The sequence below is a fragment of the Salvelinus sp. IW2-2015 genome, linkage group LG32, assembly GCF_002910315.2.
Source record: "Salvelinus sp. IW2-2015 linkage group LG32, ASM291031v2, whole genome shotgun sequence".
NCBI lineage: Eukaryota > Metazoa > Chordata > Actinopteri > Salmoniformes > Salmonidae > Salvelinus > Salvelinus sp. IW2-2015.
The window spans coordinates 34,976,194-35,028,076 of record NC_036871.1 but is presented as its reverse complement, the minus strand read 5'-3'; the positions used below and the strand labels follow the sequence as shown (position 1 = coordinate 35,028,076).

The 51,883-nt window shown below is 43.9% G+C and overlaps 2 protein-coding genes and 1 long non-coding RNA gene across 4 annotated transcripts in view; 1 reads left to right on the top strand and 2 right to left on the bottom strand.

Annotated features, from left to right (window-relative positions):
- The window catches only part of LOC111956298 (uncharacterized), a 20,789-nt gene extending 18,709 nt beyond the window's left edge, over nucleotides 1-2,080 (bottom strand). The window contains exon 1 of the long non-coding RNA XR_002876245.2: nucleotides 1,737-2,080. This is a non-coding gene — a long non-coding RNA (uncharacterized lncRNA). The remainder of the gene's footprint in view (nucleotides 1-1,736) is intronic.
- A 13,494-nt stretch (nucleotides 2,081-15,574) lies between these two features.
- Nucleotides 15,575-22,341, top strand: LOC111956589 (BTB/POZ domain-containing protein 2). Of its 2 annotated transcripts, XM_023977081.2 has the most exons (9): nucleotides 15,578-16,069; nucleotides 16,245-16,364; nucleotides 19,364-19,520; nucleotides 19,745-19,850; nucleotides 20,071-20,268; nucleotides 20,385-20,577; nucleotides 20,813-20,900; nucleotides 21,201-21,347; nucleotides 21,541-22,341. In XM_023977081.2, exons 1-9 carry the CDS (start codon nucleotides 15,597-15,599, stop codon nucleotides 21,700-21,702), a joined length of 1,644 nt encoding a protein of 547 aa, XP_023832849.1. In that variant the 5' UTR covers nucleotides 15,578-15,596; the 3' UTR covers nucleotides 21,703-22,341. The 2 variants fall into 2 exon arrangements, with proteins under 2 accessions (XP_023832850.1, XP_023832849.1); XM_023977082.2 differs by lacking the exon at nucleotides 21,541-22,341 and having other exon boundaries at nucleotides 15,575-16,069; nucleotides 20,813-20,965; nucleotides 21,201-21,288.
- A 796-nt stretch (nucleotides 22,342-23,137) lies between these two features.
- Nucleotides 23,138-31,718, bottom strand: LOC111956588 (elongation factor 2b). Its single transcript, XM_023977080.2, has 14 exons — nucleotides 31,633-31,718; nucleotides 29,794-30,008; nucleotides 28,866-29,047; nucleotides 28,360-28,571; nucleotides 27,987-28,165; nucleotides 26,596-26,701; nucleotides 26,199-26,451; nucleotides 25,791-25,986; nucleotides 25,535-25,658; nucleotides 25,137-25,379; nucleotides 24,563-24,916; nucleotides 24,164-24,346; nucleotides 23,908-24,040; nucleotides 23,138-23,671 (listed from the first exon to the last, which is right to left on the bottom strand). Exons 1-14 carry the CDS (start codon nucleotides 31,633-31,635, stop codon nucleotides 23,478-23,480), a joined length of 2,577 nt encoding a protein of 858 aa, XP_023832848.1. The 5' UTR covers nucleotides 31,636-31,718; the 3' UTR covers nucleotides 23,138-23,477.
- Between the last annotated feature and the right edge of the window lie 20,165 nt (nucleotides 31,719-51,883).

Below are 51,883 nucleotides of genomic sequence, written 5' to 3'. Positions count from 1 at the left end.
AGACTCAGACATTGAGCAGGGAAGACAGCTGCATGTAGCCACAAGATTCTACAGCGACCTTATCTGGACAGGCCCATGTTTGACAACTGTCTTTGATTTATTTATTGTGGAGTTATGAAGACAGCCAGAGGACTTTAGAGAGGACCCCAGTGGGATGAACCGTTCCACTTGAACTGTCACTGTGAAATTCCCAGCCACCAACAGACCCCCAAGGATGAATTAAAGGCTAGTATTATTCTGACAGAATCTTGTAGCTTACATCAGTGCTATTGGAATTCACCGCTTCAAGGTCTGCAGCAGGGAACAGCACTGCTGGTTTCTCTTCTCTTCCTGGTTGTTACCTGATGGTTCATGTCACTGATAGGACATCTTCCTGGTTGTTAACTGATGGTTCATGTCACTGATAGGAAAGAGCATTCTCTCAGTCATCTGGTATTGTCTCAGGTCTGAATCATCAGCTCCTGAGTAGATGGGAAGGATGAAAACCAGCAGTGCTGCGGACCTCGACGTACACATATGAATATTACCACTGCTGCTGCTGGGCACTATCAAGCATGTATTGCAACACTAGATGAGATCCGGTTTGATGAACAAACAAACATTTCTCTCTCTCGCTCCAGAAATAGCAACAGCCACACCATGCAAGGCATGCATGTGATGTAATAGAAAAATGAAAAGCGCTCTCCACCAAGTCTCGTTGTCTATGACATCCTGAGTATTGTGTGTTTATAAATTAATAACACGTCGAATGAAACCTCGACTACATGGATAAGCAGTGACTTAGCGGGCCATGCCGCTTAGGCTAATTCGTTTACAAGCATTATCTGATTAATACTTATTTAGGTTTTGCGGAAACAATGACAACATAGCTGCCTATCTCGGAACTGGGCGTGATGAGGTGACGCGGCACGACAGGGAAATGTCACATTTTAGCCTACAGACAGCACGACCTGACGCGAACACCCCCCTAGGATTCCCTCACAACCGAGGGAGGCTCGTTCAACGCGGCAGCAGTGCGGCAGGGGCTATCCTTTTCTTGCTACACTGACCGCCCACGCATGAGCTGGCATGGCACGCAACACACAGCTGCAACAATGTCTGTGGAAAACGGTGCTATAGATAGCTGCAGTATTAATCAGAAACACGTGTCTACATTTTTATATTTTGATCATTACATGTTTAAATGTTCACGACAAGACATAGTCTACAGTAGCTCTCCAGTCTGTTGTCAATGAGAATAATTGATAACTTACTTATAGCTTAATACATAAGCTTTTAGCCTACTATTCGTGTTACTTTATTCTGAACTGTGACTTTTGTTATAATATTACTGCATTTCAAGCACACTTAGCAAAATGATCTTGTCCCACCATAGAAAGCAGATTGACACCCTTGAAAAAACACATTGCTCTCTGTCATCAGAAAAACGTCTTCCACGTGAAGAAGGTGAGATATTTGTCTATAGGCTACGTCTTCCTATGTATCTCGGTATGCCTATTTGAGCTACTCCAACATAATAGGCTTCCATGGTCATAGGGTTACTGGTCATTTAGCACTGTGAGTGACAGCTGAGGTAATAAAAACAGATGAATGAATCACTGAATATGGATAGATGCTGCTATCCTGCAATWTAGAACATTCACATCAAATGAAATATACATTCCTATGAAATGTAACACTGTAATGGTATTATAATAATAATAATAATAGTAATAATAATGTTGATGTCCTCTTACCTCCGACACAGAGCAGGGACATCTCTGACAGCAGCGCTGAGCGTCCCCGGCTGTCCTCTACCGGCCGGCTGGGTCTTCACTGCTTCGCTTGGCTACTCCTCAGTTACCTCCCGGCGTAGGCTACAGATGTACGTCTAAACATAAGCTAAATATTGCCATAGTGGACAGAAAATTGATTCGAAGACATAATTACAAGGGAATCCGTGCGTTCTTCACGGATATGGCTATTTATTTTGCTGTTGAAAGGCTCCCCTCACTTTGCCGTCTCTCTCCCTGTCTCTGCATCCCTCAGCTCTCCTCCGCTCCTCTCGCGCGCACAGCCATCTTGTTTCAGCACCAGCGCGAGGACAGCTCCGCGCCGCGTGACGTCACGTTTAATGTGACGCGCACCAGCTGCAGCGGGGAGGCATAGGCTGAGGGCCACGATACATCTCTGATGATCACGGACCGAGTAGGGAGTCTCTCCTTCCGGTACTCAAAGAAGGGAGCAGGGGGGTGGTGCTTGTCAGTACTGGACTGAATCACTGACGAGAATAACATGATTATTATTCTAGTGCTGCCCACTGCTTTCTGTAGTCCAGGGCGATTCAAATTCGTACCTCAAGGTCTACAGCACTGCTGGTTTTTAACCTTCCCTTCGAATCAGGGACTGACTCTAGCCAATGAGTCATGGCCAGACTTAGCACATCTGGCGCCCTGGGCAAAAACATTTCATTGTCATCTATATCTAACTCTGAGTTTTGATTCATCATTGACTACTTATCCTTATTGACTACATAAGGATATTAATTAAAAGTAATTTGGTATTTTAACATGTCTATGTTACCGATTAGAATAAAAAAGTAGAATTAAAGGACAAAACAAAGCAAAGCCAAAAATGTGATTTTACTATAGCTCTCCTTCTTACCTGGTCCCACAGTAAGTGTCCCTAATACCTGTCTTTACATGATAGCTRCAAGTGTAACAGTATTGCTTCTGTCCCTCTCCTCTACCTGGGCTCGAACCAGGGACTCTCTGCACATATAGACAACAGTCACCCTCAAAGCATCGTTACACATCGCACATCGCTCCACAAAAGCCTTGCAGGGCAAGGGGAACAACTACTTCAAGGTCTCAGAGCGAGTGACGCCACCGATTGAAACGCTATTAGCTCACACCCCGCTAACTAGCTAGCCATTTTACACCGGTTACACAAGGCACTAGGCAGGTAAGGTGTAAACTGGAACACACAATGGCACATACAGTGCCAGAAGGGGGAGCTATTTACAGTGCCTTTAGAAAGTATTCATACCCCTTGACTCATTCCACATGTTGTTTTATTACAGCCTGAATTCAAAATGGATCAAGGAGATTTTTATTCTCTCACCCATCTACACACAATAACCAATAATTACATATTTTTAGAAATGTTGGCAAATCTATTGAAAATTAAATACAGAAATATCTAATTTCCATAAGTATTCTCACCCCTGAGTCAATACATGTTAGAATCACCTTTTGGCAGTGATTACAGCTGTGAGTCTTTCTTGGTAAGTCTCTAAGAGCTTTACACACCTGATTGTACAATATTTTCACATTATTATTATCCAGTTAATACCTCTGACKGACATGTTAGTCAGCACACACAAGTCTATCAGTTATGTAGCAATAAATCATCTCAAACAGCAGTTGTTTGAGTTAACCTAACTGAACATTTGTGATTATAGCACTGATGGCTAAGTATACTTTGTCTGTACTATACCTGTGTTTGGATTATAAGAATTGCCAATGTTTGTGACAACGTGTCTGTAGTGTGGGCGTTGTAGGGTCCTGTGTATCCAGATCCTGAGGCCAAAAGTGAAGCAGAGAAAGCCACCTTCCTGACTGTGACACATAGATGAGACAGCATTAACTAAAGTTAGTAGTAAAGAGATATCTTTTAAAGCTGAGCAGAATATCCAAGTGAAGTGTAACTGCTGTGGATTGTGAATACTACTAAATATGTGTCAACAGAAATTACCTTAATTTTGTCYCCTCAGCTCCTCCACCTGGCTCTTTGCAACATTTGACTTTCATTGATTCAAGCTCAATTGYTTGTGCTGAAATATAGAATAAAACAAACAATWAAGGAAAGGGGGATACCTCGTCAGTTGTACAACTGAATACATTCAAATGAAATGTGTCTTCCGCATTTAACCCAACCCCTCTGAATCAGAGAGGTGCAGGAGGCTGCCTTAATCGACATCCACATCTTCAGCGCCTGGGGAACAGTGGGTTAACTGCCTTGCTCAGGGGCAGAACAACATATTTTTACCTTGTCAGCTCGGGGATTCGATGCAGCAACTTTTCGGTTACTGGCCCAACACTCTGTCAAGACGCTAGCCCTCTAGCAGAGATGTGAACCCCCCCCTCTCCTGTTAGACGGGGCAGTTTTATGACTTTACAACAGCATCATAAATTCCTGGCAGAAGCACTCTTCTCCCTTGCCACATGCAGTATGGAGAGAGTGTCCCAGTAAGACAAAGGGACTCTCCTGCCAAATACTTCTACCTCCCCGAATTGGAGAATTAAACATTATTCCTAATTTAGAGAATGTGGAAACGGTCTGTGGAGAAGCCAGCTACAACCCGATCTGTTTTGTTTCATGTTTGTGGCCTCATGAAAGACAATACAGCCACATTACCCTAACTCTGTTTATACAGGTTCCTCAGTTATGAGGCTTGCATCTGAATGTGGGATAAAATGTCTAACGAGTATAAGAATACTTTGAAAAGATAACAATGTGATTTAGTCTTCTAAAATGCAAATCATTGTTTATGGTAACTTGTGCCAAGTCAGTAGCCACGCCCAAGTGAATAGACATTGGTTGGAAATGATGAACCAACCCCTTTTACACTCTAGAATAAAAGCCCCTGTGACAAAAAGTCACCTCAGTTCCAAATACTGTCAGGACTTGTCTTCACGTTTAAAAAGGTCTAATGCTAATTTAAACTCTACAGGCCAGAAAACGTTTGAGCTTGTGCCACATATGAAATGGTATGAACTCTGAACTATTGATCACTCAAGAAGAAGTGAGTCCTAGATTACAGCCTAACAGACTGCAGCTGGAAAGGTAGCAAATGTAGTAAGAACATTGACTGACGCAGAAAACCACAACATCTCACTCCACAACGACCCGGAAGAACCTACAAAGGACAATGGCGACCTCGACTGGGCAAACCAGAGCCTCACACCACCAGCTTAACTATCGAAGCCAGCTTCACGTAAAAACAATGTATTACCTTTCTCCGAACGAGCGATCGTTAGTGGCATACAGTTGAAGTCGGAAGTTTACATACACCTCAGCCAAATACATTTAAACTCAGTTTTTCACAATTCCTGACATTTAATCCTAGTAAAACTTTCCTGTATTAGGTCAGTTAGGATCACCACTTCATTTTAAGAATGTGAAATGTCAGAACAATAGCAGAGAGAATGATTTATGTCAGCTTTTATTTCTTTCATCACATTCCCAGTGGGTCAGAAGTTTACATACACAATTAGTATTTGGTAGCATTGCCTTTAAATTGTTTAACTTGAGTCAAACGTTTCAAGTACCCTTCCACAAGCTTCCCAGAATAAGTTGGGTGAATTTTGTCCCATTCCTCATGACAGAGCTGGTGTAACTGAGTCAGGTTTGTAGGCCTCCTTGCTCTAACACCCTTTTTCAGTTCTGCCCACACATTTTCTATGGGATTGAGGTCAGGGCTTTGTGATGGCCACTCCAATACCTTGACTTTGTTGTCCTTAAGCCATTTTGCCACAACTTTGGAAGTATGCTTGGGGTCTTTGTCCTGAAAGATCCTTTTGAGACCAAGCTTTAACTTACTGACTGATGTCTTGAGATGTTGCTTCAATATATCCACATCATTTTCCTACCTCATGATGCCATCTATTTTGTGAAGTGCACGAGTCCCTCCTTCAGAAAAGCACCCCCACAACAATGATGCTGCCACGGCTGGGATGGTGTTCTTCGGCTTGCAAGCCCCCCCCTTTCTCCTCCAAACATAACGATGGTCATTATGGCCAAACAGTTCTATTTTTGTTTCATCAGACCAGAGGACATTTCTCCAAAAAGAACGATCTTTGTCCCCATGTGCAGTTGCAAACCGTAGTCTGTTTTTTTTATGGCGGTTTTGGAGCAGTGGCTTCTGCCTTGCTGAGCTGCCTTTCAGGTTATGTCGATATAGGACTCGTTTTACTGTGGATATAGATACTTTTGTATCTGTTTCCTCCAGCATCTTCACAATGTCCTTTGCTGTTGTTCTGGGATTGATTTTCACTTTTCGCACCAAAGTAAGTCCATCTCTAGGAGACAGAATGCRTTTCCTTCCTGTATGATGGCTGCGTGGTCCCATGGTGTTTATACTTGCATACTGTTGTTTGTACAGATGAACGTGGTACCTTCAGGCATTTGGAAATTGCTCCCAAGGATGAACCAGATATGTGGAGGTCTACAATATTTTTTTCTGAAGTCTTGGCTGATTTCTTTTGATTTTCCCATGATGTCAAGCAAAGAGGCACTGAGTTTGAATGTAGGCCTTGAAATACATCCACAGGTACACCTCCAATTGACTCAAATTATGTCAATTAGCCTATCAGAAACTTCTAAAGCCATGACATAATTTTCTGTAATTTTCCAAGCTGTTTAAAGGCACAGTCAACAATAACTTCTGACCCACTGGAATTGTGATACAGTGAATTATAAGTGAAATAATCTATCTGTAAACAATTGTTGGAAAAATTACTTGTGTCATGCACAAAGTAGATGTCCTAACCGACTTGCCGAAACTATAGGTTGTTAACAAGAAATTTGTGGAGTGGTTGAAAAACGAGTTATAATGACTCCAACCTAAGTGTCTGTAAACTTCTGACTTCAACTGTATGTGAGAATGCTGTTCATTGACTGCAGCTCAGCGTTCAACACCATAGTGCCCACAAAGCTCATCACTAAGCTAAGAACCCTGGGACTGAACACCTCCCTCCACAACTGTTTCCTGGACTTCCTGACCGGCCGCCCCCAGGTGGTGAGGGTAGATAACAACACATCTGCCATGCTTCCTCTCAACAGGGGGGGCCCTCAGGGATGTGTACTTTGTCCCCTCCTGTATTCCCTGTTCACCCGTGACTGCGTGGCTGCGCTCGACTCCAACACCATAATTAAGTTTGCTGATGACACGACGTTGGTAAGACTGATCATAGATGACGATGAGACAGCCTATAGGGAGGAGGTCAGAGACCTGGCAGTGTGGTGCCAGGACAAGAACCTCTTCCTCAACGTGAGCAAGACAATGGACTCCTTAACAGCTTCTGCCCCAACCATAAGACTGCTGAACAGTTAGTCAAACGGCTACCAGGACTATTTACATTGACCCCCTGATTTTATTATTATGCATTGTTATTTTTTGCACTGACTCTTGCACGCTCGATGTACACTCACTGGACTAACCACACACACTACACTGACACTCCAACACACACACGCTGCTGCTACTCCGTTTATTATCTATCCAGATTGCCTAGCCACTTTACCCCTACCTACATGTACATATTACCACAATTACCTCAACTAACCCGTACCCCTGCACATTGACTCAGTACCGGTACCCCTTGTATGTTGTAACGGCTTTCGTTGGTGGAAGGAGAGGAGGACCAAAATGCAGCGTGGTACGTATCCAAACTAAAATAAAGACATAAAAAAGGAAYTAAGGTCAGAACGTGACAGTACCCCCCCCAAAGGTGCGGACTCCGGCCGCAAAACCTGAACCTATAGGGAAGGGTCTGGGTGGGCATTTACCGCGGTGSCGGCTCTGGTGCGGGACGTGAACCCCACTCCACCATAGTCCCGGCCCACTTATGTGGCGCCTTAGGAGCGGCGACCCTCGCCACCGACCCCGGATTGGGGACCCGAGCAGCGGGCCCCAATAGATGGGCGACTCTGGCAGCGCCGGACAGACGGGCGCTCTGGCAGCGCCGGACAGACGGCGGGCTCTGGCAGCGCCGGACAGATGGCGGCTCTGGCAGCGCCGGACAGACGGCGGCTCTGGCAGCGCCGGACAGACGGGCGGCTCTGGCAGCGCCGGACAGACGGGCGGCTCTGGCAGCTCATGACAGACGGGCGGCTCTGGCAGCTCAGACAGACGGCGGCTCTGGCAGCTCAGACAGACGGGCGGCTCTGGCAGCTCAGGACAGACGAGCGGCTCTGGCAGCTCAGGACAGACGGCGGCTCTGGCAGCTCAGGACAAGACGGCGGCTTGGCAGCTCAGGACAGACGAGCGGCTCTGGCAGCTCAGGACAGACGGGCGGCTCTGGCTGTAGAGAGAACTGGAGGGAGGATACGGAGAGACACAGGATAGACCGGGTCGTGGAGGCGCACTGGAAGTCTCGAACTAAGGGCCTGCACAACCCATCCTGGCTGGATGGTGAAATTTACCCCGGCACGTGCGGGGGGCAGGCACAGGACGACTGGGCTGTGCAGACACACGGGAGACACAGTACGCAGAGCCCGACGCAGGATATTCCTGGCCCGAGGAGACGACTGGCTGTCTGCAGAGCAGGTCTGGCACCATTCGTCCTGGCTGGATCCCCCTGTAGCCCGGCAGTGCGGGGAGTTGGAACAGCCGCATTGGCTGTGCTGGCGAACTGGAGGACACCGTGCGTAGGGCTGGTGCAGTATACCCCGGGCGAGGAGACGCACTGGAGACCAGATGCGCTGAGCCGGCATCAATCCTCCTGGCTCGATGCCCACTCTAGCCGGCCGATACGAGGAGCTGTGATGTAGCGCACCGGCTATGCGTGCGCAACTGGGGACACCTTGCGCTTCCTCGCATACCACGGTGCCTGCCCATTCACTCTCTCGCCACGGTAAGCACGGGGAGTTGTGCCCCCCCCCCCCCCCCAAAATTGGGGGCTGCCTCTCGGGCTTCCTTGCCAGCCGTGTTCCCTCGTGTCGCCGGTTCCCTTTTCCTGCTGCCTCCGCTCTCCTGGCTGCCTCCAACTGTTCCCATGGGAGGCGATCCCTACCAGCCAGGATCTCCTCCCATGTGTAGGATCCCTTGCCATCTAGAATGTCCTCCCAAGTCCAGGAGTCCAGAACCCTCTGCTCCTGGTTACCACGCTGCTTGGTCCTTTTTTGGTGGGTAGTTCTGTAACGGCTTTCGTTGGTGGAAGGAGAGGAGGACCAAAAGGCAGCGTGGTACGTATCCATAATATCGTTTAATCGAGAATGAATACAAAATGAACAAGAGAATAAATGAAAACCGACACAGTCCCGTATGGTGCAAACACTGAAACGGAAAATAACTACCCACAACCCATAGTGGGAAAACAGGCTACCTAAGTATGATTCTCAATCAGAGACAACGATCGACACCTGCCTCTGATTGAGAACCATACTAGGCCAAACACATAGAAATATAACATACAGAACAAAACATAGAAAAACAACATAGAATGCCCAACCCAACTCACGCCCTGACCAAACTAAAATAAAGACATAAAAAAGGATCTAAGGTCAGAACGTGACATATGTAGTCTCGTTATTAATATTATTCATTGTGTCAGTATCTTTCCTTTAGTTTATTTAGCAAATTTGTCTTACTTACTTTTTTAATGATTCACGTGCAGGAGCCAGCGATATGTGCACAAGATGTTTATAGTATCCACATCCTGTCTAGGGTTATTCTCTTGTTGTTAAAGCAATAGAGTTTGTGTTTAACACTGAAATGTTTTGCATATTTGTTGTTTGTTTTTGTAAATAGGCTTTGCCGACAACAGTTGCCCATCTCAACCCAACTCTCAACAGCAATGTTACTGGGTCTGGATTTAGTATAAAGTGTATAAATAATATGTTAAATAATATGAAAACATATTGTATCTCAATCCCTGCACCATATTGTCTTCTGTGCAGTAGCCCTTTACTGCAGTCAATTACCAAAAGTTCCCTCTTTGGCTTCTTGGGTGGAATGTTATTCATATTTTTCATAATTTCACAAATAATTAAAAACATTTTTTTTAAATGGACAAAAATTGTTTCTATGTCAAACAGTTTTGTTATACATGTATTTCAGTCTTATGTGGTGTAAAGTGTTATATTGGGATGCAAACTCAAAATTGAATACATGTAAACTATATCTGACATGGTACRGGTATCTTGTCTTTGTTTAAGCCCATAACCATGTGTGTGAGATGTATACTTTAGTTTGAAAGTAGATTTGTTTAAGGTTACCAAGAATCACTCTGYGTGACCCTGTATTAACCCACTGCAGTAAAAGTTAATCATTGATATTTTATTACTTTAGTATATCTGATGCCAGTTGAAATGTAAGTCTTTTCTCTACATGTTGTAAACAGATCTGACCTAAGTGTAACGATCGYCCTGGAAAGAAGGTGACCAAAACGCAGCAGGTTATAAGTGTTCATTATAATTTAATAAATAACCTGAACACTGAAACAACAAAGAGCGAGACCGAAACGAAACAGTACTGTACTGTCTGGTGCTGACACAAAGACAGAAAACAACTACCCACAACAAACAGTTGGAAAAAGGCTACCTAAGTATGGTTCTCAATCAGAGACAACGATAGACAGCTGCCTCTGATTGAGAACCACACCTGGCCAAACACACAGAAAAAGAAAACATAGAACACCAGACATAGAATGCCCACCCCAACTCACGCCCTGACCAAACCAAAATAGAGACATAAAAAGGATCTCTAAGGTCAGGGCGTGACACTAAGGGCCTACGGTACTTTAGTAGTAGCAAAATACATGTGGACTTGATATCACCTGGTAATGGTTAAACAGGTGAGGGTATATAAAGGAGAGAATTACGACACAAACATTACACTCTGCAAGAAGAGAACAGAGTCATTCAGCTTGAGAATGAAGACTACTGTGGTTCTGCTGACGTTGTTGTGCTGCTGTGTGTCTGGGGCACAGGTTCAGAGAGACACTGAAGATGGAGGCGGTGGGAATGAGCTAGAGATAAAAAAACAGAGATATTTAACTTTGAAGCCTCATCCTGCTCTCAACAAACCTGCCAGCCTGACACCCATTCTGTTCTGAGAGACATGGCCGATTACTCCTTCTGGCATTGACACAGGCCTTGCTGAGACTGAGGTGTTCCTAATAGGACACTGTATACAAAAACAGAATTAAAATGTTTTATCATATTTTGATATTCAGTGCCCTACAACCCTTGTATTTCAGTCCAAGCAGTGGAGCTAGTTGCTGTGAAAACCAGAGCAAATGTTACTGAGAAGCGGGTAGAAGAACTGAGAGAAAATGAAGGCAATATGAGAGACAAATGAGGGGAAAAAAGTTTGTATTGAGAATTTAGTTGGTAAGTAAACTATGAACATACAAAAACCAGAAATGTACTGTAATGTGTAAAATATGTACATTTTACCTACACTGTAAAAAAAAATCTAGATGTTTCAMCTAATTATTATTATTAATTAATTGGTTCCACTGCCTTTTTTTTTGTTCATTCTACTTTTCGGTCCAAGTGCTTTTAACAAGCAATGTTTTCAACTTACATATTTGACACACATTGTGTAAGTTCATTTATACAGTAATTATTATTCAACATGTCCTCACCAGGGATTTGAACATACAACCTCTTGGTTCATGACATTCTGATCTTCCTGCTACTCCATCATGTCTGTCATTTGTCAGTTAATCTATTCTCTCCTCATTGATTAGATTAACTTATTTCAGCAATTTGAGGTTTTTCTGTATAGTTGTTTAATGTTGGTGGGTGGAGCATATTACTCTGTTTTAATGTACCTCCTTAATCACTATGATAAATGAAATTGTTTGTCTTGAGTATTCTTTTAACAGAGCTGAGAGTTACTTTGATGTGCAAAGTGTAGCAATACAGGTGAAATCAGTCATTGACACAGATATGGTGAATGTGGCAGGAAGACTGGAATGTCATGAAACAAGAGGTTGTGAGTTTGAATCCTAGGTGCGGACATTCAATGAATTGAATATGAATTACTGCATAAATTAACAAGCACAATATAATCATGAACATATGAGACAATTTATACAAACAATTTTAAGTTKACAATTTTTGCCTACATTATCTCACGTTTGGGCCTAAAATGTCAAGTGTCAGTGTGCAGCGGGTAGGACAGTCAGGCGCAGCACACAGAACTGAGTAAAARCGTACTTTACTCAAATAAATCACAAACTAATTCCATACAGGTACTATTATTCCAGCTCGACACAAAAGAGCGATCACTTAACAAAGAACAAACACGCACAAAACCATGTGGGAACCAGAGGGTTAAATAGGGAATAAATTATAACGTAATGGAAACCAGGTGTGTACAATCAAGACAAAACAAATGGAAAAAGAAACGTAGATCGGTGGCGGCTAGAAAGCCGGTGACGTCGACCACCGAACGCCGCCCGAACAAGGAGAGGTACCAACTTCGGCGGAAGTCGTGACATAAAWWWTKTTTTTGTTCAACTAACACTTGGACAGAAARGTTGAGTAAACCAAAAAAGCCTGTGGAAGAAGTTACTTAATAATAATGAGTTGAAACAACAACCAAACATTTTTTACAGTGTACTTTATGTTTGACTACTGGTTATATCTCGATTTCCCACTGATATAACAATGTTGTATTTATGTCATTGTAGCCCAGGCAGTTAAAATGAGAGTGTCGGAGACCCAGGTGAACATGTTGAAGAGAGAATGAAGTATAAAAACAGTAATAGTTTCCCGTTGTTGTACTGGGTATTCTTGCTTGACACTGAAGAATAAGGTGTTATGAATAACCCCAATAATGTTTTTACATATTAAAATGGCTGCAGATCCGAGTTATTCTATAACAAGTGCAGGAAATGAAGCAGTAGAACATTTTAGGTGCCGGTTCTCACCTCCGGTGAGCTCTTGCCCAAGTCAAGCACTGACATTTATATCTCAAAATCAATTATGTCATCACTAAAGAAAAACCTAAAGACCCAGGTGGACATGCTGAAGAGAGAGAATGAAGGAGCAATTTTCTAAATAAAGTCATTCTTTCTCTTTATGAGGTAATGAATTATTCATAATGAATAATTTAACCAGATGCAGATGTTAAAATGTTGCTAATTAGAATGGCTAGCTTGTGTTGATCATGGTGATTATGTTTTTATTTTTTTCTGCATGTGTCACGCCCTGGAAATAGAGAGGTTTTTATTCTCTATTTTGGTTAGGCCAGGGTGTGACTAGGGTGGGCATTCTAGTTTCTTTATTTCTATGTTTTCTATTTCTTTGTTTTTGGCCGAGTGTGGTTCCCAATCAGAGGCAGCTGTCTATCGTTGTCTCTGATTGGGAGTCATACTTAGGCAGTCCTTTTCCCTCTTTCATTTGTGGGTAATTATTTTCTGTTTAGTGTCTGCACATGACATAACTGTTCGCGTTAGTTTTTGTTACTTTGGTCGATTGTTTTTGATATTAAATAAAAATCATGAACACTTACCACTCTGCGCTTTGGTCCACTATTCCTTCTGACGACGAGCGTTACAGCATGGTAATGATATGCTGATAATTACGAGTGTTTTATGAGTGACTACATAGGCCCAATGGAATATCCCCTATACTGTATGTACTGCCCAGGCTTTCAGCATTTATAAAACGAAAGAAGAGAGCTAACATCAATGTTTAATTTGTGTCTCAGTCAGGAAGGTGGATTTCTCAGCTCCGCTGCTTGCATCAGGAGAAGGAAACACATGACCCTACAATGCTGAAACTTCACAAACATCAGCAATGCCTATAATTCAAACATAGGTAAAGAAAACGTGTCAAAAGACAAGTAAATGCAAACTATTAGATCTTCAAGCCATTGATCACTTTATGCAAACAATCTGTTTTTGATCTGCAGATGAGAAACTCAGTTTCTTACACAGGTATATCAAATCGTAATGCAAAGTGTTACCCAACTTTAAACATGTTATAAAACTATTCATAAATGTTCCCCTCATATCTCTGTTGCTGGAGGTGGGAGATGTGATCTTCATGCAACTGTGTGTGAAATCATGGGTATTTGACAATGTAAACCACCACAGCACCATCACTGGCCACCTGCTGTTCACCAGGTGAAAATGAAAAGATTGTTTAAAGATTCCACTTCATTTTGAACTGTGCATATGATAAAGAGATGATAAAGGAGCACATTGTAAAGACAAGATGGCAGAGGGGTTTAGGTATATATCCCCGGCTAAATCTGCATTGATGAAGCCATGTCTGCATATAGCTCTACGGTATCTCTGGTCATGTGTGTCAGAGGCAGTCTGGGCCAACAGCTCTGCTCTGTATGGTCAGTCATTAGGAAGTCATTCAGGATAAGGTGGTACAGTCTGTTTTTCAAAAGTTATCTGAATTTTGCCTATCAGTTAGGATTAAATGCATATAAATAGAATTAGTAGAATGGGGACTSCTATTCTATTTCTATGAAATTAATACAATCAGGCGAAATCCAGAAAKATATATTTTGAAAAACTGGGCCCAGAGATGTGTTGGCACAGCAGATTAATCACTTATTCTAACAATGTCTTTATTACCTCAACATTGATAAACATATTATAATGTCTCTTTGTTTCTCATGTATCACTGACTGAACTCTTCATTTGATTCTGAGTCCTAATCTTCATAGCTAAGTATTAATACACCTTGCGTTCCAAGAGTCAAATGATATGCCACTATTTCCTTTTTCTCTCTGCTTCCTTAATAAAACAATGGATCAGGACAATTTGTAAATTTCAGACAAACAACCAATCAGCCAATTAATTATGTAATTTGTATAATGCTTTTGAACATTCAGTCATTTGTTGTTGAAGAGAAAAAGCAAGAAAATGTAAATCCTTGTAAAAAAGGAAGAATAATGTTTGTTTCTGCCCCTGTCTCAACTGAATCTATGCATCAAGTACTTCAGAGACATGGAAACAACTGCTTTATTTAATTCAATCAATTTAATTGAAAACGTATAATTTTCAATCAATTTAAATGTACTTTGTGTAGGTTATCATATCATACTATAGTGCGAGGCTTATTACCTGATGTGTTGTTTTGGCACAACTGACATCAAATCATTAAACCAGTTGAGGATTATCTCTCACTTTCTCATGTAACCCTACTTCCGCCAGATGACGCTATTACGTCGTTTGTCAAATGAAGTAAGAAATAATAGCGCCATCCGGCGGCACGGGATTTTTTTCTCACGTTTTGCACTGTACAGCTCACTCAGATTGCCCTCTCTAGTTCAAGGTAGAGTGCATAATACCGGATATTTATAAGGCCCGAGGGGCAGTGGTATATTGCCAATATATTGGTGGTATATTGCCAATATACCACGGCTAAGGGCTGTTCTTATCAACGATGCAATGCGGAGTGCCTGGATACAGCCATTAGCCTTGGTATATGGGTTATATACTACRACCCCCAGAGGTGCCTTATTGCTATTATAAACTGGTTACAAACGTAATTAAAACAGTACAATATTGTTTTTGTCATACCTATGGTATACGGTCTGATATACCACGGCTTTCAGCATTTGGGCTCAAACCACTCAGTTTTTATTACTGGATAATCTAGGGTCCGTTTTACATTTCCCTCCACCTTGGTTGTGGTCAGGAGGGGAGATGATCATCTGATCCTGGATCTGGGTCTAGAGGCATCCTGTCTGGAGCCTATGGTTCTTTTTTTTGTTCTATATATATTTTATTTTTAATAAACAAATATAATAACAAATATGCAAACATCTTTTACAAAACAACCTCTGGTTCAAGTACCCGACCGTGTTCCGTTTATGTATACGTCACGCCCCTCCCACGATCTTCAGATTCAAGATGGCTGCTGGGGACTACAGCGGCAGGCCTCCCTCCCTAAATTTCCCCGGCCCAGGGCCTTTGGGAAATGGCCAGCCCAGCAACAGTGGTTATTCAATGCCTACGCCTGCAAGGCGCCCCAACCCGCAGTCGGGGCCTGGCGGAGAAGAAAGCGCCGGTGTTGCAGCTGGAACTCCACCGAATGTGCAGAACTCGATTCAGCGAGCGTCAGCTCAAAGCGCTGCGGCAAGGGGGGCCTCCGGAGCAACGGCATCGAATGTTTCCGCTGCGAGTGTACCAGGAACCCATTCCTCACTGGCGTCAGCACCACCGGCCGCTGCTGTTTTGGTTTACCGGGAGCCCGTGTACAACTGGCAGGCGACGAAAAGCACCGTAAAGGAACGGTTTGCTTTCCTGTTCAATAACGAGGTTCTGAGTGACGTTCATTTTCTGGTGGGGAAAGGTATGGGAGTGCAACGAATACCAGCACACAGGTAAGCGCGAACGTACATTTCCTTATTACTATAGTTTGTCTACAAATGATGGTTAGTAGAAGAAAGTACAGAAATGCGTCTAATTTACATGTTTATTAATCCAAGCGAGTTTAATGCATCATGTTAGTGGTGAAAGGCATTGTTTTGATTTGACGATGGCTTTGGTTTTGGTTAGATTCGTTCTCGCTGTGGGCAGCGCAGTCTTCGATGCCATGTTCAACGGGGGTATGGCGACCACCTCAACGGAAATCGAGTTGCCAGATGTCGAACCTGCAGCCTTTCTGGCATTACTGAAGTAAGATGTACTTCCTGGTTTAGAGACGTTACAATCATAATACCGCAAATGGTCCCATCCAAGGTATTTGACAGTTTATGGCCATATAGTATGCAGAACCCAGGTTATTGGTTCCACCAAAGGCTGTTAAAGCCAATTTATTCTTAATCTGAGAATATGGTTTTAGGGTGTGATGCAATTGTTAAGCCTCTGGAGTAGAGGTCGACCGATTATGATTTTTCAATGCGATACTGATTATTGGAGGACAAAAAAGCTGATGCCGATTAATCGGCCGATTTATTAAAAAAAAAAAATATATATATATATCATACACACACACACATTTTTGTAATAATGACAATTGCAACAATACTGAATGAACAATGAACACTTATTTTAACTTAATATAATACATAAATACACACGCACACAGCTCTGAAGTGACAATGATACTGACGAGTCTGCTTAGGAGACAAATACTCTCAACTGTTTGAATAAAAATAGAGTTTAAGTTACCTGTGTTGAATGTTGAAAACAAACTTTAATTTCTATATGCAGGAAATCCTATTTTAATAATGGGCATGGTAAGAATTGACAACCAAAGTGCGAGTCATAATTCCCATGACACCTAGCAAAATCTGAAAAGCGGTTCCTTCATTTATTTCATAGGATATGTTTTAGATTCACTTAAAATAAGGTCTGTTTCGTGTAGGCTTACATCACCGTGCCAATTTTATAACTGTGTAGATATCCATAGGACAAGGTAACTCTGATCAATATTGGCTAAATATAAGCGAAGATWWAAAAAAAAWTGTAGAGTGGATTTATGAAAATATGTTGACAAACGTTACCTTATCCTAGTGAGATTTACACGGGTGTCAAAACGTCGAGGCGGTTTAAGCCTGCACGAAACACAGACCTTATTTGAAGTAGATCAAGACATTCTCTATGGAAGACATGAACGGTAAAATAACGAAGGAACCCCTTTCAAATTCAGCCGCAAGTTATTACAGGAATTATAACGCGTCGACTATTTCTCTCTAAACCATATACCTTTGACTAATCTGGAAACTATCACCTCGAAAACAGAACGTTTATTCCGTTCCGTATTTTATCTAACGGGTGGCATCCATGAGTCTAAATATTCCTGTTACATTGCACAACCTTCAATGTTATGTCATAATGAGTTCGCAAAGAGCCAGACTGTTGCATATACCCCGACTCTGCGTGCAATGAACGCAAGAGAAATKACACAATTTCACCTGGTTAATATTGCCTGCTAATCTGGATTTCTTTTAGCTAAATATGCAGGTTTAAAAATGTATACTTGTGTATTGATTTTAAGAAAGGCATTGATGTTTGTGGTTAAGTACACATTGGAGCAATGACAGTCATTGATTGATTGTTTTTTATAAGATAAGTTTAATGCTAGCTAGCAACTTACCTTAGCTTACTGCATTCGCTAACAGGCAGGCTCCTCGTGGAGTGCATTGTAATCAATGCAAGATTGGATCCCCCGAGCTGACAAGGTTAAAAATCTGTCGTTCTGCCTCCTAGGCCGTCATTGAAAATAAGAATGTGTTTTTAACTGACTTGCCTAGTTAAATAAAGATTAAATAAAGGTGTCAAAAAACTAATAATAATAATAAAAAATCGGCAAATCGGCGCCCAAAAATACCGATTTCCGATTGTTATGAAAACTTGAAATCGGCCATTCCGATTAATCGGTCGACCTCTACTCTGGAGGCATGCAGACGCCAAATCAAACTCTGTACCAAATTGCAGTGCGCCTCAAAGTTGTATAGCCCCATATTGACATGATTGGTTGACGGTAGGTAGGGGCAGTACATCCTGTATTTACACACTCGCTTCCTTGACAACTTCCTTAACAATAGCTGTGCTCTGCTAAGCGCAAGAAGTATGAAAGCCCTGAGGTCTGTGGAGGCTGAATCACAGTAAATGTTGCATGGCCACTTCAGATGGTGGATTGACCATGCAGGGCCTTTAATGCTTCCAACACACCGACAGCGTCGCTGCGCAAAATAGTCGCAGCATCATCTGGATATGTATGCAACAAAAGTTCAACATTCACCTTCTGCTACATTTCTGTCAAATCGTCTACGCATACAGTTTGACACATGTGTTCGATGAATCTACACCAAACGCACTGCAACTGCCTCTGCTACGCAACGCAAACGCAGCGTTTTCATTGGAAATGAATGTAATTGTGGTGTACCAAAATGCAATGATGCTGTTGGTGTGTTCGAAGCGTATGTCCTCTAAAGGCCACATGTCCGCATGCTTCCCAGCCGAAACAGTTTGGAAGAGTTTGCATTTATTATGATGACATTTTTGTTCGGGCACACAACATTTTTTTCTCAAGGCCAGCTGAAGTTCGGGAGCCGAAGTATACGCCCCTTTGTCTGTGATTGGTCAACTGTCGGAATTCTTTAATAAWGTTTTTGTTGTTGTTCAACAAGAGATAATAATGCACTTTTTCCCCCCATTGAGAAATACTGCACCAAACATTCTAACTAGATGTAAAATTGTGCGTCTAAGATCTCCTTGGCAAAAACGTCTAATTAATTACAGATTTATTGCGTTAGATTAATTCAGACTGTTTTGAGGAAGTGTATACTGGCTACGGCGTCTCAAAATGGACAAACGGTACTATTGCTGCCTTTCTCTCGTTTCTTAAACRAAGGTCTTTTTAAGGGAGTATGCAAGCACACTCGTTCGCCTATGCGACTTCCGCCAGCCGAACTGAAGCAAGACACGCATACGCACACACAGGCTAGCACACGCACTCTACACACACGTACATTGTAATATTGTTGTATGGTGGTATTATACATTCTGTATTGTAGATCTGTAGTGGTGTTATATGATGTAATGTCTTTTGTTTTATGTGTGATGTGTTGTAATGTGTATGTACCCCAGGATCCCTAGTAAATACAACATACTGACGCCTTACGATTAAAGGTCCCCTGCTATCAGTAATCTAATCTTGTCCCCTCCAGGTTCCTGTACTCTGATGAGGTCCAGATAGGGCCTGAGACGGTGATGACCACTCTGTACACGGCTAAGAAGTATGCAGTGCCAGCCTTGGAGGCCCACTGTGTGGAGTTCCTCAAGAAGAACCTGCGGGCTGACAATGCCTTCATGCTGCTCACTCAGGTCAGCTACTACTGTACTGTCTGACTGGGATGCATTCTCTAAACAAGTCAACCAGTGCCTGATTGTGTGGCCTGACCCAGTATCAAAATAACTCTGCTACAGTTTGTCTGAACAGCTCAAATCAATAGGTCAGTCCCAAAACAGGAGTTGCGTAGGTTCTTGGTCAGTTCATGTTAAGTAAACTGCTGTTTACTKTGAGTCTCTGATCGATGTGTGTGTTTCAGGCTCGACTTTTCGATGAGCCCCAGCTTGCCAGCTTGTGTCTAGAGAACATCGATAAGAATACCGGAGATGCGCTCGCAGCTGAGGGTTTCACTGACATAGATCTGGGTATTGTAGTTCACTCTACATATGGTAATGCATTCTTGAAATGCGCATGGCAATGTTTGTGTCTCATGACGATTGCTCCCTCCCTCCTCTCCTTTTCACTCTTTCCCCTTCTCCTATGTCTTCCCTTCCTTCCTTCCCTCTCTTCTTCCTCTCTGTCTTCTCTCTTTCCCTCTCTTGTCCACTCCCTCCATCTTTCTACCCTCTCTCCCTCCTCTCTCAGATACTTTAGTGGCTGTGCTGGAGCGGGACACTCTGGGGGTGAGGGAGGTGCGTTTATTTGTTGCGGCGGTACGCTGGGCAGAGGCAGAGGCCCACCGGCAGCAGCTACAGCCCACCCCAGAGAACAAACGCAGGGTCCTGGGCAAGGCCCTCGCCCTCATCCGCTTCCCACTCATGACTATCGAGGAGTTTGCCGCAGGTAGCACACACACACAGAGAGACAGTCAGTCATTTTTGCACACTGTATGTCTCTCTCACGATCTCAGTCTCCCTCACTCTGACATGTCCTCCTATCCCTGCTGTGTCTCCACCCAGGACCGGCCCAGTCCAGTATCCTGACAGACAGGGAGGTGGTGAGTCTGTTCCTTCACTTCACGGTGAACCCAAAGCCCCGCGTAGAGTTCATCGACCGGCCTCGCTGCTGCTTACGGGGGAAGGAGTGCAGCATCACACGCTTCGGACAGGTGGAGAGCCGCTGGGGCTACAGTGGGACCAGTGACCGTATACGGTGAGAACACACACAGATCAAATTAACTTTGTGTGTGTGTGATAGTTAATCTCAGAAATATTTCCTGAGGACATAATCTATCCCTCTTATCCCCTCTGCTGTTTTAATATTCCTCCTCTTCTCCTCTCCTGTTTTAATATTCCTCTTCTCCTCTCCTGTTTTAATATTCTTCTTCTCCTCTCCTGTTTTAATATTCCTCTTCTCTCCTGTTTTAATATTTTGCCTCTTCTCTCAGGTTTTCAGTGAACAGGAGGATCTTCGTGGTTGGCTTTGGCCTCTACGGCTCCATACACGGCCCCACAGACTACCAAGTCAACATCCAGGCAATCAATCATATTTGATTTATATAGACAGAATACATTGGAACAAAGACTCCCTTCCCTCTCTGGTATTTGTCTCTCCTAAATCATTGATGACAATATATACGTTCCTGTGGATAGATATATATTAGCAGTGTGTTTGTGTAGAATGTGTGACCTTTGYGTCCCAAGTGGCACCCTAATCCCATTATAGTGCACTACTTTTGATCAGGGCCAATGGGGCTCTGGTCCATAGTAGTGCACTATAATGGGAATATGGGACCAGGGAGATAGTTTCTGTAACGTTTCCCTCTCTCGTCCCAGATCATTCACACAGATAGTAACACAGTGCTGGGTCAGAACGACACAGGTTTCAGCTGTGATGGCTCATCCAACACCTTCAGAGTCATGTTCAAGGAGCCGGTGGAGATCCTACCCAACGTCAACTACACAGCCTGCGCCACACTCAAGGTACAGGCTTACTGTACATCTGTCACTGTACATGTTTGTTTAGGTTGGTGTTATTTCCTCCCTGGATAGGTGTGGTCCTGTTCTGGCTGTGTAACCAGTGATTCCCTTTTTATCCCTCTTTCCTACTTCAATCTCTCCCCTCTCTTCTCTTCCTCCCCCCTCTCTTCTCTTCCTCCCTCCATGTCTTTCTCAGGGTCCTGACTCTCACTATGGGACCAAGGGAATGCGTAAAGTGACTCACGAGTCGTCCTCCACCGGCACCAAGACCTGCTTCACCTTCTGCTACGCCGCGGGCAACAACAACGGCACCTCGGTAGAAGACGGACAGATCCCCGAAGTCATCTTCTACACCTAGTCCCCTCTAACCTCACGGTCACTGGACTGCTGAGAGACTCTGGCCCAATTGCCTATCTACCCCGTGGCCCTTCCTTAGTCTGATTGTACGTGATTGGTTGGATTGTGGGATGTAGTGGAAGCCACGCACCCAGTTCTGTCAGAGTGGTGAGGTCACAGAGGGATCAAGGTCTTTATCCCTCGCTCAACTCCCCCTTCCACTGACCATGGAGAGGGGTCTGTTTGATGTTGAGGGATGTCGGCTTGTTACTTTGACAAACGTTTTGTCTGCTGAGAGAGGGAGGACTGGGCCTCTMTACTGGGGTTAAAACCCAGACTGGGAAGAGTCATAAACTGGTCAGAACTATTGACTCTTACTTGGGAAAAGGAGGAAAGCTTGACATGTATTTACAGAACCACCCCTTGTATGGTCATCCAGCTACGCCGATGTATATACGAACTTACTGTTACACTACTGATCAGGATCCATCTGATTGACCCACCATGCTTCCCCTGACTTGAATTCCAGTCCCTAGCCCTTTAGGATGCACAAAAACATCTTTAAACAATGTTTTTAACCATCAGGTTAAAATGTTGTCTTTGGACTCATGTCATTTGCCTTTACAGGATATTCAGCACATAGCTTGTGTTTTGTTCTGCCTGTTCTACATGGATTTACACAAGTTTATGGCTTGTAGTTGCATTAAGAGTCGGCTTGTCCCTTGTCAGGTGGACAATGCAAGGCTGCAGGATGTTCAGCTCTCGCTACCACTACGAAATAGTCGGGTCCATAATAGCCGCCTTTGGCAATGAGCAAAAAAATAACTAAATTGGAGGTGTATTGTTTGAGGATAACAGCCTTTTTCTAAACTGTTAAGAATAAAATCCCTAGGGCAGTCTAAGGCTGATGTTGATTGTGGGCAATTTCATTTGGGCTTAAATGTTCTGGTACTTGGAAGGAAAACAGCCCCATCAAAGATCTACCATAGGTAAAAGCATCTTTATTTCCCAAAGCCATTAATCAGACTCCAGGCAGTGCCATACACACCAGCTCATCTTGATCAAGGGTGCAAATAAGTATTAACCAAAGCCATCATAATATACAGCTTCCGATTGAAATGTAGGTCATTTCCGCCTGAGTAGAACATACAAATGCAGTCCCCACTAAGAGGAAACATTGCCTTTAAAGCTGAACTTTGATGCAGACTGAATTGATAGTCTCACACTGCTGGCCAAGGATCTTTAGCATGTTTGCATGGGTCAAATGAAGTATTCAGGGAACATTACAGAAATAGTTACTGGCACATTAATGAACATGTGTCAAGGTAATGATTGTATAACGAAATTACCTTGTTGTACCATTTATATACTAACGATCCACCATCAACTCATAATCACTAGTTACCATTTTCTTAATTTCAGACCATTCAAAAGCCAATAAAGACATCCACTCCATGTACAATTTCTATTCATCTTTATTATGATTGACATTTCCATCCTTGGATTGATGTCACCAGGTTTCCATTTAGGCAAGCGCTACTGCGCACAGTGCACTGTACAGTCCCAGAAGGGGGGGGAAAGGTCAGACAACCATTAACTTCCTAGTCCCTTCCCCTGGGCACTGTGTACATCTGAAAGGGTCGGATAGGTATACCATAAGCAATATGCCAATAGCGTCACGTTACCCTCCGATAGGCTAGGTGAAATCTTCCACATATTGCGTATGCCTACCCAATCATTCTCAATCTACACAAGTGGGGTGGGGGTTGTAGTGACTAGGGGGAACCAGGACAACATTTACAATTTGTCCAGGTAGTTGTCCAGGGCTGGGATGCCCTCTTTCAGCCCCTTGCGTTTCCTGGTCTCGGCCACCACAATGGCAGTCTTGGTGGTGGGGTCCTGGGGATCTCCCTGGAGGATCTGCCAGTGGTCAAACACACACTGGGGGAAGGCCTGGCCGCCCGTGTTGGAGCGCAGGTCAGCGGTGAACCCTGGGGGCGGGGGACGGAAAAGAACAGTTAACGTTTGAGGTCTATCTGCCAGTTGTGGTCCAACACTCTGGGTCAGAGTTCAATGTGGCACCTCTAGACATTACCTATCAGATAAGAATAAATGTTCTTCACAGGGCTGGGTCAGCACGATTTAATTATTTTTATTTTTTATGTACCCTGAAATTCCAATTCCCATAATTCGTCCCTGGTAAGCTCCAGATCGAGTTAACACTCACCAAATGACTCGTTGACAGGCAGGTAGGCCTTGACGATGAACATGGGCGTGCCCATCACCTGGGACTCCTCGAACACATGGCCTCGCTTCCTGTTCAGCACACCGTAGATCCCACCCACTACCTGCTCTGGGCACTGCAGAGACAAGAAACGCATTATTCAGAAACATCATAGTTGATCACATTTAGACCCTTATAGCCTAGCATAAAATTCAAAGTAAGAAAGCGGTCAGGTTAGTGGCAAAGTAGTTACACACACCTGGATCTCCACTAGGTAGACCGGCTCCATGAGTCGTGGCTGGGCGGTGAGCTGGCAGGCATACAGCACTCTGCGGGCCGTGGGGATGATCTGTCCGCCACCGCGGTGAATTGCGTCCGTGTGCAGGGTCACGTCATGGATGTCGAAGCGGACTGCACGCATGTTTTCCTCGCACAATACACCCTGTAGGAGGGTGGAAGGAACTGCATGTCACAACTCGGGACAGAAATGACTAAGTAAACTAGGTACCTGCAGCATGGTCTACACTGGAGATTCTAACCTATTTACACATAAACTGAAGACATGAATGTAGATTTAAACTACAATGCTTCAATGAGCTGTTGCAAGGAAAATGACTTGTGATGCAGCAGTTGGTTATCAAGCTCAACGCAAACCCACCTCCTTGACAGCCCACTGGAAGCCAGCCACAACGCTGTCCTTGATCTCATTCAGGTACTGGACTCCCTTGGTCACGTCCATCAGCAGGTTGGGTCCGGTACCGTCGGGGCCGAAGCACCAGATCTTACGGGCCTCCGACACGTCCCACTCGTACTTGTCAGCCAGGAAACGGGCGCGGATTTTCAGCTCCTGTCGGGGGCTGACGTCCCCCTTCTCGATGTCCTCGGCCAGGCCGTCAGGGAAGGGTTTAGCCCGCATGTACAGACGGTTGTGCTTGTTTGGGGACTTGGACAGACACATCACTTCAGACTCCTCAGACACAGTCTCCCTGTAGGACACCACTGGATCAGATTTCTGTAAGGGTGAGGAGAGAGTTGTGACTCAGGTTAGGACAGTGAGTTAGTCCACATATCTCCACGACTCATCTTACCATGGYAACAGAGCAAAGACGYGCAGATTGWCAGTGGAACACAAAATCACCTCTGTAGTGCACCATTGCTTTCTCCAAGTACAGTACAGTCTCCCTCCTGAGTACAATCTTGTTCCCTATGCCCTGTTCCTCCCCCGCCCTCACCTTCAGGGGAATGCCAGCGTGGTCCTCCTCCAGATCCTTGAGACAGATCTCCAGGTGAAGCTCTCCGGCCCCGGCGATGATGTGCTCTCCAGACTCCTCGATGATACACTGCACCATGGGGTCAGACTTGGCCAGACGCTTCAGTCCCTCCACCAGCTTGGGCAGGTCAGCAGGGTTCTTGGCCTCCACAGCCACTCTGACCACAGGGCTGACACTGAACTTCATCACACGCATGTTGTGGGCCTGTTGGACAAGCATATATGATGTAAGAAATATTCATCCATTGTCCGTTCAWAATGGCAACCCATTCCCTAGATTGGTCACTACTTTTGTCCAGTCATAAAAAGTCAAAGCCATCTTGAGTTTTGCTATAGTAAAACATGAGCTGTACAACCCACCTGTTCAAATGTGGTGATGGTCCCAGTCTTAATCAGATACTGGTCAACTCCAACCAGACCAACAATGTTCCCACATGGTACATCCTCAATGGGCTCCACGTAACGCCCCATCATCAGAATGGTCCTACAATGGTAGAGAGAGGAGACAAATGGGAGAGGGATGAAGGGGAAGAGAATATACAACAAGATCCTCCTTTTTTTAAGTTTGAGGTCACACGCATCTGCTGTGCTAAAATGGTACCCGCCCCAAACACACCTCTGGATGGGCTTGATGTAGAGATCTTCTTTCTTTCCAGGGGTGAAGTTTGGTCCCATGATGCGCACCTTCAAGCCGGTGGACACACAGCCAGAGAACACACGGCCAAAGGCATAGAAGCGACCCTTATCTGTGGTGGGCACCATCTTAGATATGTACATCATCAGGGGAGCCTTGGGGTCGCAGTTCTTGATACCTGAGAAAATGTTAATCAGAATTATGATACCAGACTTTATATCAACTAGGAAATGTGATGTTATGATACCAGACTTTATATCAACTAGGAAATGTGATGTCTAATCCTTTGCTAGTTGACATGGACGGTTACTTCATTTTGGATGTTGTGTGAGACATCAAATCAAAGCGCCAAGTGTGTAAACTGGGCTGGCTGAAGTTAAGAGCCCTCACCCATGGCGGCCTCGTCGTCTCCTGGTCCCTCGTAGAGCAGCTCACAGCGGTACTTCTGGGCGGTGACGGGGGAGGGCAGGTGGATGGTGATCATCTGGAGCAGAGCCTCTCCGGCCGGGAGCCAGCGACGCATCACTGCCTTCAACAGGGGCTTACCCTCCTTCTCCTTGTCCTCGGAGTCCAGCTTGATGTCCAGCTTCTCTATCAGCTTGGCTGTCTCGTCCTTCTTGAAATTCATGACAGCATCAAATACCTGGAGGGAGGAAGGGAGAAGTTACTTACCATAAAAATATGTATATTTTATTGGTCAATGAATTACATATAATCAATTAATGGTGTTAAGCAATGTAACTAGTTAAATAAAGCATAATGTATCAAAACAGTTGGGGGGGGTCACCTTGAAGATGGGGTCCAGGACCAGCTGAGAGAAGGTGCGGGGCAGCTTCTTACCGTCAGGGCCAAGGTTAGACTTACTGAACTTYCCAGTGGCTGGGTCAAAAAACCTACCAGGTGAACATCACACACATTTAACATTCACATTGACAGTTCAGTCATTTAGTAGACTCTTATACAGAGCGGTGCACATTTCAAAAGTGCATTCAACCCAAGTTGCAACCAGGGTAGTGGTCCAGTCCAATTGAAATCAACTTCGTGATTTAAATTTAAAACATGGAATAACTTGAAACAAATAATTTCAGGTTTGAGAAAATAACCCCCCTTCAATAATTATGACTTTCATTTTACTTCCTGAATTGACTGACTAATTCGAATGGACCTAGACCCCGTTTGCAAACAAAACCTTTTGGGAAAACTGTCTTCAAAAATAGCTTCCATCTGCAAAACCAGTGCTATTAAGAGTCAAGGAAAAAAGACAAGTGCAACAGTTAACTTCATATCACTACAACAGCCAGGAACTCGCAAGCATTTACATATAGTAGGTTACAATCAGCCGTGACACGTAAACAGCCAAAAACAGGAATTATTTGCAACACGTCAGATTGTTTGCCAGCATAGGAGAAGAGTGCGCACCTGCAATTTAGGCTCCCAAATGGGTTTACTGTGTCTTCAACCCTTTGGTCTTCCTCAGGTCTCCATACAGAGACAAACACTGTACATATGGGGCTGCCTGTGTCACGCCACATACCTGCAATCACTTTTCAATATTTCCACGCCCGCACCTGTGTGCGTGTGATTGAGAAAGCGAGAGAGAACAGGCACACTTAATTTAATTCGTCCGAAGTGCTGGGGTAGGCGGAGTTGTCCCTTGGAGCCATTTCATTGGTCCTAAGGTACAAGCACCACCTAACCAGCACAACAGGCGTTTTAGATCAAGTGCGCCCAGAGGGAGAGAGAAAGTGCATTCCAGATACATTTAGTGCAGCTCTGTGGAAATAGTTACTAATTCACATTGGTGTGGTTCATGATGCTACACTTCTCCAGACAGCATATTTATCTATCTACCCATCTATCTATCTACCCATCTACCCATCTATCCATCCATCCATCCATCCATCTATCTATCTACACACATCTGACAATCTGCACAGAGAATGTCTATCTGGAACACACCCAGAGTAAGTGTGTACCAGTCTACCCGCAATTTCAACATTGAGTCTTCCACTTGTGCACGSATCTTTTGGTCTGTCCATCTAAACAGACATCTCGTTCCAGTCCTGTCCGGATGAATACTCCCTCTGTCCGGAGATTATTCATCATGTCCTCACATCATCTTACAGAATATTTCTATGTACAGTAGTAGGTCATCATGTACTGTGGGTGTGCATGTACCTCTCTCCCCACAGCTTCTTCATCATGTCCTCCACCTTCTTACACCTCTCTGCTGATCCCAGCTGGGTGTCTTTGCCGGCAGAAAACTTTGTCACGTACATCTCAGCAAACTGCTTTAGAGTGAAGGCCCAGCCGTGGAGGCCGGACCCAAACCCCACGGTACCAATCACAGGGTCAATCTGAGGGAAGAAAAATAGGGCCAGGTCATTATCCGTTATGTCAAACATGTTTCCCTATGATGAGTTTAGGGGACTAGTCCCATTTACATCTGTCAGTTCAACTGGACATGGGTTTCTCCATTGCGGTGTAACAAGCATGTTAGACGTCCGTTTAAACCACAGAACTCTGTTGACGCAACCCGTGCCAGTCTCACCATGATGGCACCCATTGGTCCCGCTTCATCCTCTCCGTAGGTGGCGATGATGACGTTGACGTTCTCCACGATGCGCTGGAAGGTCTGGAACAGGTCCTCAGGCTCCAGCTGCAGCTCCAGCAGGGCCCGGTCCATCTTGTTCATCATCAGCACAGGCTTGATGCGCTCAGCAATGGCCTGCCTCAASACAGTCTCTGTCTGCACACACACACCTGACCATGGGAGAGCGAGAAGTTGTTAGATGAACAGGTTAACCTAGTAGTTACGAGCATTGGGCCAGTAACAGGTTGCTGTTCGAATCCCTGAGCAGACTAGGTGAAAAATCTGCAGACATATCCTTGAGCAAGGTACTCAACCATAATTGCACCTGTAAGTCCCTCTGAATAAGAGCATACGCTAAATGACTACAATGAACATGAAAATCAAGAGTGGGAGAGRCGACTGGGATAAAGAAAGAACACAAAACAGCAAGAGACCGAAGTAGAGAGACAAGACCGTGAGTGTACCTGAGACGCAGTCGACCACCACCAGTGCGCCGTCGGTGACCCTAAGGGCGGCTGTAACCTCGGAGGAGAAGTCCACGTGGCCCGGTGAGTCAATCAGGTTGATGAGGAAGCCAAGCCCATCCTTAGACTGCTTGATGAAGGCCATGTCGTTTTCCCCCAGCTCGTAGTACATCGAGATGGCCCTGAGAGGAGCGAGGGAGGGTAGAGAACAGGTGAATTATATACTTTAATGTGGTTGTTTGTCTGAAACCAAGCATCCCAGTCAGCTGTGGGATGCAGACAGGGATAGTAGAAAACGATCACTTTATTGGCTACTACATGAGTCATGTGTTATTTCACAGTTAATGGCTTCACTATTATTCTACAATGTAGTAAAAAAATTAATAAACCTTAAGTAGGTGTCCCAACTTTTGACTGGTACTGTAGTTTATCTGAATAGTACATGTACAGCAATAGGATAGGCCTGGAATGGAATACCATATATACCTATGAAGTCGGTTAACCAGTAGTTAACATTATGAAAGTGATCAGTGTTTCATGACTATGTACATAGGGCAGCAGACTAATGAAAGTGTGAGAGCATATGACAACCTATCATACAGCGATGGGAAAAGGTGCTCAGAAGCCACCCTGAGTCAACAGATCACATGGAGGGGCAGCACTCACTCTTCAAGTAAAATATATATATATATTTACTTTGCTCTTTCACATTTATTACGGTGAAGGCTAACAATTTTAACTTTAAGCGCTTCACCCCCCAAGCAACATACATGAGATTCAAACAGGCACTCCTGGGTTGTATTCATTCACAATGAAAGGGAGGCAACTAGACTGAAACAGAGGGACTACCGGAACTTCTCCAATAAGAAACCTATTTTTTGTTGTAAAACATTTTGCAACAGAATGAACACGACCATGTACTACTTACGTGGACTTGATGGTAATACAGCGCTCCTGCTCGTCTTTGCGAGTGTCTGTGAAGCGTGTCTCTCCGGCGCGAGACCCCGCGATGATCCCGGCTTTAGACACCAGGGAGTCGGTCAGCGTGGACTTGCCGTGGTCCACGTGAGCGATCACCGACATGTTACGGATGTTGGATTTCTTGTCCATGATGGCACGGATCTGGTCCACTGTAAAGTTCACCTGAGACACAAAGATCCACATAATCAGAATACGGTAAAAGAGAATCTGTTCCTAGACCTGATAACTAAACTGGCTAAATTAAATTTGGGGCAAACCAACTCCCACTTAGTCTCCCATTAACATCAGTGCACGACTAAGTGAATATTCAAGTCGACTATATGTACGTGATTAAATGCATTTGACATTTCTTAACAGCAGCAACCCTGGTCAAAACCCTAAGAGCAATAAAAGGCAACACAGAAAGAGAAATGAGCTATGATGGACTGACTGTCCTATAGAAGCACGTAAACATCTTTGATAACCCCATCTAGCTAGAGGAGAAAGGGGCTACAATGCATTGATGACCTAGCTCTTTTATAAGGCACATCAGAAAAGGGATGCTGATTTCTGCATTAGGCCTAGTCTTCTGTTCAAATGGGGTGAGGTGATATGTTATCCATCTTGGCTGGTGACATGATAGTAGCCTGCAGTAGTCTGACGAATTCAACAGACAATTTAAAAAGGGAGGGAACACCAGCAGCCAATATGCCGCGTATTTGACCAATAAAGAATAATCCGTTTTTAAATCTAGCTATATCGGCAGGTGGCGCGATGACTCATGTAGTCGTGGCAGTCCTATTCTGTTGATGAAGGCGAAGAGATGATTCTTTGAGTTGAACCAGCCAGCGTTGGCGCATACGCCGCCCTAGACTTGAGTAGAGGCCTTTTTGATATAAGCAGTGACGCACGCTACTTGGGAACTGCCCATTTTGCACAACTGCATCACGCTGTACTTGGCCTAAATTTGAGCAATCCACCACATAACGACCTGACTAGAAGTCATGCCACCCTGGACCCAATAACTGACGTTTAACTGCCAACGTATACAACAAAATTGCGCGTTAGCTATCTAGCGTCACACTAGAATTGACATATGGGCCAGTTTGCTACCATTACCAACGGTTTTGAATATCGAGGTTGCCATTGACCCTTGTCAAACAGTCACTAGCTATAACGTTTGTGGTCAAAAACAAAGTATTACCCACAAAAAAATTATAGCGGGTGACACYTAGAGCAGCGTTTCCCAAACTCGGTCGTCGACATCGGGACCCGAAGGGGTGCACGTTTTGGTTTATGCCCTAACACTACACAGCTGATTAAAATTTTAAAACGCTTGATGATTAGTTGGGTCAGCTGTTGTAGTGCCATCTCGCAAAATCCAAAACGAGCACCCCTTAGGGTCCCGATAACTGAGTTTGGGAAACCCTGGCCTAGAGTTAACTGGGCGGGCCCAGTTATAAAACCCCTAAAGACGGTTAGTTTGATAGTAAAAACCAATATTTGACATCTGCGTAGATTCAAACAGTCACTATATTCCTTAAACGAAATTATATGGAGAAAATTGGTAACTGTAAAATCTCATATAGGGGTTAATTTAGCTATGTCCGCCGCGGTTCTCTAAACATCGTCATGCAGTTCAAACAGGGAGCATCCATCTTGGGTGCACAGGAGGCTACTTCACCCGGCCCGGTTCCTTTCAACTGGCCACCGGCAATGTGGAAGGAGGTCTACAACTCTTTACCCATGGACAACACTGAATCTCCGGTCCACCGAATCATAGCAAAACAATTCAAAATCAACTTACCATTTTGCCTGATGTTTGTAGATAAACTTTTGGTAAAATTAACACTGCGAATACACCGCCTTCCTCGACCAAGGATAGGCAGGAAAGAGAACGCTTATGACACCTTACGCTGCTTTATATCACTTCACGTTCGGCTGCAACGTGGACTCAGGGGAAGACGTAACACAGTAAATGTAAATCTGAATATTCTTATAATTATTGTGATATGTTATGTTTCGTATGATATGTATTAATCMATTTCGCATCATATTTTTCGATTTACATTTCGCATGATATGTTACGAATTGAGATTTGTACAATATGTTTGGAATTTCCCGAAACGTTTGATATGTTATGAATTCTAATTTGTCGTCGCTAACGCTAGGTGGCTAATGCTAAAATTGGTTATGTTTACTATATTACGTCTAGTGTATGAGACCAGGTTGTCGTTGATAAACGCCGTGCAACGTGCTATGACATGGCTATGACATGTAATGCAAGCCCGAATCCACAAGGAGGCAGTATTAGTCCAGAAATCTTTTATCAAGCCACAGAATCTCATGTTATTGAATGGAGCACAATATAAGGTATTGATTGCATTGTAGATTGTAAAAATGGTCAACCCTCCACAATCTTTAAAGATCGGTACCGACAGAAACATGAAAGTATTTGAGAGGTACAGTTGAAGTCAGATGTTTACATACACCTTAGCCAAATACATTTAAACTCAGTTTTTCACAATTCCTAACATTTTTTCATAGTAAAAATTCCCTGTCCTAGGTCAGTTAGGATCACCACTTTATTTTAAGGAAATGAAATGTCAATCAATCAAATTTATTTATAAAGCCCTTCTTACTTCAGCTGATGTCACAAAGTGCTGTACAGAAACCCAGCCTAAAACCCCAAACAGCAAGCAATGCAGGCGTAGAAGCAACAGTGGGCTAGGAAAAACTCCCAGAAATAGCAGAAATTAGGAAGAAACTTCTAGAGAGTAACCAGGCTATGAGGGGTGGGCCATCCTTTCTGGCTGTGATTGTGGAGTTATAACGAACATGCCAGATGTTAAAATGGTTCATAGTATGCAGCAGGTAAATAATAATAATACAGTGGTTGTCGAGGGTGAACAGGTCAGCTGTCGGAGTAAATGTCAGTTGGCTTTTTAATAGCGATCATGGAGAGTATCTTACGTCTGCTGATCTCTAGAGAGTTGGAACGAGGTCTGGAAGGTTAGCAATCGTGAACAGGTAGGTTTATAGCCGCAGAGAGAGTTGAAACTGGAGAGCAGACGGCACGTGGACTAACAAGGATCCATCAGGCAGGTATCGCTGAGGCATGGTCCTAGGGCTAGGTACTAGAGAGAAAGAAAGAAGAAGAAAAGAGAGTAGAGCATACTTAAATTCACAAGGACCTAGATAAGGACAGGAGAGATACTCCAGATTAAAGACTGACCTGCCGACACATAAACTGAGCTGCAGAGCATAAATAATCTAAGGAGGCTGAGACAAGGCAGGGGTCGGGAGCAATGTGGCCTCGTCCGACGATACCCGACAGGCAACAGCAGGCTAACCCCACCACACTTTTGCCAAGACAGCCCACACCGCAGAGGGATTTTCAACACCAACTTACCTCGCTGAACAGGCTGATGTAGCCCAAAGTCTCCGACGGCCCACAAAGGGGGGGCGCCAACCTGGACAGGAAGATCACTCAGTGACTCAACCCACTCAAGTGACGCACCCCTCCTAGGGACGGCATGGAAGAGCACCAGTAAGCCAGTGACTCAGCCCCTGTAACAGGGTTAGAGGCAGAGAATCCCAGTGGAGAGAGGGGAACCGGCCAGGCAGAGACAGCAAGGGCGGTTCGTTGCTCCAGAGCCTTTCCGTTCACCTTCACACTCCTGGGCCAGACTACACTCAATCATATGACCTACTGAAGAGATGAGTATTCAATAAAGACTTAAAGGTTGAGACCGAGTCAGCATCTCTCACATGGGTAGGCAGACCATTCCATAAAAGTGGAGCTCTATAGGAGAAAGCCCTGCCTCCAGCTGTTTGCTTAGAAATTCTAGGGACAGTAAGGAGGCCTGCGTCTTGTGACCGTAGCGTACGTGTAGGTATGTACGGCAGGACCAAATKAGAAAAATAGGTAGGAGCAAGCCCATGTAATGCTTTGTAGGTTAGAAGTAAAACCTTGAAATCAGCCCTTGCCTTAACAGGAAGCCAGTGTAGAGAGAGGCTAGCACTGGAGTAATATGATCAAATGTTTTGGTTCTAGTCAAGATTCTGGCAGCCGGCAGCCGTGTTTAGCACAAACTGAAGTTTATTTTGTGCCTTATCCGGGCAGCCGGAGAGTAGAGCATTGCAGTAATCTMACCTAGAAGTGACAAAAGCATGGACACATTTTTCTGCATCATATTTGGACAGAAAGTTTCTGATTTTTGCAATGTTACGTAGATGGAAAAAAGACGTCCTTGAAACAGTGTTGATATGTTCGTCAAGAGAGATCAGGTTCCAGAGTAACACCAAGGTCCTTCAGTTTTATTTGAGATGACGAATGTCAGAATAATAGTGGAGAGAATGATTTATTTCAGCTTTTATTTCTTTCACCACATTCCCAGTGGGTCAGAAGTTTACATACACTCAATTAGTATTTGGTAGCATTGCCTTTAAATTGTTTAACTTGAGTCAAACTTTTCGGATAGCCTTCCACAAGCTTCCAGAATAACGTTGGGGGAATTTTGGGCCATTCCTCCTGACAGAGCTGTGTAACTGAGTCAGGTTTGTAGGCCTCCTTGCTCGCACACGCTTTCTCAGTTCTGCCCACAAATATTTTATAGGATTGAGGCCAGGGCTTTGTGATGGCACTCCAATACCTTGACTTTGTTGTCCTTAAACCATTTTGCCACAACTTCGGAAGTAATTCTTTGTTCATTGTCCATTTGAAGACCCATTTGCGGACCAAGCTTTAACTTCCTGACTGATGTCTGTGAGATGTTGCTTCTAGATTTCCGAGTTAATTTCCATGCTATAATGTCATCTATTTTGTTGATAGTGCACGCTGGTCCTCCTTGGCAGGCAATGGGCTCAACCCCACAACAATATGATGCTGCAGATTTAGCATATCAGAGTTCTAAAGCATGACATCATTTTCTGGAATTTTCCAAGCTTTTTAAAATGCACAGTCAACTTAGTAGTATGTTAACTCTGACCTACGTGAGATATTTGGTAAGTAAGGTTATAAGTGAATAATGATGTCTGTAAACAATGTTGGAAAATTATGTGTGTTCATGCCAGAAGTAGATGTCTAGACGACTTTTGCAAAACTATGTTTTAAACAAACAATTTTTGTGGAGTTGGGTTTGAAATCTGAGTTTAATGACTCCACGAGGGTAGGTCAAACTTCAACTTCAAGTTCAGAAGTAATTATGGATCGTACTTGCCCTCGTGGTTGGAGGGTAGCGACTTTGATATTCGTATCTCCAGACAGAAGTGCAGCGGAGCTACGGAGTAGGAGGCATAGTGCTAGGACTTAGGGCGTATATGTGGTTGTCATTGGATGGGCCACTTCAATTGGAATGGGTCAACACACACGTGCTGTCATATAATATACATAGATTTAAAGGTTGAACAGTGACATTTGGACCCTAGTATATCTATTAATAGTACTTTATTTATGCGAGAAAACAAAGGGGTATATTTCCTTGTAAATCAGTATAGCAAGACATTACTATCAATCGACAAGTTAATATTTTAATCTGGCAGGTGAGGGTTAATTAAACATACTTCTTATTGTCACAATGCAATGGGGGGGGGGGGGGCGGGGGGGGGGCTGGACCAGGAAATAAATAAATAATATCCTAAAACTCTAGCTAGTTACCCTGCCTCAAAGCACAGTAAGCTATACTAACGATTAATGACAGTGGGTGGTCGCCATTCAACATAGGGGTCTTAGACAAAGTAGTTCTACGGGTAATGATTGGGCCATGGGCGGCTTTGCTGTGTTATGCGCCTTGTTCCCGACCAACGAACAGGTCTGAACCACAACAAAACTACTCACATAATTACAGACAAAGTGAGATGTAGCACCAAAACAAAAGAGAGAAGCTCCTTTCAAAGAGAGAGGGTGGGAGAGAGAAAAGGAGAAAACGAGAGTTTGGATAACAAACTGACTGGGTTTTTACATCAAGGGAAAGGGATGTGATTGGGTAAGGGAAAGGAGCAGGCGTGTTCAGTGGCGACTGATTGGCGACACCTGTGACTAGGGCAGAAAGGAGAGAAAACAAATACACACACAGGATACCTATATCCGTAACACTCCCACCCTTAAAAAAGAGCAACCCTATAAGGATTGCGACCAAATACAATGAATACTAACAAGTTTAACAAGCAAAGGCAACATAAACGAGACATACAAAATCACATACATTTTTAAACACGAGACAAGCATCTGCCAATACATTTTCAGAACCCTTTTTGTGGCGGATCTCCAAATTCTTAAATTTGTACAATAAGCGCCCAAGCGATAAGACGCTGGTTCTGGTTGTACATCCGCGGTGGAGAAACACTAAGGGGTTATATGATCAGTATATACTATTGGGCACTTGGTAGGGGCACTGGAACCAATATATACTTCAAAGTATTGCAGAGCTAACAACAAAGCTAGAGCTTCTTGTTCGATGGTTGCATAGTTAGCCTGACATTTGTTACATTTTCTGGAAAAATAACAAACAGGATGATCCACTCCACTCTTGTCCTGCTGCAGTAGAACAGCACCAGCACCTCTGGCACCCCTGTACTTGCTCCTCAAGTTTAAACGGTCGTTCAAAATCCAGAGGAGCAAGTACAGGGGTATTACATAAGAGTGCTTTAGCAGTATCAAAAGCTACCTGACAATCAGGGGACCACTCAAACGATCTAGCTGGACTGAGCAAATCGGTCAATGGAGCAACTACCGCAGAGAAATGTTTACAGAAACTAAGGTAGTAGCCACCCATCCCTATAAAGCGGCGTAGCTCTCGTCTGGTGGTAGGTGCGGGGAATGCAGTTATAGCCAAGACTTTGGCATCAACAGGGTGCACCTGTCCATGGCCGACCGCTTTGCTGAGATAGGTAACCGTGGCCTTCCCAGACTCGAACTTTGCCAAGTTCAGGGTTAGAGAAGCAGCTGCCAAACGTCCACATACTACCCTTAGAGAGTCAACATGATCTGACCACTCAGAAGAATAAATTACTAGATCATCAAGGTATGCACTACAATTGGGAACGCCAGCTAATACGGTGTTAACCAGTCGTTGGAAAGTGGCTGGTGCATTTCGCATCCCAAAAGCCATGACTGAGTATTGTAGGAAGTTGTCTGGGATCACAAAGGCAGAAATCTCAGAAGCACATGAGGTTAACGTAACCTGCCAGTAACCTTTTAAGAGGTCCAACTTAGTTACATAAGTAGCAGCACCAACAGTGTCGATACAGTCGTCCAGTCTGGGTAACGGGAACAAATCTGGCATTGTGACAGAATTAACCTTTCGATAATCCGTACATAACCTGGACGTACCATCAGGTTTAGGAACCAGAATGCAAGGAGAACTCCAAGGGCTTGAACTTGGTGTAGCCAGGTCATTCTCCAACAAATATCTCACCTCATCCCTTATCTTCCTCTTAGAAACGTTGACACGATATGGGTGTTGCTTGATAGGGGCAGCATCTCCAACATTAATGTCATGTTCCAACACGTTTGTGCGAGTAGGAAACGTCATTAAAGAGACATGGAAAACTGTAGTAGCCTCACAATATCGTCGGCCTGTCCGTCCGTTAAATGAACCAGACCTGACTGGAGAGACAGCAGCATTTCCGAGTTCGGCAATCTAACGCACTGCTGCTGAGTATTGCACAACTCTAATCCATCTCCATCAACATCATTAATATGACAGTCCACTATCATAGCAGTAGAAGCAGAGGAGACAGCAGTACCTTCCTCTGTTTTTGAACCATCTAACTGGGTGATGGGTCGGGTGTAGTATGCCGTCAACATGTTCCCTTTTTAGGGATAGGGGGCAGCATTTTCACTTTGGATGAATTGCGTGCCCATAGTGAACTGCCTCCTACTCTGTCCCAGATGCTAATATATGCATATTATTATTACTATTGGATAGAAAACACTCTGAAGTTTCTACAACTGTTGGAATTATGTCTGTGAGTATAACATAACTCATATGGCTGGCAAACTTCCAAACAGGAAGTGGAAATTCTGAGGCTGGTGTTTTTTCTACTCATCGTCTATTCAAATCCCAGGAAGATATGGATTTGTTTGCACTTCCTACGCCTTCCACTAGATGTCAACAGTCGGTAGRACGTTGAATGAAGTGTATACTGTGATGTGGGACCGGATGGGAGGTGTTTCAGTCAGTGGTCTGGCAGATTGMCAGTTCCTGGTCATGCGCATTCCTCATGATATCGCCTTGCGTTCCATAACTTTTACAGACACGAAGGAATTCTCCGGTTGGAACGTTATTGGATATATATGATAACAAAGTCCTGAAGATTGATTCTCTACTAAGTTTGACCAGTTTATTCGACTTGTAATATAACTTTTTGAAGTTTTTGTCCGACGTTATGCATCACTTGCACGAGCGTTTGGATATGTGTACTAAACGTGCTAGCAAAAGCAGCTATTTGGACATAAATGACATTATCGAACAAAACAACAATTTATTGTCGAACTATGATTCCTGGGAGTGTATTCTGATGAAGATATTTAAAGGTAAGGGAATATTTATGATGTAATTTCGTATTTCCTTTCCTATTTCGTATTTCTGAAATTGTATTKATATTTGAGCGCCATCTCAGATTATTGCATGGTGTGCTTTTTCCGTAAAGTTTTTTTGAAATCTGACACAGCAGTTGCATTAAGAACAAGTGTATCTTTAATTATATGTAAAACATGTATCTTTCATCAAAGTGTATGATGAGTATTTATGTTATTAGATGTGGCTCTCTGCAATTTCTCMGGATATTTTGGAGGCATTTCTTAACATGGCGCCAATGTAAACTAACATTTTTGGATATAAATATGCACATTATCGAACAAAAAATACATGTATTGTGTAACATGTCCTATGAGTGTCATCTGATGAAGATCAAAGGTTAGTGATTAATTTTATCTCTATTTCTGTTTTTGTGACTCCTATCTTTGGCTGGGAAAATGGCTGTGTGTTTTTTGAACTTGGTGGTGATCTAACATAATCATATGTTGTGTTTTCGCTGTAAAGCATTTTTTAAATCAGACACGATAGGTAGATTAACAAGATGTTTATCTTTTATTTGCTGTATTGGACTTGTTAATGTGTGAAAGTTACATATTTCAAAAAAATATTTTTGAATTTCCCGCGCTGCCTTTTCAGCAGAATGTTGTGGGGGGGTTCTGCTAGCGGAACGTGTGTCCTAGAAAGGTTTAATGTGGCACACACGAGATTGGCGTTTTCTATCAGGAGTTTGAAGCACATAATCAGTTTCACTTTTTTTCAATGAAATAAGGACCAGAGAAACGAGCTGACAGTGAAGATCCTGGAACAGGCAATAAAACCAGTACTTGGTCACCCAGCTGTAGTGGACGAGAAACAGCCTGGTTATCATAGTGTCTTTTCATACTCCTCTGTGAGGAAGACAGAGCTTCCTTTGCGAGAGCACAAGCTTGGTGTAGGCACTCACGAAAGCGACTAACGTAGTCCAACACATTCTCATCTCACGCACACAACTCTTGGGACAAAAACTGTTCTTTAAGGACTTTCATTGGTCCTCTCACTGTGTGACCAAACACTAGTTCAGCTGGGCTGAACCCTAGGGACTCCTGTACAGTTTCACGAGCAGCAAACACTAGAGGAACTCCCTCATCCCAATCTTTCTCAGATTCCAAACAATATTTACATAGCATAGACTTCAGTGTCTGAGGCCAACGTTCAAGCGCACCCTGAGACTCTGGGTGATATGCGCTTTCGATTTTAACACCTGCTTGAAGAGCTTTGATAGGAAATTGGTACCCTGACCAGTGTGTACCACCTTAGGTAACCCGAATTTCGTGAAGAATTTAATTAAGGCTTTACTCACTACCGGAGCTGTAATCCTTCACAGAGGAATGGCCTCGGGGTATCTTGTTGCCATACACATAACCTTTAACAGAAACTGGTTACCCGATTTTGTCTTCGGTAACAGTCCAACACAATCAACCACCACATGTTCGAATGGTTTACCTATGATAGGTATTGGACAAAGAGGAGCTGGAGGAATAACCTGATTTGGTTTTGTTGTTATCTGACATGTGTCATGTCCGACAGAACTGAGCCACATCTTGTTTTAACTCCCGGAGAGAGTTGAAATCAGTTACCTTGCTAGCAGCATGCCATTTATCAAACAGATTTCCCTTGTCTCTAGAAAATTCCACATAAGTCTTACTAGAAGACTGTTACGGGAATTTTGTTCCCAATGTTCATAAACTGAACTTCAATTAACTACTCAGTCTGCAACCCAGAATTGATAAGATACTGGTTGAAATGAAAACAGACAGAGGCCCAGCCTACAATAGTCAAAAGTTTATTCATGAGAGCGCTCTGAAGTCCATTATACAAAGACATCCATTTTATAGCTGCGCACATACTTCCACACAAACAGTAGATATCCTACGCACATACATACACACAAACAGTAGGTGAGTTTTATCCTTCTCCACAGTTYGCACCACTTTGTATCACTACCCAGYCGACAGTTCCATTCCCCCGAGATTAGGGARACCTTGAGAAGTACTCCCTGTCCTCTCCCAAGTCTCTCAGAGGCCTAGCCAGGTCGGTCCAAACACAGTTTTAATTGTTCTTCGGTATTTTACTAGGCACACACACACACACAAGTTCAAATCCTAAGCTACGCCTTGCTCAGACAGTCTGTGTTTTCCACTATACATTGTTTAACCTAATTCCGACTAAAACTACACACATCATCAGATTATAATTTTATGATTCTAATCAATTTCATACAGTTATAAGGTTTCAGGGTGGAATTATTTTATCATTATCTTCCACATATACATTATTTTATCAAAGACTTTCTATGAGACCTAAATCTCTGTCGGTATGCCTCAGGCACAAGCTCATAGGTGCGAAGAACAGTAGCTTTGACCACTTCATAATTCAAACTGTCTTCAAGAGGTAGCGCTGACAAAACCTCTTGGGCTTTACCAGTTAATTTACACTGAAGTAATAGGCACCATACCTCTTCAGGCCATTTCAATGCTACAGCTATACRTTCAAAAACACAAAAATAAGAGTCAACCTCTGACTCTCTGACCAAAGGTACTAAAGCAATCTGCCTACTAATGTCAAAAGTGTTTGAAGCTCCAGTTGGTGAGGACGGCTCGCTAACAGGCACAGCAGGAAYGGAGGCTAGCCTCACTGTGTCCGCCTCCAGTTCCATCGGGCGCATTTTGAACTCCAACTGCCGCTGTTCTCTTTCTGCCTCAATTCTACACATTTCCAACTGGAGATTTTCTCGGCTAATTTGGGCTCTCTTCCGCCTCCAGTTGGAGCCGTGTCGCACGGACATCCCTCATGGCATCACCATTTGACAGTGGGGAGAGTGGATCAAAACGGGGCAATGTGGCTGGAGCTTTAGCCTCGCCCTCGTTCTCTGACACCAACGGGCTTACAGGAGCAGCAACATCCCCTATAGGGGTAGTAGGCTCAGGCAGCGGTAACACAAGAACTTGCTCTTCCAACAAAACATTTAACACCAGTTGTTTAACCTCCGCTTTAACTAAACTCCGCGGAATAGATACAGAATAATGGTCAGCCAAGGTCTGTAAATCAACTCTACGACTTTTGTCAAAAACGTCCCACGTAGGGCTATCCAAAAAGGATTTCAAATCGAAAGTAGCCATTTTGAACTACCACCAAAACACAAGAGCCAACAAATAGCAAACACTACTGTTACATCAGCGATTCCCAGCGGTGACGCCCAACACTGAACTAGACCACCACCATAATTTGCACGAGCGGCATGGGTGTCAGTAAAGACAGATCCCGGACGAGCCCCCACTTATGTTACAAACCCCTTTGGCCCTGCAGTCTAGGGGGGGATGGAAACGAGACCCGTAACATCTCATACAAATCATAACAGTGAAAAGGAACAGTGAGAACTAATAACCACAGACAGGTTAAATTTACCGTCAAACACTAATGGTTTATTGTTGAAACACACAGTAATGGGGGGGGGGGGAGCTGGACCCAAGGAAATAAATAATAAATATCCAAAAACCTCTAAGCTGGATACAGCACAAACAAGTAATGGTAAGGTTGTGGGTTTGATTCCTGTAGTGTCCACATTAAAACTCTTACTGTAAAGTAATTCTGGACTGGATCTTGTATTAGTACATGGGCAATGTATTGTAACATCTAACATGAATGACTAGGGTGGAAATATATGTATATAGCTACACAGCAAAATCAGAAGTGTTAAACTAACTCGCTGTAGTGTTAACAATTTTGAGGTGTGTATATGCATATACTCTCAACAGGGTGACGTTAACAATTTCAAATGTGTTAAAATGTTAACATTTAGACAGTGTTTCTGTAACTATACAGAGTAGAAAATTAACACTGGCTGTGTGAAATTCACAATAACTGGAGTGAAATATTAAGGATTTAACTATAAACTGGAGTGAACTAATAGGCATTTCAATATACACTGGAGTGAACTAATAGGCATTTCAATATACACTGGAGTGAACTAATAGGCATTTCAATATCACTGGGAGTGAACTAATAGGCATTTCAATATACACTGGAGTGAACTAATAGGCATTTCAATATACACTGGAGTGAACTAATTAGTATTTCCCTCTACAGTGGAGTGAAATATAATAAAATGGTGTATGGTGTAAAGCCTAATTTGCATATTTCCCAGGGTGCCTTTTATTTTTGATTGAATTGTAGCGTTGCCACCCATGAGTATATATTGTATGTTACTGACACAGACATGGTTATTGAAGTGAGTTCCTAGGTGAATGTTATCATTAAAATGAATCTCTATTCAAAATATATGTTAAAAATATATGTATATCATAAGGCCTTACTTTGATGGCCTAGTTTTATCCTAACTCAGTGGTGTTAGGATACTCCTGGTTTACAGGCCACATCAGGCGTGCAAGTGAAATTATGCTGGCTTACAAAATATGTGTAATTCCTATTGGAATCCAGACTGAGATAGGATACTGTCACGCGGGACTAGGTTGGCGAAAGAACCAGACGCAGAGAGAGAGAGAGCCGCTTGGGAAAAAATATTCCTTATATTGGTCAAGCTGACCGAGACCCCCAGTCTTTCCATAAACGCCCTCCAAACTCTGGACGTGAATTGGGGGCCCCGATCAGAAACGATATCCTCAGGCACCCCATAGTGCCGGAAGACATGGGTAAACAAGGCTTCCGCAGTCTGCAGGGCCGTAGGGAGACCGGGCAACGGGATGAGACGGCAGGACTTGGAAAACCGATCCACAACGACCAAAATAGTAGTACTTCCCTGGGACGGGGGAAGATCGGTAAGAAAGTCCACCGATAAGTGTGTCCACGGCCGTTGTGGAACGGGGAGGGGCTGTAACTTCCCTCTAGGCAAGTGCCGAGGAGCCTTGCTCTGAGCACACACCGAGCAGGAGGAGACATAAAATCTCACGTCCTTAGCTAACGTGGGCCACCAGTATCTCCCTCTAAGAAAGCACAAGGGCGGAGCTTGGGTGGCTCGCCCGAGCGCTGGGACAGCACGGCCCCGACCCCCGCCTCGGACGCGTCCACCTCCACTATGAACGCTAAAGAGGGGTCCGGATGCGCCAACACGGGCGCATTGGTAAACAGCTCCTTCAGACGACTGAAAGCTCTGTCCGCCTCTGCTGACCAACGCAAGCGCACCGGTCCTCCCTTCAGCAGTGAGGTAATGGGAGCAGCCACCTGACCAAAACCCCGGATAAACCTCCGGTAGTAATTGGCRAACCCTAAAAACCGCTGCACCTCTTTCACCGTGGTCGGAGTCGGCCAATTACGCACGGCTGTAACGCGGTCATCCTCCATCACCACCCCGTAGGTGGAAATACGATAACCCAGGAAGGAAACGGCCTGTTTGAAGAACTCACATTTCTCCGCCTTGCAATACAGGTCATGCTCCAGCAGTCGCCCAAGTACCTTACGCACCAGAGATGCGTAAGGTACTGCGGGTGGCAGAGTAGATCAAAATGTCATCAATGTACACTACCACTCCCTGCCCGAGCAGATCTCGGAAAATCTCATCTACGAAGGATTGAAAGACAGCTGGAGCATTCTTTAACCCATATGGCATGACGCGGTACTCATAATGGCCAGATGTAGTACTAAATGCGGTTTTCCACTCATCTCCTCCCCGGATACGCACCAGATTATACGCACTCCTCAGGTCCAATTTTGTGAATAAGCGTGCCCCGTGAAATGATTCCACCGCCGTAGCGATGAGAGGTAGTGGGTAACTAAACCCCACTGTGATGGAATTTAGACCTCGATAATCAATGCACGGGCGTAAACCGCCATCCTTCTTCTTCACAAAAAAGAAGCTCGAGGAGACAGGTGATGCGGAGGGCCGAATGTGTTCCTGTCCCAGTGATTCAGTAACATATGTCTCCATAGCCGCTGTCTCCTCCTGGGACAAAGGATACACGTGACTCCTAGGAAGTGCAGCGTTCTCCAGGAGGTTTATCGCGCAGTCCCCTCGTCGATGGGGTGGTAATTGGGTCGCCTTCCTTTTACTGAAGGCGATAGCCAAATCGGCATATTCAGAGGGAATGCGCACGGTGGAAACCTGGTCTGGACTCTCCACCGTAGTCGCACCCAYGGCAACTCCTAAACACCTGCCTGAACACTCCTCTGACCACCCCTTAAGAGCCCYCTGTTTCCAGGAAATCACCGGGTTGTGCTGAGCTAGCCAGGGAATTCCCAATACCACTGGAAACGCAGGTGAGTCGATAAGGAACAGACTAATCTGCTCCTTATGACTACCCTGCGTTACCATGTCCAGTGGTACCGTGGCCTCCCTGACCATTCCTGACCCTAATGGTCGGCTATCTAAGGAGTGCACAGGGGAAGGTAGGTCTAACGACACAAGGGGAATCCCTAGCCTTAATGCGAGCCCCCGATCAATGAAATTCCCAGCTGCGCCTGAATCGACTAGCGCCTTATGCTGTAGAGAGGGAGAAAACCCGGGGAAATAGTTTAACACATACATATGACTAACAGGAAGCTCTGGGTAAGTCTGGTGCTGACTCACCTGGGGTGATCGAGTAGTGTTCCGCCTGCCCTCCCGACTCCCAGAAGAGTTCCTCCAGCACCGGTCGGCCGTGTGCCCTCGCCGACCACAACTGGTGCAGGAGGACACTCCTCCTCCGGTTCCCCTTGACGCTGCCCCCCCTAACTCCATAGGGATAGGAGCCGGAGGGCTGGGAGGTGGAAACGACAGGACCTGTTCCGAACGTCCGCGGGCAGCCAGCAGGTTGTCGAGACGGATGGCCATGTCAATAAGTTCGTCCAGCGTGAGTGTGGTGTCCCGACACGCTAGCTCCCTGCGGACGTCCTCCCGAAGGCTGCATCGGAAATGGTCTATTAAGGCCCTGTCGTTCCACCCTGCTCCTGCAGCCAAGGTCCTGAACTCCAGGGCAAAGTCCTGTACGCTCCTCGTCTCCTGACGCAGGTGGAACAGCCGTTCACCCGCCGCACGACCCTCTGGTGGGTGGTCAAACACAGCTCGGAATCGGCGGGTGACTCAGGGTAATGATCCCTCGCCGAGTCTGGGCCATTCCACACTGGCGTTGGCCCATTCAAGAGCTTCGTCAGTCAACAGGAACGAGGGCGCTCACGTGCTCTCCGGAGGGAGGGAGACGGTCGCCAGGTAAGCCCAGCTGGAGAAAAACCTGACACCCGGCGTTCATCATACTCGGGGAGCGCAGCAGAGCCCGAACCGGATGTCTGAAACAGGAACAGGAAGGGGTTGGGATTCGGGGAAATGGAGGGGGTTGCTGGAGATGAGGTGGGAAGGCCACTCCTCTCCCATCGATCCATCCTCTCCATCATTTGGTCCATAGCGCACCCAATTCTGGTGAGAACACTGGTGTGATGGAGGACCCTTTCCTCCATCGTGGGAGAGGAACGCGGCTGCTCCTGCTGGTTCCATTTTGGTGGTGGGATCTGTCACGCGGGACTAGGTTGGCGAAAGAACCAGAGCAGAGAGAGAGGAGCCGCTTGGGAAAAAATATTCCTTATATTTATCTTCACTTCTTGCAACTATAGGGGGTGCTGTTCCGCATTAGCATTTTTTGGTCTCCAAATTAAACTGCTCGTGCTCAATTCTTGAATCTTACAATATGCATATTATTGTTATTATTGGATAGAAAACCTTTCTAGTTTCTATAGCCATTGGAATTTTGTTCTCTGAGTGGTACAGAACTACTCTACAGCACTTTTCCTGACAGGGAGTCAGATTTCAGAAATTTTGACCTGATCTGGGTCGGTTTTAAGGTGCTGTAAAGCTATGGAGAAACCGACACTGCTACGTCTTCCTCTGGGTGTCAGTAGTCATGACGTTTTGAATGGATTCGATTGCGCAATCAGAGCACTATAAAACAACAAAACGTGGAAGTACCGTTCTTTTCCTTCGGCGTCTTACGCAAGATGGACATCGGACTTGCCTCTTCCAAATGGTTGTTTAGTCAGTAATATTTTCTCGGTCATGTTTTTACTCGTTATAGTTGTTAAAACATCATAATGTAGTTAATTTGAACGTTTTATAGCAATTTATATCCGTTTAGTGCGATTTGGAGAATTTCTTTTGTCGTGCACTTGAAGCTTTGGGCACGTTTCGGGGTCTCGGTCGATGTTAGTGGACAGAGGACATCTATCGACAAAGAAGATTAGACAAGAAGGATACATTGCCCAAGATCTGATGGAAATCACTCATAGTAAGAAATATTTAATATGATAAATCGTTGTTCTGTCGAAATATTTTAAACGCATAATCCGCCATTTTGTTTGTTATCGCTTCACTTGGCGAACCCTGTATTGCACAGTAAGGATAATTTTAGAAATGTAAATCAGCGGTTGCATTAAGAATAATTTGTCTTTCGATTCCTGTCACCCTGTATTTTTTAGTCAGTATATGAATAGCTTTCGATTAAACTAGATCACTCTGAAAGATGACGTCCGACATTTTGAGGCGTGATTTGCTACTATTTTCATTGTATAAAACACGGTTTTGTATGGCTAAATATGCACATTTTCGAACAAACTCTATATGTATGTTGTAAAATGATGTTACAGGAGTGTCATGCGGAAGAATTCTGAGAAGGTTAGTGAAAAAATTAATATATTTTGGCGATGATTACGTTATAGCTCTCTTTGGCTTGAATCGATGCTCTGGTAACGTTTGCACATGTGGTTATGCTAACTTATCGATTTATTGTGTTTTCGCTGTAAAACGCTTAGAAAATCTGAAATATGTCTGAATTCACAAGAACTGTGTCTTTCCATTGCTATGCTTTGTCTATTTTTATGAAATGTTTTATGATGAGTAAATTGTCATACACGTTGCTCTCTGTAGTAATTCTAGTCGAGTTGTGATGGTGGGTGCAATTGTAAACTGTGATTTCTACCTGAAATATGCACATTTCTCTAACAAAACCTATCCTATACCATAAATATGTTATCAGACTGTCATCTGATGAGGTTTTTTCTTGGTTAGTGGCTATCAATATTTAGTTTAGCCGAATTGGTGATAGCTACTGGTGGAGAGAAAAATGGTGGACAAAGAAATTGTGTATTTTGCTAACGTGTTTAGCTAATAAGATTTACATATTGTGTCTTCCCTGTAAAACATTTTAAAAAACAGAAATGTGGGTTTATTCACAAGATCTGTATCTTTCATCTGGTGTCTTGGACTTGTGATTTAATGATATTTAGATGCTACTATCTACTTGTGAAGCTATGCTAGCTATGCTAATCAGTGTGTGGGGGGTGGGGGGTGATCCGGACCCGGGGTAGAGGCTCATGAAGGAAAAAACTGAATAAGCCCGAACATCCAGGGCGTAAAGAGCAACACTTGCCAAACACCCAAAATACACACACGTAACAAAAACAATCCCGCACAAAACAAGGGCGGGTCAAACTCCTAATTATAGGGAAGCTCATTACGAAACAAAAAACAGGTGCAACTAATAAGACAAAACAAACAGACAAACGAAAAWGGGATCGGTGGCGGCTAGTAGGACGGTGACGACGACCGCCGAGCACCGCCCGAACAGGCAGGGGAGTCAACTTCGGCGGAAGTCGTGACAGATACTCAATAGTTGGAATTTTATTCACCCACTGACCACATTCAGAATGACTTTTAAGATAATAGGAATTGGTAAAGGAGACTACCTAAACCATTTAAACGGGAACAATCCATTTCGGTTACGGATGCAATATATCTAACTGATTGCATTAGTTTAGAAAGATATGTTATTTATTTTGTGCAGCATAAGATTAATAACTCAATCAATGTATATGCAAAGACACAGACATTTAAAAACAATCCTAAAAAAAATCTACTTGGGGAAAAATGATAATGATGGCTGCGGTTTTGATTGGACTGTTTTATTCTCCACAACACTAGGGGTTCACCAACACTAGGGGTTCTTTGACACCACTGAGTGTTAAATTCACTCTTGCAGAGTGAATTTAACTCCTGAGTCAACACTAGAAATGTAACACTGAAAAATCAACACTGGCCAATTTGCTGTGTACTATTTATTGCTGTTGTGTAATATCTATGTGCCCTTTGGAGCTCTCAATTCCCCATAGAACAACAATACAGATGAGAGAATTCAGCTAGCATACTGTTATTACAAATACAGATCATTCTGTGTCCCATTTCATAGATAAAAGTGCTACAATGGAGCAATAAATACACTTAGACAGAAATAGGGAGGGAGGGAGAGAGCGAGAGAGAAGTTATAGATAGGTGTTGCATGCTGTTTATTACATGCAGTCATTACAGGACAGTCATAATAATTCAATGGGACCAAAAGCTCTCCACACTGTACCTGTGTGTACTGTGCACTGTACCTGTGGGTGTGGTTACACTTACATCAGGGCCCGTGTTCATAAAGCATCTCAGAGTAAGGATCAGTTTTGCCTTTTAGATTATTAATGAACAGACAGTGGGAACTGATCCTAGATCAGTACTCTGAGACACTCTATGGATATGGACCCAGAGCAGCAACTCTCAACCAGGGGGTCTGGGAATGAATGTATTGCATTTGATGTAGTCTTACAAATTGTATCTCTGGGGTCAGATTTGTTTTGAACTGAGTCTCAGTGGGTGTTTGAGATTGAAGCTTGAAAACAGAGAGACCCAATCTAAACACACTGTGAAATTCTAACTGTGAGTTGCTTGTGTAGTTGGGTTTTGTACACACACACATCATTTGTGTAATATATCTGCATGGAAAAAAACATATTCTGAAAGATGCAGCTCTGTTGATGTTTTTACATGAGAATGTGTTCTTTATGGTAGGTTTAATTCTGACACACACACACATTGGCAGGCAGACGCCCTCATACGAAACCGATAAGAAGACTAACGCACATTGATAAGGCATCAGGCATTGGCTAACTGAGAAATGGCTGTTATTATTCACTAAACACAACAAAAGATATTCAGATGTCAATGTGTCAATGACATCAATGAGTCATATATTATACCAGCAGAATTGTTATGTAATATTGAAAAAAAAAAAAAAACATTGGTAACCTCTGTTGAATTAAATTCAAGATGGTACCTTGTATGATTGATATAGCAGGTACCCACCCCTGTGTCGATTGCGTTAATAGAATATCTAAAAGATGAAACATGGAAAGGAATTTAAGAGATAACTATTCAGATTAAACTAAGCTTTTTTCTACCTATCTACCCATTAGTGTCTCCTGAGCCATCATTTGTGATACACTTGCCTAATGTTATGTCGAGAGTTTTTCCTGGTCAGTAACTACTACCCATATTTTTTCCTGGTAAGTTCATGGGATAAGGAAAAACTCCTGGCCCGAATAATAACCAATCAGTGTGTTTCTCCTCTATACGTAGGAATGTAATTTATAGATCTCCTGCTCAACCAGACAGATGGAACCCTCAGCTGCCATGACATGACCATTCCACTCTCTCCTCCGGCCCTTACCAGCAGTGAAAGCACCCTAGGGATTCTACAGTCATACCTATGTAAAGTCACAGTCACAACTGTAACCAATACGATTATGATCTGTCCATGTTGACCCCGTCCACCTGCCAATCATATTTTCCCACAGCCCCATTTTTTAAAATAGTTTTTTTATTTTTAGCAGGGGCTCCCATTGAGATATTGCTATTTTTAACAAGGGAGCCCTGTATATACACAATTTATAAATACAACATAATACAAATAAACAAGATTACAAAACATACTCAAGAGAGACAATCACATTCCTTAGCAAAGAGGGCCCTAATCAACTATTTAAACTATTTAAACGTCGCAACTATTTAAACGTCCCTAGAGGCACCAGAACATGAAGTTGCAGCAAACTCTGTAGACTGTTCCATGTATCGGGTATAAAGAAACTACAAGATCATTTACCTAACTCAGTGGAGACCGAAGGGATCTTCAGAGTTAGCTATCCCTGAGACCGGGTCTGGTATCTCATACGTCTTTAAGTTAACAATGAAGTAAGGTACGGCGGACGTTTATGTAGGAGAGCTTTATAAATAAAATAGAGAGCAATGAATCAATCTACACAACTTCAAAGAGGGCCAGCCCACTGTCTGATACAGAATGCAGTGATGTGTACTGGACCTGACGCTCGTAATAGAGCATAGTGCGCTATGCTCTCTCTAATTCTCTCTCTCTTTTCTCTCTAATTCTCTCTCTCTTTTCTCTTTCTTTCACTCTGTCTGTCTGTCTGTCTGTCTGTTTCTTCGTCTCTGTCTGTCTGTCTGTCTGTCTGTCTGTCTGTTCTGTCTGTCTGTCTGTCTGTCTGTCTGTCTGTCGTTGTCTGTCTGTCTGTCTGTCTGTCTGTCTGTCTGTCTGTCTTCGTGTTTCTGTTCTGTCTGTCTGGTCGTCTGTCTCTCTCTGCTCTCTCTCTCTCTCTCTCTCTCTCTCTCTCTCTCTCTCTCTCTTTTCTCTCTCATCTCTTCCTCTCTCTTTCGTCTCTCTCTCCATCTTCTCTTCTCTCTCTCTCTCTCTCTCTCTCCTCATCTCATCTCTCTCTCTCTCTCTCTCTCTCTCTCTCTCCTCTTCTCTCTCTCTCTCTTCCTCTCTCTCTCTCTCTCTTCTCCTTCTCTCTCTCCTCTCCTCTCTCTTCTCTCTCTCCATCAGATTTCTCTCTCTCTCATCTCTTCTCGTCTCTTCTCTCTCTCTCCTCACTTCCCTTCAACTCACTCACTCACTCACTCAACTTCACTCACTCAAGAATACCATCACTCTCACTTCTCACCTCTCACTCTTCAGATCTTCACTCTCACTCTCAGAGGACCATGCCTGGCCTGATGACTCCTTTGCTGTCGCCAGTCCACCGGCCGCTGCTGCTCCAGTCTCCAACTGTTCTGCTGCGGCTCATGGACCCTGACCTGTTCACCGGATGTGCTACCTGTCCCAGACCTGCTGTTTCACCGCTCTTAGAGACAGCAGAACGTAGAGATACTCTGAATGATCCATCGCTATAGAAAAGCAAAACTGACATTCACTCCTAAGGTGCTGACCTTGTTGCACCCTCGACAACCTACTGTGATTATATTCTTGACACTGCTGGTCATCTATGAACCATTGAACATCTTGGCCATGTTCTGTTATAAATCTCCCCGCACAGCCAGAAGAAGGACTGCCACCCCATAGCCTGTTTCCTCTCTAGTGTCTTCCTAAGTTCTGGCCTTTCTAGGGTGTTTTTCCTAGCCACCGTGCTTCTACACCTGCATTGCTTGCTGTTTGGTTTTAGGCGGTTTCTGTACAGCACTTTGTGACATCAACTGAGTAAGAAGGGTTTTTATAAATACATTTGATTGATTGATGATAAACTGTGTCCTAGTCAAGTGGTTTCAATCAATGCGAGTGATTGATTGACAGCAGAGTCATATACTTACATTGTAAATATATTGCTCTGACTGGCACCGTTATGGGGTCAGGAGTCATGGACGATGGTCATGGACGATATGGACGATAACACGTTTTC

What these genes read in the sequence shown, in the direction of transcription:
- LOC111956589 (XM_023977081.2), top strand. Translation starts at nt 15,597, where the DNA reads ATGGCTGCTGGGGACTACAGCGGCAGGCCTCCCTCCCTAAATTTCCCC. An exon ending in CCTTCATGCTGCTCACTCAG is followed by an intron (nt 19,521 to 19,744) that starts GTCAGCTACTAC and finishes TGTGTGTTTCAG; the next exon opens with GCTCGACTTTTCGATGAGCC. An exon ending in CAGCCTGCGCCACACTCAAG is followed by an intron (nt 21,348 to 21,540) that starts GTACAGGCTTAC and finishes TGTCTTTCTCAG; the next exon opens with GGTCCTGACTCTCACTATGG.